Source organism: Numenius arquata, chromosome 5, assembly GCF_964106895.1.
Source record: "Numenius arquata chromosome 5, bNumArq3.hap1.1, whole genome shotgun sequence".
In the NCBI taxonomy this organism is placed as follows: Eukaryota; Metazoa; Chordata; class Aves; order Charadriiformes; family Scolopacidae; genus Numenius; species Numenius arquata.
This window is the reverse complement of record NC_133580.1, coordinates 56,287,517-56,359,605: the sequence shown is the minus strand read 5'-3', so window position 1 is coordinate 56,359,605 and position 72,089 is coordinate 56,287,517.

Below are 72,089 nucleotides of genomic sequence, written 5' to 3'. Positions count from 1 at the left end.
ATACCTGGGGTTTAGGTGATACTTGAGGATCTCATCTTTTAAGGGATACTGGCAAATTCTACCAAGGACCATTTCATGTCCTTTTTATATCACTTTATAGTGTAGAAATATATGTTTATATGTAAAAATTCCAACAAAATCAGTGTGGCTGAAGTTTGAAGCCAGTATGAAGCATATATGCACAGGTAAGAGAGCACAGCTCTGTCTGGTTCAGTCATGAAAAGAAAAACCAGAATGGACCTCAGACTCTGTGGCTTACCATGATGTTTTTTATGAATATGAAGACTGGCACTTAGTTTGAGAACAGAATATTTTACAAGTCGGGGAGTGGGTTTTCAAATTTCTTATGAGGACCCTAAATGATTGATTAGAAAAGCATTTTGGGTAAGACTTCAGAGATAGGAATATTCAGGAGAACGGGAAGGAGCTGTGTGGGGAACGTGCAATCTTTCCATTACATGGCTACTGTCTGTACAAACAATTTTTCATTTAGCAGGGGCATAATGGTTGCTGTTTTTGCAGATACTCTTTAACAGAATCCCAAAGGTATATCAGCTATTGAGCTTAGCTTTTCTTTACACAAGGATAACCATTGTAGATTGAAACATCAAATAAATAGATAGATAGATAGATAGATAGATAGATAGACAGACAGACAGACAGATAGATAGATAGATCGATCTATTAGAGACAAGGACAATCATCTGGCCTAAAATGTCTGCCCCTTAGAAGATCGTAACCTTTAAGTTTGTGGATACATTTATGAACACCTGTGTAACTTTCTACAAAATTCCGAAGAATTCCAATTTTGAGTGTATCTTGCTACTGCTTGAATGTCCGTAAAGGTAGGAGGGGAGACTTAAAGTTGCTGTCCAGTAACACCACACAGAGTACACACGCTCCCAGGCAGGCCCACGCTGGTCTGCAGTGCTTTCCATCTTTCTTCTCCCTCCACCCTCCTCTCATCCAGCCTCTGCCTACTTCATTGATGGGAAGAAACAGCAACATGATACACTACATTCATTCCTCTGAAAGACCTGTCTGCTCAGGGATTTCTTAGAAATTCTCTGCTTGGGGAAGAAATACAGTAGTGGATAGTGGTGGAAATCTTAAATTGTGATCATATATAAAAGAATACAGTTCTGATGTATGAAAACTAATATGTCCTTTAAAATAACCCCTTAATATATTATATAGTTGTGGAAGTCTTCATGAGTTATTTAATGGCAATCATTATGTTAAACTCTTGTCAAGTGCTTTGCTTCAATTCAACTCTGAGGCAGTGATTTTCACAGTTTGCAGACATTTTACTACTTTTGGCTTTATTAAGATGATAGATATTGTAGTCTACTACCTAAATAAAGCTAAGCTCCGCTCCTGAGGCTAGGAACAACTTTCGGAAACTGTGATGCAGAAATCCCTCTGGTGGGAACTGGCCACTTGCCCCTCATTGAATGTAAGTTTGAATGCTTTCTTGAGTGGGAATGGACTATTGGATTTTGGCAAAGGGCAGACATGGAGCAGATACTTTGTATTGGCCCCCAGACTGTGGGAAAGTTTTTTGGCTACACTAGCCTGTGTGATAACTTTAAGTCTTACGTTTCTTTAGGGACACATCTTGGGGTAGAGTAAGGGTCCAGGACTCTTCCCCCTGCTGCTGCTAGTATCCATTCAGCTCCTGTTCTACTGCAAAAGGGAGAAACTTGTAGCACATCAAAAAGTGAAGGGGAAAAGAGCTTTGAAGAGCTCAATGTGGCTATGGATAGACAATTTCCAGTGCCCACATATACTTGGCTTAAAGGTAACTTGGGTAACTTATCACTACTCAACATAGTAGTGTGCAGTATAGCTATACTTTAAATACATCCTCCACCCTTAATGATGACTGAAAATCTATGTGAACAGGGAGGTAAATGCAGAGATTTGAAGCTGGCATTTCTTCACGGTGAGGGTGACAGAGCCCTGGAACAGGCTGCCCAGGGAGGTTGTGGAGTCCCCTTCTTTGGAGATTTTCAAGACCCGCCTGGATGCAGTCCTGAGTAACACACTCTAACACGCTCTAGGCAATCCTGCTTCAGCGGGGGAGTTGGACTAGATGATCTCTATGGTCCCTTCCAACTCTAAAAAATTCAGTGAAATTCAGTGAAGATGTTTTCTTCTATTCAGTCCATGTTAAAAATGCAAAAAGGGTGGTGCAGGCATGCTTCTGGCAGTTTGGTTTATAAAAATAAATGTTGTGGCTAAGTGGGTGGGAAACACAATGAGGAGCTGAAGACCAAATGGGAAATGTCTCCTTGTTGAGGAATGCTTTTGCAATCTTGATTTTCTGTGTGTGAAGTCAACTTTGCAGTGTGCAGACTAAGAGAAGAGACCACACAACCCTTTGGGGCATATGGGAGTAGTCATTAATGAGGACTCAGAATTATTTGCTAAAATGCCCTAATAATCAAATAAAGTAGCTAAGCTGCCTTATCTTGATGAAGAATAGATTGTTTTCTTATGCCAATTACAGAAACAATGCTGAACATTTTTTTTTCTTCTTATCTTTTAGATTCAAATTCTTCCATCCTTCATCACCTCATGTAATTCATTCCTCTGTAGACAATTCCACACAGCTAAACTCTGAAATAATAAAAAATATTGTACACACTTCCCTGGAGCTTTTCAGGTGTCTGACTGGCAGCATCAACATTGACCTTGGAGTGGTTTAGGTCTTATTTCCTTAGACAATGGTGGGGAGACTGGGATATTGACAGTGGCTCAATGTTTTAGGATGTGTTGCACCAGCAAAGGCAGCCAAACATGAATGCTTTTGGCTTAACTAGCAATGTCAACAGGAATAAGCCATCAGAGCCTCTGCTTAAAGCATTCTGGTGAAAAAAACACCTTTCAGAAGCAACTGTACCCCACCATGACTATACAGGTACCACTGATCCACCTTGCTGTTAAAAGTGACATAGTTGTAAATACGGAGTCTGGTTCAAAGGAGATTTCCTTATAAATTGCCATGTTCTTTAATGACTACAAAATGACTCCCAGATCAGCATGAGCAAAGCAAATATTCTGGGGGCAGTAGAAAGTTATAACAGCACAGAGGACCAGTGGTGAGCACACACAACTCTGTGAGCACAGGAACCAAGGATGTCTGATGTCCTATTAATTTGTGTCTCAAGGTAGAATGCCTAAGAAGATCCCCCGATGTCCAATCAGGGCTAAACTCACTGTAAAGTCACCTTCTTAGTGGGAGCCTTAGCAGATTTTCTTTCTTTTGAGATCCTTCCTCTTCTCTCAAATTTTGGTTGAAGTCAGTGGAGAGTAGGGATAATCGCAAGCACCCACCCACCCACACCCAGAAGTTTATCAATGTCTTTTCCTGCATAAAACAGCCTAACACTCTTGCAAATGCAAACACATCTGCCCCAAACCAATCGGTGGACTGGTGTTCCCTCCTGGGTGCAAGGGTGCTCAGTTGCTGGGAATCTAATAAGCATCTAGAAGTGTCACATCCATGTGCTTTAAACTGCCTTGCGAGTGATACAAATAAAAAGCCAGAATGAGCTCCTTCACTTTACAAGCAGTGATAAATGCAGTAGAAGCCACTTAATTAGTCTATGATAAATTGCATGCCCAATTAATTGTGATGATTGCCTAAGGGGCAAAAACCAACTCGAGGCAGTCTGATGACTCCAAAGAACAGACTAATGGCATACTTTAGTGAGCATTGGAGAGTCTCTTCCTGTGCCCTCCCTGCAGTTGTCAGTAGCTGAATCACAACAGTTAGTTGCCAGGGATGTATTTGCTTGCACCAGCTTTGCCCCAATTTGACCTTTTCTTCTTTTTATGGTGGTTAAATGAATCAATATTACCTTAATACAGTGTTTCCTTTCGTCCTCCCAGTAGCAGTGCGTGGTTATACTGTGGACTTAAAATGCAATTAATGAAATATTAAATGAGTGCAATGGGCTTCCTTATCCTTCAGAGTTTCAGGTGGGAATTGGGAGGAAACACATTAAAGGTAAAGGAGTTACCTGAATGTTAAATCAGCGTAGGTCTGAAAGCCATGGTTCATAAATTTATGTACAGAGCCTGTGAAGCACGGCCATTGCAAGCAGGGCTGTACCAGTTTGAACAAAAAGGTGGTTTTAAAATGATTTTGCCAAACCAGTGACAAGGACCATGTAGACATTGCTCTTTCAGTTTTAAAACAGTAAATGACTTCACAGGGCAGAGTCAGGTCCCAAATGTGCCATCTGCCTGTTTGCGGTTTGTTTACTTTATACATGATTGAGCTTAGAGCTCATCTTGGTTCCTTTTACATAATGATGTTATGATAACCACATAATTAATGTTTTTAGTGTTCAGCTGATAAATTAGAAGCAAAAAGAGAGAGAGAAATAGATGATATTTAAATAGAAATTCTTCTAAAAGTCCCAGTAGAAGCCAAGTTTTATTTTAAAATATTTAATCTATAATTTAACATATATAATAATTAGTATTAGCTCAAAATTATAATAAAGTTGGTTCACAGACTCCTGGGATGTTATTGAGTGGGTGAAACAAATCCTTTTGTCTACTTTTTTCCTCACACGCTATTTTTTCTTCCCACATATTACTTTCCAAAAATTCACATAATTTCAGCAGAAAGTAGATATGAAGTTACACGATTACACGATAGGCAAAAATATTTCACTTTATTTGGGGTGCAGCTGAAGGATCATAAAAATCTCATTAAAAGTGTGTTCTTGAAAATATCTCCATTTTTTTCAGATCTTCTACTCCATCAGGCATCTGAATGCTTATACTCTTGCCTCTTCTTATTTCTTGTACAAATGTGGAGCTTATATTCTTGCCCCTTCTTATTTGGAAAGTTAACCTCTCTGCAAATGCAACTAGAGGTTGAGCAGAAACATATGGAAAAAATACGTGTTGTTCTTCTGATTCCATGAAAAATTATGAAGTGGAGGTGAAGAATGTGAGCTCAGTGGGGGAAGAGGAGGTCAATGAGAAATTTGTCCCTGTTTCAAGTATTTTCCCATCATAGCCTAGATTGGGCAATGGTCTTCCCAGGTCAGGATCATAGAAATGTGTCTCCAGTGATTTGACTTTAGCCTCTCTCATGGTGGATTTCTGTCAGGAATTCTCGTAGTTCTAAGTGATGTTTTAAATTGCAAATGTTCAGATAAAGAACTCCATACATTCACAAAAACCAAATTCTACTGACTTTTGTAGCAATGCACAAAGCTAATGCCTGCTATTAAGAAAGTGCTTTATAGGAATAATTTTGAAGTGGAGTTACGTATTATTAATGGAGACAGATGTGATGGTGAAGCAAACCGCATTTGGCAGCAAGAACATTTACTAAAAATGTCATTAAAGAATTTAGGCTGTATGCTACCAAGTATTTTGTAACTCCCTCCACTGACTTCTTGGCCTCTCTTTTTCTTTCATGTCTGGTAAGTAGCTTGAGGTGGTTGATGAACATTGGAACTGAGGAAGTCTAGCTTCTCACTGCTGTTTCTCTAAAGGTTTGTTGGCTTTGACACCTAAGAAGAAGGAAGCTGTACCCCAGTCCGTGCCCCATTTTGTGCATTTAGAGCTTTCCTAAGGCTTTTCTTTCATCTAGGTTCTATGGTGTCAAACAAGAAGTAGGGTTTTTACTGTAACTATTTCCTCAGCGGAGGTAATTTTACAACTTTTTTCTAATAATGAGGGCCTATTTCCACAATTTAGAAAATTTGAGAGCTCTTCCAACCTACCCCCGACAAATGTGTATCAATACAAGTTGATAAATTTTGCTAAATTTTTCCACTAAATGATACAGACAGTCCAGTAGGCTTTAATATACACTTAAAATGACACCATAGGACTAATTTCTTAGAACCCCCACCCTTAAAAAACAGAAGCCATGTGGGATGTATTTCATCAAACACCGTATTCAATGTCATCTTTGGGAAAACGTGCAGCTTACTGCTGCATCTCTTACCAGGTGGCATCTCTATTTGAAATGCTGAGGCAGTGAAAAGAAATAGTTACATTTGGAGTGAAATGCAGCTTTAAAGATTGGTTTATTGGGACAAGTTGCCACCCAGATGATCTTTGGGACAGACTGGAAACACCAGCATCAGCCCTGCTTATGTAACGCTCATTTTTATTTAAAAATTGGTAAGGTGATCCTATTTTGAAATTTACTGATAGCAGAGAATACTGAAAGTACCCAGGTTTTTTTCTGCCATAGCACTGAATGTTGATTATAAATAGCCCCACAGAGCAAGAATTGGAAAATGAGAAAGTATTTCAAATGAGGAGAAGATTCATCTTCAGCACCTGAAATCTAAGCAGATGGTAGTAAATATATATACATATAAAATTATTATTTTTATTTTCACTGGATGTAAATTTTTTCCCACTAGATATTGGAGGGCTTTGCAAGCTTGGCACTGAGTTCTCTCATTCAATTTAGGGCAAGAACCTGTAAAGACTGTGTGGTCTGAAGCTGTACATCTTCAGTTAGGATTGTGAGCTAGCATTTGTGATCTGTACTTTCAGTAGATACTATGACCTTGACTCCCAGAGGCAAGAAAATTTTAATCATGAACTTTCCTGGCTCCTTAGGGAGTGCTGAAGGCACAAGATATTTCTTCTGGTAGCTGTACGTCTTTCCCAGCTGGATGAAGTGCCTCCCTCTCCTTGAGGCTTACGAGCAGACCTTTCTCTAAAGGTAGGCCCCTCTTTTTTCAAAGTCTTACTGGGATTTGGCGCTGGCCTCATCTTAACCCTCCCAGGAGCTGGCTGGAGCCACCACCTTTGGAGGCTACCCTGCCCTCAGGGAGGCTTCGTAGGCATATGGAGGAGTGGATGAAATCAATGTCTGAGAGCGTTCCTGAGGAGGAGTTAACTTTGTTCTACGTTTCACCAAAGTACTTAAATACTTATTGTGCCAGAGGGAGAAAGAAGGAGCATGGCATTTCTCAAGTAGGGGTACTCTGTCCACCTTTACTGGGGAATCCTAGTCACTGGTAGGTGTTTGCTGGGAAATGAGACCTGCATCCACAGTTTGTGGAGTCCAAGCTGATGGTCTCCATCTTCCAAGCAGGGCAGCCAGACCAGCACCCTTCGCAGAGGTACTTTGGGGAGTTTGCAGGAGTAGAACTGCTGGGCATTAGGCGTGTTGACAGAATTTAAATGTTTCCAGTGGCAGATGAAAAGCGAATGATGGTTTTGAGGAGTGAAATTTGAGTAAATGCACTCCAACCCTACAACATACACAGGAGTTTAAATCCCTCTGTGGATATTGGCCTATATAAAAAGCTGATGGACTGTGCTTTTACATAAGATCCTAAGTGACTTTGTAAGCCTTCAGCAGCTTCCAAATCCTTCACTTTCAACAACAGTGCTCTTTATACTAAAAATTTAGTATATAAAGCCCTGTCATAGACTTGGGTTTGAATATACTCAGAAAAGTTCCATGTAATGGCATCTTAATGTCTAGACAAATGCAAAATTAATATACTGAAGTTCTCCAGCAGCAGTAAGAGTAAGAACAGTAAGATTTTTTAATGTTTTGTTGAGGTTTTTTTTAATAGCAAGCTCTATTTTTGAGACAGGCAGAGGAAAATCTTCTCAAGCTGTAAGCTCAGCATCCCCGGAGTGAATAGGGTTCAATGTAGCATGGATAATTTGTTTGCTTTGCAATTATTTTCCGTCAGTGGAGACAAATTGATTTGTACAATAAAATTGACGGTCACTGCAAGGCAGCTGGCTTTCTAAACTGTAAAAGAATTTGACTAGGTTAAGTGAGTACCGAATTTTTGGAGTACCAGGATGTCCTTTTGTACTGGTAAAATTTGCAACAGTTTTAGGGCTTGCCAGTGATTGCTATGTGAAAATCAGCATCAGAGAATGCCAGAATGGTTATTGTTAATAACACTGTAAGCAAGACCATTGCCAGTTTTTTAGTGACCTGCTTTGAAAATGGTTTCTAACAAAACAGAAATCAAAACGCAGGAAAAGAAGCTGATAGTAGAGCAGATGGATAGGTAGGAAGGAAATAACAATAATTACCTCCAAACTGTCTTTTTAATTATTAAAGAAAATTAGATATTTAACATGAGCCAGAGTTGAGGATTCTGGGCAACAAAAGAACTTCTGACAGAGAAAAGAATGTAGCAAAAGCTTTAACTGGAACATGGGAGCATGATCAGCCAGTGAGGTGTATTTCCAGAAAATGTTGCTAGTGGAAGCAAAGAAGAAATAACCATTTCATCCTGCAACTAGAATATTTGGATCTTTTTCCAAATAAAAATATTTAAAGCCCATAAAAACTAAACAGAGATTAACTTCCATTCTGTTACATTCCTGTTTAAAAATCAAAGACTTGATTTGGCCTCTCAAAAGCCCTGGCAAAACTTTAGTGCATGCATGGTCAAATGATAAGTGTGACTGGGAATGCCATAGTATGTGGTAGCTGCCTGGAACAAGGCTTTGATTCCACTTCTCACAACACTGGGCTAATCAGGACATACTGTCATATTCAATCTAAAAGCAGGACATGCCCCAGAAAAATGCTGGACCTAAAAGTTCAGTAAATTGCTCCAGTTAAACTTCATTTGGGTGTTCCAAGTGTTAAACTTCATTGCAGACATCAGGATTAGATTAGTGATACTGTCAGTTTTGCAAAAGTCCAAGATCAGCACTAAATAAGATAGAAGTTTGCTAAGACAGACTAGTTTCTTCTTGCCCAAATTTAAAGGGCCCGGGAAAAATTGATACTGTACAGTTCAAGCACATTTGACTGGGCTTAACACACAAGGTAAACAAAGTGCTCCAAGCACTGATCAAAGTGCAGTTCTGGGGGCCAGTGGCATGATCTTTAGGTGTGAGAAAGAAAGTTTTGAGGAAGAAGGTCACATGTTTGAAGGTCCAGACAATCAGGCTTTGGCTTGACCTCTCTGCCTAACTGGGAGCAGCTCTCCCCAGCTACTCATGTGAGCAGGGTTCAGAGGTTACCAATTACTTAGGGAGGCTGAGAAAGTTGTATGGAGCTGCTCTCAGCTGCCATTTCACATTAGCATCAGGCCACTTGCAGGTAGGCCATCGCGGTTAATGCTTCACTGCCGGCCACTGATGTTCTTCAGCTTGCAATTGCCTTAGCAGGGATGGAGCATCGCCCCGTCCCGCCCAGCAGCTCCTTGTGTCTGCCCTACGGCACAACTGCTCCAGCGCCGCTCCCCATCCCCACACATTCGTGCATCCCCCACTACATGGGGGTTGTTTTAATTGTTTGACTGTTGACCAGGTAACATTTTTGACCAGGTAACATTTTTTCTCCCTTTTTTTTTCATTCCACCCTCCCTCCCATCCCCCCCCCCTTTTTTTTTCTCTCTGAATATTTCAGAGGAATCAATAGAAATGAGCAAAATGCTTTAATTTGTTGCAGATATTGAGATGATTAGAGCAATTTATCGCAACTTTTTCTTACAAATCTTAAAATAATGTGTGCCTGCACACACTTCATTACTAACAAATTAAGAAAGGATGACTTATAACTTTACAATAGCAGAAGTATACAAAAATATCTTCAGTCAACATTATATGTTATATTAAATTTCTGAAACTTATACTAAAGTTCTTAATTTAAGAGCTTATATCATTTTCCAACTTTAGAAGTTAGAATTACCCTTAGAAGTTATCTTGAGGAGGGGGATAGATTGTGTCAAATGAGCTCCCTCTGGGCGTTGTCATGCTTTCTTCTGTAGCTGCTCTCTCGGGTAGTGACAAACAGGATATTGAACTACCGAGGCCTCTGGTTTGATCCAGTATGGAAAGTCCTATTCTTTCTGTTTCACAAATAGGATTTGGGGGTTTGGAGTTTTTGCTTTGTGGAAGTCACAAAATCAAGAATGATCACACTTCCTTAATGCAAGACATATTTTCATTCTAAAAATGAGTCCGTTTCCTTTCAGAAAGAAGTCTGGTTCTGATTACACATCCTTTTACTTTCCCTGGAAAATGAGTACTTTTCTGCTTGGAAATATTCACATAAGCGAAGAAATTTTCTAGGAAATTAAGTGAGCCACTTCAAGTTCACAGTGAAAGGCAAAAGCAGCCCAGCCTTAAACTGTGAATATACTATTTCACATACACTGCCATCATATATATATTTATAGTTAGTTATTTATGACTTTTTTAAATTCAAAAAATTCCCAAAATTCAACTGGGATTATTTTATCCTTGATTTGCACATCACTGTATTCCTCTCTTCCTCTTACCATTAATTCATCTGTATTGTGAAAGGTGGTATCTATTAAAATGCGTTTCAAAAAATAAATGTACATTCCCCATAACTTCTTGTATGTCATTTACTGCTACAAGCTTACTGGAAGTCATATTTTCCATAGAGCAAGCAGGCGAGTATAAGGACTAGTACTTTCGATGTCTGGACAATACAGTTGGAATATCTTGGTCACATAGCAGGTCATGCTACTTGGCACAGACTTTGATGTAGTTGGAGAATCTTTTGCTACATCCTAGGTTTTTTCAAAAGCTGGTCTTTTATCTTTCTTTGAGATTGATCTTTTTCCCAATAAAAAAGCTTCCCTTCCTTCCTTATAGAATTTTTTTCCTATAATTTTTTATTTTACCATCCTTTTACATTGACCGTCCATTTGCCACTGTGTCTGAAAATTCACTGTCATTTTTCATTTCCCAACATATACTATTTATATGGCTGCAAAAATTACAGACATAGAATTTGATATACTTATTAATGGTATAAGAGAGCTACTCTTTACAACCTTATCTCATAGAATCATAGAATCATAGAATGGTTAGAGTTGGAAGAGACCTTAAAGATCATCGAGTTCCAACCCCCCTGCCATGGGCAGGGACACCTCCATTAGACCAGGTTGCTCAAAGCCCCATCCAGCCTGGCCTTGAACACTTCCAGGGGTGTGTTCCAGGGATCTCATCTGTACAACCTGAGTATTACAGGAGAGTTACTAAGACTGATGTGAAGAAATACTGAAAATTAGAATAAAGTGAAACAAATGAGTAGCTGATGGCAGCTTGTAGGCAAGACTAAAACGAATCTTAGAGGCTGAACCAGTTCCCACTAAACATAGCTGGAGTTTTCCCACTGACATTAATGGTATTAGACCAGACCCCAGATTTGCAGTGACATTATTATGCGAGGAGAAACTCTGAAACTTGCAAAGATGTCTTTTACCATGAAATTAATAAAGGGCATTGGTTTTCTTTAAAAACACTAAATATTAATTTAAATCCTGACTCTGACTCATACCACTATAAAAACTCTTATTTATTATACAGGTACACTGCAAATGTTCCAATTTGTTTGGTTTGGGCATTTTTGTTACCATTTCCCAAGTGAGGTTGAATGACATGGCAATGATTTTCCATTTAATTTTTAAATAAGTCTTACTTTTCTCCAAAAGTATTCCAGTGACATTTCCACTATTAAGAAAACCTTAATTGACTAATCTTTTTGAGAATTTAGTTCTGTCACTGTGATTTTAGTAAGAAAAGTGAATTTATACCTCGATATAAATGGAATTGTAACTACTTAACATGTCTCTGGCTAGGAAAATTGAATCACTTACACAGAAAAAAAAAAAAAAAAAAAAAAAAGGAGCAAGCATAGACCATACTCAGAAAAGTCAGGATATGGTTTTCAATAGAATTTGTAGGGCTCAGAGGTTTATAATTGTCCAAATTGCAATGTCTATAGCCATTATATAGTATAATGTAATAGATATCCTCAATAGGGTTACTGATGAAAGAGAAAGAAAATGCAAAGATGACATGTTTCAAGTGTTTTAGACCCCGTTTTGTGCAGATCTGTTTCTCTACAGAAACGTTTGCTGATTTCAACTCTCACTATTCAAAGGCAATTCAAAGCATTGCATAAATTTCAGGAAGAAGACTGTGGAGAATGCTGGGGTGGAGAATAGCCAGGAAAAGATTCCTGGAAAAACAGGGCTTGTAGAGGAGATTTTTCAGCTCATTACTCACTTGTATCAAAGCCAAAGCAGGCAGATTGCTGCAAAGAAGAAGAATGGGTGGGAATTGGCTGAAGATGAGGATAAAACTGCTGTAGGATTGGACAGAGGAGGAAGAAATCTATAGGAAGAAAAGAGAAAGTACATGAAATTCAAGATGTGTTTTGGATGAGCATTAGAAGCATAGACCCTAAGATATAACAAGTAGAGATCCAATTTGGATGCTTGACAATAGACAGAAGACATTATTTCTGTTTTACATTATCCTCTGTAAAACAAAACATTTATTAGATTACATGCTCTATTATGCATGAACTCAAAATTGAAAGCAATACTACTGTAAAATATTCTTCTGTATTTAATGTGAAAACATTCCTTTGCCCCTTTAGTTATAGTTATTCTATACAAAAGAGAAACTGCAATACAGGCTTTTTTTTTTTTTTGTGAGTAGTTTGCAAAGAAACCCAACATTGTGGCATTCCAAATACTTTGGTGTTTAGGTGTTTAATACTACCATCATTAACTCAATGATAAAATCCCCTTATGGCCTGTGTGAAATTCAGTGTGTTTAAGAATGTACCTTAAAGAAACTTCAGTCAAAAAAGCCCATGCATTAAAGAAGCAAAAACATGTATTGCATAGAGAAATGTTCCTATCAATCAAAAGTGTCAAAAGTAGCAATTAGGGGAAGATTTGGAAAATTAGAGGAATATAGGGGCAAAGAACTTCATTAATCTAGCTACTTATGAAAGAAAAAAAGCTTAAAGGTACAAGGAGTTTTTTTAATGTACTTCCAGATGTAAACCTAAATACTAGACCCAGTTTGGAGGCCTTATAGATATTCTGCAGTGATGTTCTGGATGGCTGAAGAAAAGCCATAGAGCACAAAGAGATTTTTGCAACATATATTTAAAATTTCGCTTTCTTTTTCATCAGTGAAAATCTCAAGGTTGAGCAATGCCAAAATAAAAATACTAAACAAATATACATATTGAAATGTGTGCTGTACACCTTCTTTTCATCACTGATTGTATTTGTCACACGCCACACCAGATATGTATGGTACAAGTTGGTTTTTCTCAGAAATGTTCTGCCCTGATTTCTCCATGAGGCCATATAGAGTTTTCAATTGCCTGAAGGATGTGGACACCACTTATTTCAGTGTGCCATCTGGTGTTAAATGAGGTGGACAGGAGATGATAGGACCTTGGAAAGGTGGGAGAGTTTGGTCAGAATATGATAGAAAAATTACATATAAATTATACAGTAGACTCCTTATTGTTTATTCTCTACTTTAAAGAATATCTCTCATCCAGGTAGGAATGTATGATAGTGTGACTTGATTGACTAACCAGTCACATGGTATAAATAACAAATATTGTAGTAAAAATTAGCTACCTTGTCTGTTGAAACCTCTTGATGAAAAATGTTCCCCAGTTTAGTTAGTGACCGCTTCAGAAGAATAAGCCCATCAGCAGAAATCAAGGGCTCCACTAGTGACAGGTCTATGACCAATGAGTCAACGGTCTGCTTTGATCTGTCATGATGTCAGTCTGCAGTCCAGATGAGACCAGCACCTCGGATATGTCAGTCAGACCCTGTCACGGAGAGATGTCGTCTCGATGGAGAGGACAGACAACATGGAGGAATAAAAACAGACGTTTAGGCTGGTGAAAGCTAGGTAAGAGGTTGAGGAGAGAAATGAGAGTAGAACTCAAGTCTGATGTCTGCCAGGTCTTGGGAAAGGCTTTCTGATGTTTTAAGGCTCTTGTTGCTGTGCTTCAAAGGGATGCAAGCAGTGAATTTGGAGGTGCATAGAACATCAAATCACCCAGATTATGGATTTAAAAGGCATGGTGCTACTTCAAAGCAATACTGAAAAGCCTTTGTCTTTTTGCCTATCAAGTGGAATTAATTGTTCCTAAGAATCTCAAAGGACTGTTTTGTCTCATTTTCCTCTAAAATTTATTAGCCTTTTTTTCCATGATAATTTTCAGAGGAATTTTAAAAACATGATGAGAGGGTACAGCGTTTACAGAATGTTTTTTTTTTACCCCCTAATCATTCAAAACTGAAGAAATGTCCCCAGATTTTGAAGATGAAATCATCAATATCACCACCATGTGGGCTCATCCTGGTTAAACTAATACAAAGAACAAATAATCACAGAAGGCAAAGCACAGTCAAAAAGGTCAAAGACTGTTACTGCAGTGGCTGACTCTTGAACGATGTCCTGTCTGGGATGAGTAGCTGCCGAATGGTGTCAGGAGAGTCAAGGAAGCTTTTGGTTGATTTATCAAAGTGAGGAAATTTGATGGCATCAAGCTTCAGATCAAATGAGGTCTTTGAAATGATAGTTCTACCAAATTTGTTGCACATCACTGGACATACTGATAGCAGCCAGGCCACGTAAAAATGCATTTCAGTACAGAGTAGCTCATTTTAAAATACTCCAGTGACCCACAGGAATAAAGGTAGCAGGAAAATGAAGAAAGGTTGAGCAGACTGAAGCTCTGATCTCCCTTTATGTAGGGATGTAGATGTGGTGAGAAATGGTGTCGTGCACACACCAGGCTTTTCAGTCACACTGGTGCACAGAAAACGACATAGACAGTAATATCCTCTTCTATTCAGAAGGCCAACACACCAATGATTTCATAGAAACTTGCAGCTCTTGGACAGTCTCACAAAGATCTGTTATTCCCCAGGAACATTATGATGACAGGAAAACTTATTAAAGGGGATAAACCGATGTAAAAATAAAGCCAACTTTTCCACTACGTGATTGGAAATCAAGACATCTGGGTTCAGTTCCTAAGTCTGCTCTAATACCGAATGAATTACAAGAAAGTAAATGCCTTAGATATTCATCCATCCAAGTGGCTAGTGGTTCCTCACCTGCTGCCTTTTTTGTCAATTGCCTTTGAACTATAATATTTTTGTCAACTGTGAGGTCTTTAGCAACTGGATTCTATCTAATTTTATTACATAAAATAAGTTTTAAAAGATCAATATCTTTATTTTCTTTTTCTGCGTTTTGAACATATGTAAAGATAAAACCCTACTCTGATAATTAACATGATCAAAGGTAACACCAAGCTCTTCCACTACGTGCTTCACCACCCTAAAGAAAGGTTAAGACTTATTCAAGTGAATAGCAACCCTCCTCATGATGAAAATTCTAAACTTGCCTATTTAAAGCAGCTAGAGAAGTACATTTTCTTTCCTTGACTAGCTTTGTATTTTATCATATTATTCACTAGCAAATGTATTTTGTTAAAAAAACATTTTGAAAGAGGTGGGGGGTGATTTCAGCAAAAATCTTGCTTCCTTTTGCCATGTGCAGTCTATCTCCAGTGTTTCAAGCAGTTTTTGTTGTTGTTTTGTTTGTCTCACTGATAGTAACTAGCTAAGCAGAAACAGACCTGTGATGACAGTAATATGTTACAGTGGGTACTACAGAAGGTCGGAAAGAGCCATAAGGAAGGGAAGGGGGAAGTGGGCAGATACAGCCAAAATTCTCCTTTCTGGAGTATTCCCAGGTTCAGAACAGTGTATTGGGATCCACCCCAGGATATTTTAGCTCTTTCCTAGGCAGGAAGAAACTGTTCACATACGGTTCCTACGGGCACAAAGGATGTAACTAGCTTCAGCAGCCTCAGCAAGGACCCTTGGATGTCAGCAGTAGCACACAGGGTTTAAGAGCATGGTTTTTTTTCTGAATGTTTGCTCTCCTCTGGTGTAGCTGCTTCGCCCTTGCAAGTGTTTCACTTTTCCTCTATTTGTTCTACCTTGTGCATTTTTTCCTACCCTCTTCCCCTCCGTGAGTATTATCATCCCTCATTTCTCTTTCATGTCTTCTCCCAGCTGTGATCTGGGTTGGATGCAGGGGATCAGATGTATCAGGATGCTCCCATTACTTCAGAGACACAAAGATGAGGTTGTGTAGTGGAAAATCTAACCTTGCGGAATTTCAATAGCAGTGATTGCTCCAGCTCTGCCATTTGGAGAGGCTATTGTCTGCAGCTGCATGTCATGGACAACCTTCTAGATATCACCATCCTCCCAGTGCCAGCCAAGCATCTAGTGTTAGCACTGCATCTTCTTTCAGCAATAAGAAGCCAAGTCTGCAAAACTGACCAAGAAACCCATTTTTAGCATAAAGGAGCCATAGTTTTCTCTGCCTGTGTGGTTCTTCAGCATGTTCCTCCTGCAGCTCAGTCTGGCTTTTAGCTTCCCTCAGCAGTCCTCAACAGTCAGCCCCCGCCTCGCTCTCCTCCTGATGGCAACGGTTATGTCCTATAGCAGCGACTCTCAAGGATTATCCTCTACCCCTGCTGGCTAGGCCAGACAGGAGGGCAATTGCTAGGAGTAGCTGTCTCCTTCCTAGCTGATGCATTGTACTTGCTTTCTCTTTTATGTGTGCTGGCATGACTCGCAAAGTGTTATTTTAGTTGCAGTCGTAACTAAAGCTAATAAAATGCTATTATGGTTAATTATATTCACTGGTGAGGCACTTAAACTTTACATGAAATGGCATCCCAGTAGGCTCAAGTTTTCATAACATATGGCGGTTGGAATGGCAAGGTTTTAAAAAACATGTAATTTCATTAGAGTAACAAGACAACCACTTGAGTAGTCTTTTTATGGCATGTTTAATGATGCTGCCATATGGATGGCTTGTAAACAAAAAAAACCTACGGAAGGCTAGATGAGGTAAGGGACACATACATCTGGCAGAGGATATCCCAGCACGCTTCAAGCACTTGCAGCTTTAATAAGCACTTCTCAGCACCTTGTGCTTATGAAAAGATGCAGTGAGGCTGTGGTCATTCTTGCTCATTTACAAAACTGATTTTTATTTAAAATTAAAAAAAAAAAAAAAATGTGTGTGAGGCTGTTATAAATTCCCTTCAGGCCCTTGGGATGTCCTGCTGTATACCAAGGAGCTTTTCTCACTGACTTTGGTGGCTAGAAGACATTTATTCCATACTGATCTCAGTGCTACTAACTTCTAAGCTATCTCCACAGTTTTGTGGAGATCACCTCTCCTACCCTTTGGGTACCTTGGAAAAGTATTTTGGGACACTATGTTATTAATGGGAAGACCTAATGTTAACCCACTGTAGTTAGCTTGAGCCTAGTTAAGAGTGTTTATTTATTAAATCCAAAATACTGTTACAACAGTTTACCAGGATACTGGTGACAGAAAGTAACAGCATGTTTATCTACAAGATCAAATTCAGGAGACCTGTCTCCCTCTCTATACCTAACTGCGTAGGTGTAGATGCTCTTGTAACCTATAGCACCAGGGAGTTTGGCTGTGCATACTTCAGATGGTATTTACAGGCAAGATTATTCCGTTTGGGAAGTGTACAAACTTCTGTTCCTCTTTACCTGAGGTTTGTCGGAGGGTTCATGCATGATCGTATTTTCTCCCTTCTCAGTACTTCTTCCTCAGATTATTGGACCTCAGTTTGGAAGATGGTTCTGAACTTCTAGGCTAATAAATTTCCTCAATATTTTGGAAATAACTGCTATGTCTTTGGCAGACTAGATGTTTGACAATAATTCTGGCAGATCCTTACCCATAGAAAAGTGATGTACTTCATTGTGCCTGATAAAGTAATTTGCAAGTATCAGACAAACTGTCTCTGTCCTCCCGAACATATAGCTCACGTTAACACACAGTTGACAACCATATCTTACAGAAAGCAGCCTGCTACTGACTCCTGAATGAAATAATGTATGATGATAAATAACCACTACAAGGTGTTAATCACTGAAGGGGCATGACTCCATCAGACAGTCTTGATTTTTTAGATATACCATAATAAAAGCTTTTAAATACTGTTCCAATGGAATTTGTATCAGTCGTACCATCTAACCTCTTAATCGCCTTTGCTGTCAGAGTTCTGAGTGGTTCCAAGCAGGTCTGTCGATCGGGACCACTCAACAGATGTGCACAGAAAACAAGGAGAGGAATTAATAGTCTGTGGATAGGATTGCATTTGCAGGGAATATGGAAGCACAGGATTAGGAAAATACATATGTGAAGTGTAAGAAATCTGTAGTTGTTCTCTGTGGACACTGAGGGATAGGGAAGGCAGGCAATGAAATAGCCAGATGAAGCAGGGTAATGGGGTAATTCTGTAACTTGCAGAAGGGAATTTGCGGAAGGACATTTGCAGAAGGACAGGAAAAAGAGACAGAGGGAGACAGAGAAGGAAGAGCCCTTCCCCTGCCAGCACAGCAGAAAAGTTGAGGGTGGGAAGGACTAAGAACAGCAGAAGAGTTACGGACACAGACAGCTTGGAGACCTCAGAAGCATTGAGATGGTCATCAGAAGAAGAACTTGTGGTGAGCCATCATATAGTAGGCAATCAGGACACTTCTGTTCATTGTGGAATAAAGAAAAGTAATTTTGCTTTTAGTTTCCTTAAGCTACATTTTGTCCTTTTAATGGGTGACTTCAGGCCTCATTAAAGTGCAAAACCAGTAACACAGACTTGAGGAACACAAAATGTGAGCAGATGTTATGCGATCTCTTGTGTGTGTAATTCTGCCCTTGTACCTGCCATGTCAGTTGTGACCTATAATAATACCACCTCTGAACTTTCACTTCTGTGCTCCTTTTAACCGCAGACTGCAGTAGTTTGGGACTGCGTGATGCCTTTGTGATGTTGACAACTGGAGACCAGGATTAAACTACTAAATACTTTTTAATAACAACCAAACTTAGGATGCAAAGTCTCTGGAGGCAGCCTAACTTGCCAACTCTGCTTTTAAAAATATAATTTGCCAAGAAGCGATCCACAATTTACATATCTATTTTCTTTTAAAGCACTTTTTTAAAACAAAGAAGTATTAAATCTTGGCAGAGGCTTTTGGCTAAAATGTAGCAAATATATTATGAACAGATTTTTACAGTATGTTTCCCCATTATTTTTGCTATACACTCTAGACCTATGCAAAAGCTTTGCTATATATTTTCCCTTTATGAATGGAAAATAGTCAGCAACTTTAGAATTTCATTAAAGCCAAGGAAGAAATAAGTTTCTAATATAGTTCAGTATAATAGGTCAAATTGAAGAACCTTTGTGTCTTGATACTTTGAAGGTGGCATTGCCCAAAGCTGGCACTCATACAGAAAAAAAGCTCACCAAAGGGAGTCATTCACATTCTTCTTCATAATTCTAAAATATTTTCTAATTACTTTGTTTTACAAAGACCATTTTAAGAGCTCAAAAGCAAATCTCTTCAAGGCAAAGTGGGTGCTTCTTAACTTCTTTCCTTTCCTCTGTAAAGACAGTTTGCAATGTGAGACCAACTGCTCCATTTCCCTCTAAATGTTTGATCTGAGAAGTGAGAAACAGAAATTTTTAAAGTGAGTTTAGAAATCCACGGATAGAGTTTTCTGAAGAAGAACAATAAGCAACTGCAGGATACAGGACACTTGAACCTTTTGAGTGTGCTCGTATCTGGACCCATTCTAGTTTGTGGTTGCTTTGTTTGTTTTTCTGTCCTGCTGCATTAAGTGCTGCCACATTTCAGGTGCATAGGGATGCTGATAGCAAAATTTCCATTTCACAAATAAACCAAAAAAGGAAGTAAAAAGAGTGAAGTTTCTCTCCTAACCCACATAGAGGGCAAATTATAGAGGCCAGACAAGGATAATAAAAGTGTATGATTGACAGCTGACAGAATGCCAGTGAAAATTTGTCTCCCCCTTAGGATATTGTTTTGATAATCTTTGCCGATTTAATACTTTATGGAACTAAAGAATTTTCTTTTGTCCGTATGGATGTTTTTTGAGGGGTGGGGGTTGCACTTGTCAATTGCACATCAAAATAGGGTGGATAGACAGGGAAGTGAAATGTAAACAACAGCTCCAGGTTTGTTTTTCTCCTTGGGCTGTTGGGAAATGTTTTTGTGCAATGAAGGTTAACAGAGCACAATAGCAGCCTTCATCAGTTCTTAAGGACGTTTGGCCAATGCTCCCATACAACTCAGCTGACCTCAGTGTTGTTACCTGGGTATGTATCTTATAGTCAAAAAGGCTATTCTGAAGTGTGACTGTAAAGCAGCATAATGGGCTTACCCATTTACAGTATTTAAAGACTATATATTTGAGTAGAAATATGTATAGTTTTCTGTTGGTTAGTCCATCATTTCGCCACAAGGTCTATAAGTCCACTAGGTCATTGTCTGTTTTCTAGACCTGCAAAGTTTTTGTGAGCATGCATTGATGTCCATTCCAGCTGAGATGTTGCACCCCAACAGTGAGAGTCCCGATCACGCTGAGGTGGAAAGTGGTGCTCACACACACACAGAGAACAGAACACAGCCCAGCCTGTGGCATCCCTGCCACAAGTTCAGAATCAGAATCAGAATCGTAGTGGTTGGAAGGGACCTCAGAGATCATCGAGTCCAACCAACAGTAAAAAAAAAAAAAAAAAAAAAAAAAAAAAACCACCACCACAAACAAAACCACCACCCACCACCTGAACACACAACACAACAACCAAACCAAAAACCATCACCCACCCACACAGCACCCCACCACAAACCAGTAATCTTGGACACTAGAGCATGCCCTGAAGAACCATGTCTACACGTTTCTTAAATACCTCCAGGGATGGTGACTCCACCACCTCCCTGGGCAGCCCATTCCAATGCCTGATAACCCTTTCAGTAAAGAAATGTTTCCTAATATCCAACCTGAACTTCCCCTGGTGCAATTTGAAGCCATTACCCCTTGTCCTATCATCCGTGACTTGGGAGAAGAGACCGACCCCCGTCTCTCTACAGCCTCCTTTCAGGTATTTGTACAGAACAATAAGGTCTCCCCTCAGTCTCCTCTTCCCCAGACTGAACAACCCCAGCTCCCTCAGCCTCTCCTCATAAGACTTGTGCTCCAGACCCCTCACCAGCTTCGTTGCCCTTCTCTGGACCCGCTCCAGCACCTCAATGTCCCTCTTGTGGTAGGGGGCCCAAAACTGGACACAGTACTCGAGGTGGGGTCTCACCAGTGCCGAGTACAGGGGGACGATCACCTCTCGGTCCCTACTTGCCACACTGTTCTTGATACAGGCCAGGATGCTGTTGGCCTTCTTAGCCACCTGGGCACACTGCCGGCTCATGTTCAGCCGACAGTCGACCAACACCCCCAGGTCCTTTTCTGCCAGGCAGCTCTCCAGCCACTCTGCCCCCAGCCTATAGCGCTGCCTGGGGTTGATGTGACCGAAGTGCAGGACCTGGCACTTGGCCTTGTTAAACCTCATCCCGTTGGTCTCGGCCCATCGATCCAGCCTGTCGAGATCTCTCTGCAGAGCCTCTCTACCCTCCAGCAGATCAACACTGCCACCCAGCTTGGTGTCGTCTGCGAACTTACTGAGGGTGCACTCGATCCCCTCGTCCAGATCATTGATAAAGATGTTGAAGAGAATTGGCCCCAGTACCGAGCCCTGCGGGACACCACTCGTGACTGGACGCCAGCTGGATTTAACTCCATTCACCACCACTCTCTGGGTCCGGCCCTCCAGCCAGTTTTTAACCCAGCAGAGGGTATTCCCATCCAAGCCATGGGCAGCCAGTTTCTCCAGGAGGATACTGTGGGAGACTGTATCAAAGGCTTTGCTGAAGTCCAGATAAACAACGTCCACTGTTCTCAGTCCATGGGACTTCACACAAGTTCGATGTCCTTGGGCTCCTCCAGCCCCAGCCTATCCTTCACCATCGGCACTACTTTCTTGGAGCAGCAGCAGCTGGTCAGACAAAGGGTCCTTGTCCCCAGTTGTCATCTGGCCACACTTTTCAGCTCAGCCCTCACTTATGCCTTGATAGATGGGTGAAATAGCCAGGTTTCCTCTCCCACAGTTATGCTGAGCTTGCAGTGCAAGAACAAAGCATACACAAAACAATCTTTTCCTGTGGAATTTTGCAGATATGACTCCAAATGCACCGAAGAGGCAGATCTGTTGAGTTAGTTGAGGTCTTTTGTAGAAACTTCATCAGTTTTCCTACTGGAACTGGATTTTAAAATGACTTTTTGTTCTGATTTCAATGGGTCCGTATCAAATTTCCTTGGCTTGCAAGTAAAATGTAATGCTCATCTTGAAAACAAAGACAGCTCTAAATGCTGCGATAATTTTTTTCCCCCCGATATTAATATCAGGAAAGAGGATTCTACAGGCCAGTTTTACCCACATAACTCTACTAAGTTTCAGATAGTACCTGCTGTGGCACAGATGCCCATTTTGTTTGGTAGGATATCACCGTTGTTATTCAAGTTGATATCCTTGATATCATTCAAGGTTGGAACTTACTAAATAGTTCTGTAGATGATGAGTTGTAAAAGATTTCAGTTTCTTCCACTGAATAAGTTTTAGAGTAGGACAGGGTTGATGCACATCTTCCTAACTATGCATCTAGCAGGGACTAGCTTTAGTACCCTTGGGCTTAAACCCACCTCTGGTCTATTTACACCAAAGCTGAAGTGGGGCTAAAGAGGTGAGGACAGCTTCACTCTGAAGTGTAACATGTCAGTCTCATATAAATATTTTGATACCAAAAGGGGACTCTGATAAAAAAGGAAATTAAATAAACTACTTTCAAATGTTTATAGATATAGTGAATCCTGGTGGAAGAGTATCTTTTGATTTGGTTTCATAGTGAAAACAATATGTTATTCAAAGAATGATGAAACTGAAACTATACGGTTTCACTTCAGGTTAATTTATCATGGAGGGTTTTTTGCTTAGTTAGCTGAGATGGGGGTAGGTGCTTGAATACATTAACATTGCAGTTCACTGTAGTCTTGGAAATTAATCCTTTAAAAATATATCCAAGTGGCCTTTCATACAGGCATGTTCACATTGAATGCAGTGAGACTGCACTGACACATCTGTGACCTGGTGGTTATTTTCACATAAAATGTGATTTGGGTAGACTATGACTAATTCACTAGGGTCTGATGAAGTGTGTATGAAGTTTTCTTCTGTCTAAAGTATACCATGTAGAATTTTGCTGTTGATATGTTATTGGACATCAATCTTCTTCTTTTGTGCTCTTAGCCCATTCTGTCTGCCCTGTGCCCATTTCTTTGTGTTGGGGGATGTCCTTGTGTCATTTTTCTTTACTTACTTTATGCAAAGGCAAATAATAATACTTGTCAATTTATTTGTGGCGTTCTCAGCTGCATAGCTAATGCTCTTCTGCTTGATAGGATGTCATTGCTTTCTGTAATTATAGTTCTGCTTCTGCCCTTGAGGAAGAACATCTGCTATTTCCCACTCATGAGTTACATTTCATCCTCTCATTTCCTCAGTGTTATTCTGCACCACAGTGATGTGGTGGTCCCTGATGCCCTTTGCAGCACTTTTCTTTGGGGTTCTGTACAGCAGGGTCCTCAGCCATCCTTCTCACCTTCCTCATCCTTCATCAGCCAGCTGTGCTACTGTCCTCAATATCGGTGATGCATTCATGACTTTTCTGATTCATCTGTGAAGGAAAGGGCAGAGGTATGCTGGGAGCTCCTATGACAACCTGCCTCGGCTGGGAACAAATGTGCAATGGAAGCCCAAGGACAACGTGCTGCAATGCTCTTACCAAACAAGCAGTGTAGGCTGTCTGGGTCATTATATGTGACCACCCAGTTAGAACAGAAGATAAGAAGAGGGGGAAAAAAACCCCACCTTCTCTTTTTGGACACTTACCAGTAAAATTTGGCATATTATTCCCTCCATATTTGTTGCCTCTATTGTTTACCGTTGCATGCAAATCAGCTAAACGATCCTCTGTTAATCTTTTGTTCTTACATATTTATAATTTTCTATTAAAGTGACTTTTTGATATGAACATGAAAGAATATTGTGTACTAGGCAAATTTGGAGGGATAATATATATATTTTTAGAATAGTTAAAATTAACTATTCAGATTTTTTAACACATTTGTAATTGGACTAGCTTACAGTGTCTAGGGTAATTTTTATTGGAAATTGTGCAGAACTGGAAGAATAAGGAAATGTTGTATGTTAAAAATATAAATTGATTGGTGCACTAGCCAGTTGACTGTGTGTTGCAGTATTAGAGGGACGGTGTGCTATTTGGTATTTTCCATTTTTCTAGAAGAGGATTGACTTTTTTAAGGGTTTTAAAAGGATATGAGATCCTTTTTAAAAAAAAAAAAAAAACAACAAAAACAAAACAAAACAAAAACAAACAACAACAAAAAACCACTACCTTTTATGTTTCCTGGGGTGGGGCAGGGGGAGAAATTTAGCAGGATGGAGGCTGGTAGGGAGATGAGGATGACCTGAGCAAACAATAGACACTAAGATTGTTTTACTTGAAGTGCATTGAACACTTTGAAATAGGAAGGAATGAGACTATATAACAGCTGTAGAAGATCATGTAACTGCACTAAATGCTAACCTAGATGTTAGGGGGAAGACAGTTAAATATTAAGTGGCACACTGGGTATGAGATTGGTCGAGTCCATGGAAGAACCATGTGAGAGGGTATATAAAACCAGGAACAATATTGATGCCTTGAGAGAAATGATGAAGATTACAGATTTTAACAAGGTAAATATATGAGAAATAGCTGAGAAGTCCATACAGAAGAATCATAGTAGAATTGGGGGAGATATGTCTGTAAGCAACATGTACAGTGTTTCACTGCCATGAAAATTGCTGAGTTCTTTGCACAGACAGTGGATAACCCAGTGCAGATCCCTGAAAGAAAGAACAAGGAAGAAAAGTATCCATGAATGACAATACTGAGATAGGCTTTGCTCTTCATCTGCATTACTGAAATGAGAGTCTATCAAAAGTGAATGTTGTTAGAGAGACAAAGGAGAAAACAGAGAGTGGCTCTTCTGAGAGGAAAGCATATCTCCTTTATCTATCTCATTCAAGAAGTGAAAAGGTGTAGATATTTCAGTACTGAAATTAGTGCTTGAAGAGGAAAAGAAGTTCAGAGGTAGGAAAGGATGCAAGAATAAAAGAGTAACTGCTGGGACTGGTGGTTGTGATTACAGAAATATCATCTGCCAACCTCAGCACCGAATAAATAAACAAAGACTAGGGACGGGAAGTGAAGTGGGGGATCAAAGAAAAAATATGGTTGAGATAACAGAGTCGTTGAGCAAAGGAAAACAGGAGAACAGGAACTGAGGGACAAAGAATTGAAAACTCAAAGGGTAATCAAGAAGTGTAGAGAGCACAGAAGGGAGAAAAATAGCAAATTAAATGAGTAAAGGGGAGAAGAGAAACAAAAATAGAACAAGGCAGTATGCAACCAGATCTATAAACATGATTAGATAATATCAGTGGCTTGCTCCAGAGCAGTAACAATGCTGTCTGGAAGCTTTGCTTTCGTTGAAGTGAGGAATGGTGACGGGGGCTGGTTATCTGGGGAAGAAGGAGGGAGGTAACATTGGGCACTGTACTGTATGGCACTAACAGGATCACCAGCATCTGATGGCATCCAATAGCTCTGCTGTGTGCAAGAGGGACAAGGTCTTTCTCTCCTTTTCTTCAGCCCCTCTCCTCCTCTTTCTTCAGCCCCTCTCCCATTTGGGAGGGGAGGGGGGATACTCACTGGAAAAAAGGTTATTTTTCTTGCACACTCAGATACACATGCACACACATAAAAAACACACGTGCTCAGTTTCTTGAGATGACTCGCACTGTATTCTGAAGGGGGACATGGGAAAATATGCAAGCTTTGGACAATTTGGAGGTTTTTTTGGAGGAGGAGGAAGGGACAAGGGACAGGCGAGTGCTGACATCTGGAGAGCGGTAACAGCTGTGAAGGCCTCAGGGCCGGGGACTTCAGTTTCTGACCTTAGGGAGAAACCGGAGAGTACTGACCACATGGAGTGGTTGCAAGGAAGAGTGAGGGCAGAGGGGAGACAGAAGTGGCAGCCCCTTATTTTTGTACCCTGGAGCCTTGGTAATACACCTCTGTAAAGAGGCCAATCCATGTCCATATAAGAAGTTATTCCTTTCTGTCTGAAGTCATGTTAAAAATAACTCACTTTGGGCCCTGGGGCATTGCACGATAATGAAGTTAAAAGGATAAATGCTATTAAATGTCTGAATAATGTTGCTAACATAGCTTGTCTTCCTGACCATTTTGTTAAACTACAGTAACATACAATCATGTCACCATTAATACTTCCTGCATGTGCAGGAAAGAAGAATACAAAGAGTATGAAATATCAATTGATTTTAGGATGGTGTGTTTTGTATTGAAAACAGCTGGCTAACTTATTCTCTCATATGGCTGGTGGTGGGTACTGGAAACATCACACATTTTTATTGTTGAAACAGAGTGCAAACTGTTCAGAGCGATACACCTACATCTGTACCGTATTATACTGTGTGCCTGGCTGCCATCATTTTATGGACTCAATATCTGTCCAACCATTATTTTTATTTGGTCTCATAACTCCATAGTTGGTCCACCTGTAGAGCCTGCGAGTTATCAAGTTAGTGTGTTTTGCCATTGTCATGTGTCCAGTTCTCAAATTAGAGTGGTTTCCAACTGGACTACAAAGAACCACAAGTGCTATTCTTATAGCTATTTTTATTTTAACTACACCCATTCCTATTTATCATTGCAGTCTGCTGGAAAAAGTCTACTTTCCAACATGAGATTTTTTTTTGGATGAGAGAAGGGAACATGTACCATTTTCTTCATCTCCTTTTTATTATTATTTAATTGTTCCCACACTTGATACCTGTTTATAACTATCACATTAAAAAGCAGGAATGGTTGTCCAATTCCTGGGTTGTAAAATCTCCCTGGAGCGTTCCTAAGGCTCACTTAGACAGTGCATGGTCATTCAGACATCAAAGGCAGCTAGAATCCGAATTCTCCATTGAAGACTTATAGCTATTCTTAAAACCCACTCAGTACATTCTGGGCAAGGCCCTATTGCCACAGCCTTTGCTTGCTCTGGCTAGCACTGACTTGAACAATACCTTTTTTTCTTGGTCTTCTCTATTATGTGTGAGTCTCCCCACATATTTTTTTTACATCTGTCTATCCCATCTTTCCAAATTTCTACCTCCCTCTGCCCTTTCCATTTTTATTTCACAGTAGGTATCGCCTCGATGTTGCATTTCTGTCTACTGGTCCTTTTCTGACGCACACCTGAGCTGATATCTCTGGCGTCTGCCTGAGTTCTTCTCCTTCCTCTGTCCAGTGTCCCATCCTCAAGTGTCTCTTCCCAGAAGCTCTCATGGCCTCTTCAAAATCACTTCCAGTTGCAGCCATATTCAAGACCACAACTAATCCCAAGCTATAGCACCTGCAAGCTCACAAGCTTCTCCCATTGCTCACTGGGGCAGATGGTGGACAGATGCCTCCAAAACAGGGATAGTCCATGACCCTTGGATGTGCTGATGGTGCCACATAACATACTGGTTGTGTGAAAGTGGGCAGTCCAAGGACTTACAAGGTATCCTGACACCAGGATAGTCCCGGACCCTGAGAACCCCCAGTTCTCCACCTGACCGTCACATGAGCTGTTAGGAAACACGTTATTCTTCACTGGTCTACTCTTTCCTGCTACCACGCTCATCAGAGCTCAATATTGTGAGCTCTGTAAAAGTAGTTGGCAATGTGTGGATGCTTCAGTACAGTGAAAGTTCCTATATGGAAAAGTATAAGATGACCTTTAGATGCTGCAGCAGACCCACAGGTTGTGATACAGTTGTATTCTCAGACACCAAATGGCAGCCTGACTCATTTTAAATTACTTACTCCATTCTAGTGTCTATATTGAGCTGATTTCACGAGTGTTTACAAATCAACTTTAAAAGTTCCAAAATATTTTAGCAATTTTATGAACTAGAAGTCTGAGCTTTTCAGTGAAGCCTATGGGATGAGGCCTTTAAATAGAAGTTTATGAGAATTAAAATGGGCAGGTTCTGTGGACCACCACTGTGTTATTAGGCTTATTAAGTTGTCTCTAATGTACCCTGCGGTCTTTGCAGTCCAGGAAAGAAACATCTGGTCCATGAAGGTTTCCATTTGTGTCTATTTTGTTAACTACATTAAGCAACTAAATAGAAAAAAAATACATAATGCAATGAAAACAAAACTACTTAAGCTAAAACAATTTGAGGTCAAATTAGTCACACAACTGTATAAAATATCACAATTATTACAACCAGCAACCACTCTAAGTTTTTACCCAGAATTAGGGATGACGATAAGCCTCATTCATCTACTACTGCCCTGCAACAGACCATTATCCATGCAGTAAGATACTTATGTGTTAGGCTCTAAACAGACAGGTGTTTGTGTTGCCCATGAGCTCATTCTGATTCAAAGATGTTTAATTACACTAGCAAAGGACTAGGTTCTGTTTACTGTAGTCTGCTTCTCACTTGTTTTTTTAAGATTTGGGCTTTTTCCTTTGCTGACATAACAAGACGGCTTCAGGTATGGAGCTTGCTGGTTACCCAGACAGGCTGAAGAAGCATTGAGGAGCATTCACATTTGCCCATCATACATATGGAAGGTGTCTCATCTCCACTGACGGACACAGTCCAGACAAATGCCTGAAAGAGCAGAGCATCGAGTCACAATGACATAAATATTTAAGTGGGTAATTTCTTATCAGGTAAGGCAGACGAATCAGATGTAGGTGATTTTTTTTAAAAGGGTACTAGGAGCAGTGGCTTAACTTTTGAAACTCTTGGATGGAATTAAATATGGCTGTCTAAAGCAAGTGAAAAATATCCTTGAAATGCCTATTTCACCTAACTGGCTAATGGAAAGTTAGAGTGAAGGGCTAAATTTGGGCAAGTTGAATGCACTCCAGAAAGCCCAGACAGCTGAAACACCCAGAATCTTATATTTTCATTAAGAAAAGGATCTCTTTCACTTCATTTTTGTTGATACGTATTTATTCTGAGTTGTCCAAATTTTCTTGTTGTTCATTAAAAACAAGCATTTCCAGAGGGTAATTCAGTCACTTTGCCATCTTGTTTCAGCTGAGTGAAACAGCCCTCTAAAAGCTTCCACCTCTCTTCACTGAGTATAGTGCAAGCCTGGAAAACTGGCTTGATTAGACACCTAATTTAGGTGTCTAGGGTGTATTTTAGGTTATTATTCTAAGGTGTGCAATATACAGAAGCTTTTTCATAGACAGTTTCAGAGAAAGTTCAGAAAAGGCAGGAGTCGGGGAAACATGGATGGATGGGAGGCTGCCTTCTCCTGGAGGCAGGAGCTGCACGAGGGGCTGGATCCCACTGTGGTCCTGGTGACACCAGAACAAGTGTATGCGCTTGTTGCTTGGTAAATGAAAAAATATTTGTAGATGTATAAAGCCCCTCAAAGTTAAATAACTCAATAAAATCAAAAGGGGATATTTCCTATTATGTAGAGTCAAATTTTAGAAGATACATTCAATAACAACTCTTTTTTTGGCCTCAGTATGGCCCTCAAGCATGACTTACAGGAGTGTGTTTGTACTGTGTGTTTGCTACCCGTATTGCTCTGTCATGTTCATAATAAGAAAGACCTGTGATTTTGAAGTTATAAAGAGTACTGAAGTTCACAGGCATGAATTTTTTATCTAAGAAGAAACCAGATAGGACCAGAATGGCTAGACAGCCCTCAACAAAGACAAGATTTGCTGGGCTAAAGCTAGAGGCAATGCGCATTTCCCTCTGTAAAAGAAGTTACAGCTAAAAGTCAAAACCACCAAGTTTACACAAGGTTTGCAGGAAACTGAAATAGTCACCAGAACACCTGGAATCAATATATTTCCTTGCCAATTTTTTCAAGCCCTCAGTCTGGAGTACAACTATGTCAAAATGTCCAGTGAATTAGGCTGTCAGTCTACACAAAATGTTTGAGAGGAGGAAAGTAATAAATAATTGAAGGGTCCTTAAGCCCTTAAATGTTGTTAGAATTAGTGGGAAACTAAATTCTCAGTAGCCACAAGGGTTATTGGGATAGTCATTTTACATCATTACAGTGAAAACTGAAGGTACCTCTATATGCATTGTGGGTTTCAGTTAAAATGACATGTTAATATGCATACATAGACATGGAAACTTTGGCCTTAGTCCATGGGTTTAAAGGGTTTGATTTCCTTTTTTAGGATAACTTTAGCTAGAACTGCTTGTAACCTATATATATTTACATTGTCAAATGAGATAAATACTCATGAAATTTTCTGAAAACTTAAAAACACATAATTTACAAATTGAGCATCTGTTCAGTAAGATTGATAATGTCATGGGGATGAGGGATTGACCAAGGCTTGCTGGCAATTTCTGAAAAATACTAAATATAAAAATGGTCTGGTGGTTCTTATATTTTCATACCAATAAAAACAGGGTTTGCAGTATTTAACCATCTTCTGAGGGTAAATATATGGCTGAACAGTGCTCAGTGCTTTTGAACTAAACTTCACTCTGTTTCTTGAGTATAAAGTTTTGCAATTTCTGTTGAAGTCACCTCAGATGACAGCTTCACAGGGCCATTTCCCTTCTGCCCATCGCACTATGAGGCAGCAACCTTAAACCCAGGGATGTGAAGTGTCTTAAATCACTGACCAAGGTTGGCCAGACCTCATCCATCAGCCAGTATTTTCATCTCCTTAGGATAAAAAGCACTAAATAGCCAAGTGCTGAAAAAGAAGAAGAGTGAGAACCTTGAGCAGAGATGTCTTCCAGTTAATATGAATGGAGGTATGTAGGAAAAGGCAGATTATATGTAATTTTCTTCACTTTCAGGAAATGGTATGAAACAATTATCCTACATTTTCTCAACTTGGTTATTTAATATTTGTGGATTTATTTGTTGGTTTGTTCAGGATTTATTGGCTTGGCCAAAAAATGCCCTTTTTGAAATCACTCATATCTACTTAATGGCAGCAAGGCAGAGCTGTAGCAAACTACACTTTGGAAACCTGTACAACTGAGGATACCAGGAGTCCTGGCTGTAGGCGAGAAGGTGAGCTTCCATCCTCATGTGCACATCACACGTGCTTCCATTGCCCCAGTTATCAACGGGGTGGGGAAGGAAGGTGAGAAGGACAGGGGAGCAGAAGCTCCTGTGCGCTGGTGGAAGAGGCAGAGGAAGAAAAGGCATGCAAAAGTCCAACTCAGCTGTTTCCAGGTGAAATCTCTTTCCTTCCACTCAGAAAAGATGACTTCCAGATCCTCATACTATCAAAGGCTTGAAACAAATGCGGAGGTGAATACGTTGGCAGTTTTGAAGGTCAATACTGTCATCAGCTTGGCTCTGAAGATCTTAGCATACAAAATTAGTACAATATTTAATGTGAATCCTCAAAAGTAAGGTGATTTTAGTCCTAAAATGTTGATGGTTGACTTTCCCATTATTGGCCAGTGTATCTCATAGTACAAAACATTCTACCTCATGTTTTTCTGAAAATTGACTTCTTAATTTCTGCCTAAAAATCTTCGTCTGAGTTGTATATTATGTAACTGTTTAAATCATGGCCAGTCAAATGAGACTCCTTCCAGTATTTTGATCTGTTGGACAAACAGCAAAAGGCATAGGAAATAAAAAAGGCAACCTAAAGCTCATCTCATTTAACAGATAGCAGTAACTACCTTGAAAGTGATTGGCTTATTATGGATACTTTAAGCATCTACAGAAAGCAGCTTTCCATACCCACAGTGAGGTCATTAGCGAGGGAGGGAGAGAGGGAGGGAGAGAGTTAGCTGATAGCACAATCCTCTTTGCTGTGCAGACACTGAGCTGGAAGCTCCACATTTTGACAGATTTCCCTCAAAATAAAGATTCTTGGCACTGTACGGAAGGTAATGTTACTTGCAGCAGAAAAATAAACAAAGCAGAATTCTAGTTTTGAAGAATAGACTAAATTTAGACCTACATATGTGTAGATTTTGCTCCCAACATAAGAAGTTCAAAGAGATATATTGCTACTAGGTATGACAGCAAAAGTAATATTGCCACTATGCTCCATTATCATTCTGTACAAAATCAATATCAAAACAACCCAAGTCTAGACACATAAATGTCAAACTATTTAACAAGAAGCAGTTAGTGCAGAAAAAAAACACTTAAATGGCAATTGAGGTAGTCTGATGGGTCTTAAAGTAGCTTACCAGGATTTATGTAAGATAAAAACAGTTTAACTAAGCATGTAGAACAAAGCCTCAGGGCTTATGGCTAAGACCAATATCAGAAGAACATCTAAGCTCTTTATCGTACCTGTCAGGTCCTGGTACTTGGCTGTTCTGTCAAAGGTGGAAGGCTTTCTAAATCCCCTAATTTCCTCCTTGATTTTAGGTTTTAGGTTACTTTATAAAATTACTATTCACCTACTACTCACAAGATAGAGTGCCCAGTTCACAAAAATACATTTGAGTTATTCCTGCTACTCATATGAAATCTATCATTTTCAGAGTGCTTTCTTCACTTTTTACAGTCATTCCTTATTGAGAGCTGACAAGGAGGTTGTTAGCAAGTAATGTCCTCCCAGAAATGGAATTTTAGGGTGAGACAGGCAGCAGAAGTTAACATTTAATTAAAATAATAAAATGGCTAAACACTGGAACTCACTTCAATCAAGCAAATAAAAGGCATGGAAGAACTGGAAAATATAGAGGCATTAACTTTAAAATGACCAAATATTTTGTTCTTAGTTCCAAATTATTATCTTTTAATTCAAGTGGCTTTCTTTTGGCTTTCAAATAGACCTAAAATCGAAAAGAAAATGAAAACCAATTAGGGCTTAGGTGGAGCAAAACAATTTTACTTGGTTCACAATTCATTTTTTATTGTTTCACAGTTCATCGTTGTTCTGTGTGCAACCAAAAGCCATTTTGATTCTGACATGAATCAGTTTTTTTCTGATGTGGTCGCAAAACAAACGAAAAAAAATCCATCATTAACCCATCTGAAATGAAACATAGTTGGGGTATTGCAGTGCTGAAAAAAACCATACCTTCAATGCAAATAGAACTAAAGGAGATTTTATTGTCTAAGACATCTTTCATTTCACAGCCTTCAGCAAAAGTCATTAACAGACCTCTATAGCACAGTGAACTCTGGGGAAATTTGTTGCTGATTTCCCTGACTGGAGGAGAGGGCATGTGCTTTACATAAGAAAACTTACCCAGTAACTGAATAAATATGAATCTCAATAGAAAACTATTACAACTCCAACACCAGATCATCTATATTTTGAGCAGTGTGTATTATTTAAGATAATTGAGGCAATTTACAACATTCAACTTAAATATCTCATTTGAAGTATTCAACTTTCCCAAATGAGAATGAAGCAATTCATGTAATGGCTGTTTCTGGAACAACCTGTGTACCTTGTGATGTTTTTGCTGTAACCTGCCCAAGAGGAGGGGACGCACAGCTACAGCTGGTAAGGCAACCCGTTATAAATTCAGGCATGTTAAGTGTGGCTCTGGGCAGGTGCCCATATGGCCAGTGGCACAAAGGACACAGGTTGCTGAGGACAAGAAATGGAAGGCCTCCAGGTGTGACACCAATCACTTTGCTCCTCTGTGCATGTTGTCTCCAAAAGCAGGTATTTCTTATCCATACCTAGAAGAGCTAATCGAGGCTGACTTGGGCTTTTCAAGTGAGTAGAAACTTTTGTTAGATTTTTATTTTTTTCTTCAAACCCTACCACACAGCAAAAGAGCAGGAATTTTCTAATTAATTGCAGTATATTTTTAAGGTAATTCATAACTGTCTTATCTATTTTGAGTCATGATCATGAGGATAACTAAGCAATGCCTGACTTCAATTATGACTGGAATCCCATTAAGTCAGTGGGGTAATTGCAGGCTTAATGTTAGAAAAAGACTTAAGGATTTTGCAATCATTGTATTGTCTCCAGTATCATTGTATTCTGCTTAGAACACCCTGGCATGTTGACATGCAACTCCCTATTTATGACTCACTGTCTTCTTCAGCTGGTGTGTGACTTAATGGAGGAAAACAATTTGCTTTAAAATGAGATACTTCAATCTGGGGATCAGGATTTGAGTTCTATGTCCTGTGTGTTTATGTTATGTGGATAGCAACTTATACCTGGACAAACAGACTTCACAAGTCCCATAAAACTAAACTGTCTAGCCACTAAAGGCAACTATAAGGTTTCTGTATGAGTTTTGTGTTAATAAGAGGGGAAGGATGCATCATACTAGAAAAATGTTTGCAACTTGTATTTTAAGTCTTCCATTTCCGATCGTATCCTTGTATGGAAAAAATCCCTGAGCACAAGGAATAAGGAACCCTCCAGACCTCTTCTAGCACTTTGGCTGAAATGTCTCCATTAAGGCTCTATCCGTCTTCTGTACCACAGAGGTGGAAGTGACATTAAAGAATGGTAAGAGAAGGTAAAAATATTTATCCGGAAAGCCATCACCCATCTTTTCTGCTCATCCCTGAGAAAATTTATGTAGGTAATCAGTGCAGACTGTTTGCTGCTTCCTCCTCTACCCCATACTCTCAATTATTTCTGTAGGTAAGCAGGATCTCAGCTCAACAGAAACCCATTAGAGTAAGGAAGCGGGCTCCCCATCTGTCTTCAAAGGTAAAGAAACTCTCCTGCAAAACCCTGATGTGAGATCTGCCAGGGCTGTGGGGTTTAAGAGATAGAGAAGAACAGCTACAATCACTCTGCCAAACAAAGTCTGAAACAATGAATTGCTAAATGATCCCAGTCTTCAACACACTGCAATTTTCAATTCTGTGAAGAATTCTGATCGCAAATCATGACTCCTACCAGTTACTTCTAAGAAATCAATTTTAATCTGCAGGTACTGGTTCTTGGTTAATCACACGCATTTATTATCAGACCAAAGCTGTAATTTGCTTTATAATCTGGTCTCTGTGCTCCTCTAAAAGCCTGGCAGGTCAAGGAGGTACCACCTTTTGTGCTGTGGTTTTGCATAACAATGTGCTTTGACTATAAGCCATTTTGGGTACAGTCTCAATCAAAGCAGAGGATATAACTGATTGTAAGAAGTCACAGCATTACAGCATGGGTGCACTTAATGTCATCTAGAGACCCAGTTTGCTGAAGACAGAAGTTTAGAATTAGCGCTGGAAGTTAAATGTACTGACTATTTCTAAGTGAAACCAATCCTCTAAACACTTAAGAACTTGCTTAATTTTCAGCATATGCCACAGACTTCAAAGGAGGGTCAAAGTCCAATAGTTTGAAGTAATGACAAGCAAGAAATACCCTGGAATATTGGCTAAAGAAACAAATACTATTATGGCAAGTGTTTCTAGGTGACACTTTTACATTTAGCTTTTCAAGTTCCTAGCACGCGTGCAAATTTTCAATTTGAGAAGACACCTAATGTTGCCCTTTTAGAATAAGGATCTGGAAAAAGGTAGAGGACCCTCATATTTGTTATGTACTTTCTTCTCTTATTAAATATTTATAATTGAGATAATTATTTTCTGACAACTAAACACGGGTGTTAAGCAAATATTCCTTGAAGATACAATCGCCCAAAGTGCTGTTTTATCACTTCTACTACCAGGCCTGGTTTATATATGTAAACAAAACAATTTATACTTAGAATATAGCCAGACATTGTGTCACTGGTTTCTCCTTCCCTGCAAAGCTGACTTACAGGGCCTCAGGCTTACACTATCACTCTGTGGAGAGACGCTTTTGTCAGAATGCGATATTTGTGTCAGAAGGAGCAATGATACAGTATCATCACTGTGCATATGAGCCAGAATAAAAGGATCAGAAAGACTAAAAACAATAATTACAATGCCTTCCCTTCTGTATGTGGCAGTCATGCTTTAACATCAGGACAGAAACAAGCATGACTGGAATAGCAAAGGAGAGGTCAAGGATTACACAAAATCGTTTCCCGAGGTCACCAATTTGTAACACACACATCACATTCAGTCTATGCTTGCAGTCAGTGTCTGCTTCTCTACATATTTTTTGTTATGTTTTATCATTTATTTGGTATAAGATCTTGAGCCAGAGAATTGGGCAGATGAAAGGAGACTGAGGGAGGATGTGAAGAAAGCAAAGGGGGAGATGAAAAATTGAAATAGTTCAAGGAAGCAGCATATGAAATGTTTGGGAAGTGCTTGAAAGAGCACTGCAAGAGGATGGAGGAGTAAGGAGTGTGGAGATGTCTTTTGTGTGAGGGATCCATCACTCTGAAACATCATTCTGGTTCACCTCCATTTTCTGTATTAAAGTCCTGTTTTTTAATCCCAGACATATTGTGTAAATGACTTTGACCTTGACAGAAAACCTAGAGAGAGAGAAAATTTTGTCACACAGCTGTAATTTTTTTTCCTGAGGTGACAGTATCCCAGATGACAATCACTTTCCTTTGCAATATTTTTTTCTTGGGTAAATAGCCAACTCCAGTCTGTTCCTTTTACTCCTAAAAGGCTGGAGACAAACTCCATGCAAATTATTATAATTTGTATCTATTTCTTATGAAAAGTTTACAAGATAAATGCAACAAAACAACAAAGCACAAATTATTAACTAAATTTTACATTTCCTGCCAAACCATATTATATTAATAACTTGCTCGGGGGTCTTTGTTTCAGTTATAAAACACCTACATTCCTTGGGAATGTCACCAAAGCCAGGGAAAAAAACTCAGGGACCTCAAAGATCGTCTGGGACCTCTCGTTTAGGACTCTTTTCATATCAATCACAGTCTCAGTGTCCCCTCAGTGAGGGAGTAAAATGATGGGATATTTCACCTTTCCAGATGACCAGACCCCTTTGCTTTCAAGGCCGTCTAAGTGAGAATACATTGCAGGTGGTTGCACTATTGAGAACAGTTGGATAATCTTTCACTCTCAAACATCGACAGAGTAGCTTCAAAGCATTCTCCTTCTATCTCTCATCCTTGCATGTCGGACTGTGCCGTAGGCAACATGACAGCCGAACATATGGGGCATAGGTAAGAATGTACGTAGATGGTCAAAGCTGGGTTCTGTCTCAGGGAATTGCTGCATAGATTTGTGTGTACACACACGAATGTATTTCTAAGGCACAGGGTGTGTGAAAGCATGGAAAATGTTCATCTGTTGTTACAACCACAGGAATTGTAAGGAAAGGTACAAGGTTTGAACTTCTTTCCTCAAATCTCTGGTTGCGTATGGGCTATTTTCACCTGATTTCTAACAGTATGTAATGTAGCTGACATTCATAAGATTTCCAAATTTTGAAACAATGATTTGATTGCTTAGATCACTTTCCTGATTGAGCAGGGGGCTTGGACCAGTTGACCTCCAGACATCCCTTCCAAACCCAACCAGTCAGTGATTCTGACATCAGTGTAGTAATGAGCTGTATGGTCCGATCCTGACTGAAATGTTATGGTCTGTGTGAGTAGCATTTGGCATCTGTGTGGGCTAAACAGGCTGAGCCTCCCTCAATTCTGAACACCCATCGAGCAGGAGAAAGAGAGGACATGGGTGAATCTGTCTCTTTGGCATGTCATTGTTCCTGATTTTCTCATGTTTAGAAATGCAAATAATATGATAACATACTATCAGAGCAAAGTGAAACTCCTCAAGGATTTAATGTAAAACAAGTTCCTTTTAGGATTATCGCAGCAGTGATAGCAATACAGTGGTAGCAACCCATCTGGACCAGTAGTAGTAGTGTTTCTAAATAAAAGAGATTGTATTTGCTAACACAGAAACCCCTTCAAATTATTCTTGGTATCTGCTATTTACAAGGCTGATTTCGGGTTCTAAAGACAGAGCTATTGTAGACCTCAGTGCATCAGATTAACTCTGCTAAGACTCATGAACTTCTTACAGAACCTCACAGACATGAAAAGGAAACTAGAGCTTGGTGTCTTACTCTGTATCTCACAATCCTCTCCCCTGCAGAATTCTGGTGATTTCAGAAGTGTTGCCACTTCTGAGATATAGGAGGAAAAATGTGAATTAAAAAAGGTAATGATGCCTTTCATGTAAATACTAATATTATACACCCAAAAAAGTAGTGGATCTGCAGTAATTTTTATGCTTACTGCTATTTCTTTACTTACAAGAATGAAGGTGATGGTTTTAGAAATTTCTGATGTTTTGTTTTCCATCAGAAATTGCTAAAAATGAGGTGGTTATGGTACCCCTAGTGCATGGAAGGTTGTTCCCAGCACGCCTTCTGGAGTGCAGCAAAACACGATGAAATTCATGGGTGGTTCAGAGACTCAGATTGTGGTTCCACTCAAATAGACAACACAGACAGCTCTTCGCATCTTAAAATGAAATACAGCCTACGAGGAGAGTCAGTTGCGTGAAGGGTATGGAGCAGGCATGCACAGTCCTTGTGCTCAGGAGCTGCAAAGGTGTGTGGGTCAGGGTGCCGAGACAGAAATTGTCCAAATGGTCTGCATCACGGAGGCAGGCACAGCACTCACTGTGCATATGGGCCACTCCAGGTCACAGGTTCCTGTCCTGGAGAAAATTACAGAGGCAGTATAGGTATATAGCCAATTAAAATGTCAACTAAGCAGTGCAATCTTAACATTGGCTTTGGCAAAGAGCATGTACAGCATCCAGGAATTTGGGTTTGCTGATGGGCAGTAACTTGTGAGGCTGGTGAAACAGTACTGACATTAACTGTGTCTATACTGTCTATTTTAATTTGTTATTTCCACTCAATTTTTCCAGTTGTTTTTCTTTACTCCTTTATAGCAAATTATTACATACCTTCCCTTAACTAGAATCATCTTACAAAAGCTGATCTCAAAAAATTTTGCTGTCTGTATTTTGAAAAGATGATAATGTTACCCTTGTTATGTTTTAGGCAACTCAGGATACGGAATTATTAGTGTGGCAGAAAAGTTTATTTTGCAACAAAAATCCATTGTCTTATGGTATCCTTTGTTGTCTTGTTTAATCTAATTTTAGAAGTTCCAGGTGATGGGTGTTCCTTTTTGTCTTGGAACATTCCACAGCTTAATAAATTGATATTTTTTCTTCTTAGATTGAGCATAATTTCTTTGTTTTCCATATGGAAACCAAAGACATTATAAAAATGGGATGGTTATTGTTTTAGTTGAATTTATCTGACCCTTCCTTTTATATTCGCATTACACAAATATGCTACCAAATAAGGACTTTTCAATTAATTAGAATTTTAAAAAATATTACATATCCTTAGGAAAATGCTGATTCTATCTGCGAATCACACTGAAGGAATAATACTAAAAATTTCCTCTGACAATAAAACAAGAGGACCAGTACTGTGAATTATTTGTCCAATGAGATAAAAGTCTTCAATCCTTTCGTTATTACTTCTAGATAAAGAGGTAAAAGTGCTATTTTTTGTTATTTTTTTTATCACTGACACCAAAATGTAAAGGTGGGAGCTACTTTTAAAGTGCAGGTGTTTTTTTCATTTTTTAAAGTTTCCTTTTTCTCCAATAACTGGAGGAAAAAATAAAACCAACAAAAGAGAGCGATCCACTCCACCAGAACAGCGTGACCAGCAGGCCACCGGCTCTTCCACAGCTACATTCAGGGTGGGACCAGAAGCTTCCTCTGGGACCTGAGAGATGTTCCACCTCTGTTGAGTGAACATTTTATTATAGGCCATATCACTTTCTTGTGCCTCTTGCTTACAGCTGAAAAACTCCAGGGGACTCTCTTGGAAACAGGTTTTTTACGACAAGACTTTGCCTACTTGTCTCTGCTGATGCTATTGGCTATATTGCCTTCCACCCATACGATCATCAATTTTTTTCTCTCTCTCTCAAACAGACGTTTGCCTTTCATGTTTTATTGGTTCAAGGAGCCACAAGTTGGAAGGGAGTTTTCTGTGCACAGCAGGACTATGGAAGGGCAGAGGCCCAGATGTAGGTGGGGTTAAGAGATCCATAGATACGTTTGGTCCTAATATCTTCAATTCATGGTAAAAGCTGTAGTTGTATTTTCCCATTCCTGATTATAAATGTGTCTCTCTTATAATCATCTTCCTACAGAAAGAAATATAGGAAATTTATTTTTCTTTTAAGCTCGTATTCTAAATAATATAGGCATTCACAAAATAATCGCAAATATGTTCTTTGACAGTTTAAATGGAAGTGCCTTAACACTTAAAGCTGGATTTTATTGGATATATTTAGCTTTTGGATAAATGAAGTAAATAATAAAGATGACTGTTTTTCATTCCACACATTCAGTAAATTGAGCTTATATGATAACTTTCATAGGATAAATGTTAGTTTAAATTATCTGCATTTGACCTTTAAGCTAGTATTAAAATGCTAAACCAATTTATGCTGTTAAAATGCATTGAACAAATTATATGACAATAACTCTTATACAATGTGAAGCAATTTTGATGATCTTTAAAGATAGTGGATGGTATTTATGATAACAGCTCTAAGCGCCTTTATATCACAGCTGTGGTGAGGCTTAATGTGGCAGGAACTGTCAGACTGGATCAATACATGCTTTTCAGGCTTCTTTTGGTGCCATAATCCAGCCCCTGCAAGAAGTGACCTCATGAGCTGCCTAAGCTCTTGTTGTTCTTGTTCTGTTTTGTTAATTGAAGAATATCGAGGCTTATGAAAATGACAAAGCTGAGCAAAAGCTAATTATGAAAGAAAAACAATAAAGCCAGGGGTGAGTCTAGGTCAGCTTTCAGTGGGAGTCCAGAGTCTACTATATTTTTTCTGCCATCTGTCTGCTGGTGTTTGAGAGAAGAAACTAACATTTCTTGCATACAAAATTAGGGAGCAAAATCAGGTAAGTATTTTAGTTTTTCCAGAGAAGCCTTTGTTCCTTTAAAAGGAAAGCCATCAACTCACTAAGAGGAAGCTGTAGGTGACAACAAACAAGTTGCAGACAAATAAATCCTTGTCTTTCTTATTTATTTCTCTTTTATTTTACCTGTGGTCCCCTCTAACACTCAGCTCTCCTGCTGCCTTACCCAGCCAGGTGCAAGGGCTGTGGGATCGGGTCCTTCAACAATACAGAGGCACCAGCACCTTGACTTATTCAATCTAACAAGGGCTGCAAGGATAACAAAAAGAAAAGCTTTTACCGTGAAGGCGGAAACATCCTCAGCAATGAGAGTGAACAGTGTTAGAAACCTCAAGGGAAAACATAACCTCGCTGTTAAAATGAATTTTTACTTTAATTTAAAAGCCTTTTGTATGGAAGCGCTAGGGCACACAGCTTAGCACGTTCATCTGCTCAGGACTCAGTTGACTGTAAGCAAAAATATGACAGATCCCTAAGCCGGTTTGTAAGAGATCATCTAATACCTGGACAGAGTCACCAAGTGACAGCTGCAAGTAATTGGCTGCACCTTTTCTTAAGTATTTTAGTAATATACAATAGATCGTTAGCCATAAAAAAACTCTCACTGGGATCCCAGTCCTTGTGCAAAGTCTAATACTCCAGCAGGAATCCTGTCCTTCTCTGGGTCTCAAGTTTAATTATCGCAGCGATTTCTCTGCCTTTGGAAAAGCTCTGTTACACCAAAGCCAGATGTATTTCTTATTGGATAATAGCTCCCTTCACATTTCATCGAAAATATTGTGCTGAGTCCAGCTGTACATTATACATTCGATATGCAGACACTAAATTAAAAAATAAATGGACTACGTAAGTGACATGTGGTTGACGTTAATGTTAGAGAAACCTAGAAACGAGATTAAAAGTCTAACCTAAACATGTAAAAAAATGTCTTATATTTTTCTAGAGGAGGATTTCACGCTGGAGTTTAGCTGTATGTTTTTAAACATAGGCTACTAATATTTTCAAACAATCCATATGAGTTCATACAAACATATTCCAGAGCCATCTTTTCTGCAACTAAAGTACTTGGATAAGATGCCATTATTGAGAAAGGAGCTCAGCTTCCATTTTCTTACCCTTAAAATTAAATATGCAAATAGATTTCATTTTTTCCTTAAACACCACAAAATCACAGTAACAGGAGTGCAGTCTCAACAGACAAGAAAATTTAACTGAAAGTGTCCCAATATCATACATATGGAGAGGGTAGTGTATTTCTACTTCATATTATAATAAAAATAATCTAGTATTGACGTGTCGTTACCAAAAGCTGCTTAAATCACGGTGATCTACAAAGACAATCAGAAAGAGATCTTAAAAACAAAGACAATGAGTCATTAGGTCCTGTCTAATAACTGAGAAAGAAATCTTTGAGGGTATTAAGGACTAAGCAAAGAAAATTGACACACAAGGGATTTTTTGGCCAGAAAGATGAGCACAATTAAAGCAGCTAACCTAGAACTGAGAAGTAAAACTTGTGTTTTAAAATTCCCTTATGTTTTTTTCAAGGCATTATTGGATTTTGCAGGGGATTTCTGTAAACAACTGGGGCTGCCATGGGAGCAGGCATTTGGGAATTTTCCCCCTGTGCAATCCCTCTGACAGGTTGGGTATGCTCAGCAGCAGCAGCCCTGAACATAATGGCTCTGTAACATCATGAAACAGAAAGGTGAGGATTATACTGAAGAAAATAGAAGGGTAAGCAACAAGATAGGAGGACAAAGCACGGACAGCAAGGTTGCCAAACCCACCCAGGAAACACTTGTGCTATCACAATGTTGCCCTCTGCTTCGCAATCACAGCCCTTCTGCTTGCAGGGTTTTCATGGGGCATCCTCAGCATCCTACACGGGCAAGTAGCCGCATTCCATGGGGCTCCGTCCATGCATGCAGTCCATCTTTGCAGCCCTCTGGAGTCAGTCGGAGAGAGAAACCTGGGCTTGATGTTATCTCAAGTGAGTTTTGCAGGTCTGAGCATGCCCGGGAGAGAGAGGAGCAGTGCCCGCATGCCGGCTCTGCCCAAGATCTCCCTGACTGTGACCCTTGCAGTGTTCCCCTGGGATGCAGATGCCTGTGCTGAAGCCAGGGGTTCCCAAACCCCGATTTCACCCAGCCTTGCATTAGCCTGCCAGCCTCCTGGCCCATGAGCTGCTTTTTAGCTGCACCTTGTGGTGGAGAATTAACTGGGGTTGGGGGCAAGTCTGCTCCATCCCATCAGTGCTGGGGCAGCCCACCCGCAACAGCCTCATGAGCAGCGCACCCACTCAAGGGAAGCAGGCTGGGCTTGTTTGGGTTTTGTGGGGTTTTTAGCTTCCCTCTCTTAACTCAGCTGAGAGAAATGAAAAGGCTGAGTTTGCTGGGGCACCGTCTTTGTTTCCCTGTCTCCTCCTCTTCTTCATCCCTGCGGCACTCCTTGCTGGGGCTGGGGACACAGAGAGTCCCTGCCAGGTGCAGACAATACTGTCTGGGAATTTTTGCCAGAGCTTTGGCCCAAGAGCTAATTCACATCTTTGGGCGAACTCCCACTGCTTCGCTCTGTCTTGGACTCGCAGGTTAAGAGCAGGCTCAGCCTCCGGTTTCCAGCTGCTGCCTCTCCACTGCGATCTGCCTGGGGAGCCACCCTCCAGATGCTTGAGGAAACCACTGCCTTTTTTTTAAAGGATTAAAGTTTACTATGGGTAATGCTGATTATTAGTAGGATTGGAAGGGTCCACCCGTCAATCGAGTCTTTTTTTCCAAGATGTAGCCCAAATTCAGAGCTCTTCCAAGTAACTCACAGTAACAGTAGTGTTTGTTGCCTGCTATTCATGGGCTGAAGAGGATTTACTTCCCATCTAAAAACATCTTCAAACTACAAGCAAATATTACTTCATGAATCCAACACTGATCACATCTTTTGCCAACATGACAGGAACTGAGCCCAGACAGCCCTTTTTTTCTGTGCTTATTAAGAAATCCTTTGAAGCTGGTGGTGACCCCTCAGAAAGTTTATGCAGGATAGCCATGCTTAAGGAAATCACATTAGTGTCCAATAAAGAGACACATTTTAATTTGACTCCGTTTATCATTGAGGAGAGCAAGCAGTGAACAATACCATGCAACATGGGACAATGGGAGTGCTGTAAATTGGTAAGTCAAAGCTAGTTCTTTTTTTTTTTTTTTTTTTTTTTAATGCAACAAATAGCCAAATGCATCAATTAAGGAAGCTCCAGGAAGGAGCAGAAAAGAGCATTAAGCAGACAGAGAAGAACACCAGGAGGGAGAGAGCAACATGTTAAGGCATGTAAGGAACTGCAGAGAAAAAGAAGTGTCAAATGAAATATACTTAGTGATGTGAAACATGCAGTCACCAAACATTGCTTTGCATTATAAAAACTAGAAGATGGCCAAAGAGGAATTTAAGATCATGTAAAATGGAATGGAATTTATAGAGAACAGGAATTTCTGAAGCATGAAAAAGATGAAAAAGCAGTCTGCAAAAAGAGCTTGATAGGCACAGATATATTGAGTAAACTGGATTGTTGGGTTTTTTTCTTCCTGGTGCACGCACGCTCACCAAAAATTAAAGCCTGCCTTCCACGTCAAATCCTGCGCTCTGATTCTGTGCGCGCTGCAATTAGCAGGACCTCTCCAACCTAGAGCAGGGATAGCAGACCTTAGAGCCCCCTTCCGCACACCTAGGAGCTGCTTACCCAGGGATGCCTGAGTGACCCAGCCCAAGTGCTGCAGGTTTATAATCCCGCTGCCAGACCTGCGTGCAGTAACATTGCAGCGAGTCCAGGGGCCTCGCACAGGGTGCATGGACCAGGACAAAGGAGGAACATCTCGGTATTTTATAACTCCATGTATTTTCTTTAGTGTAGTCCTTTTAGAAATGCACCACATAGTGATCTTCTGGAATTCATTTTCTCATGCTGGTCATACTGTTTGACCAATCAACTGTTTGCATATGGATAATACATACTCAGTTAAATATATATTTAATGTTATGTGGATTTATAAATGTTTAATACATATGCAAAAAGCACTGGAAATTATATGCAATGGTAGAGCTGTATGTACGTAGCCTGACTCTAATGAACATATTCTAGATTTTGTAGATGTACTATATTAAAATCACTGCTGTTTTTATTAAAATGAGTGATATTTTCTATGTGTCAAAATTTAAATAGCTTTCCACTAAATTACACTTCTAGGTTTGAGGGGTTTTTTTTCCTCTGCAGACATCAAAAATGAGATATAGTACACTCAAATATTTTAATATAGTCACAGTAATTTTTAGTTCTTTTTTGAAGCTAAGTTCTATGCACAGAGAAGGTTTCCAGCAAAAAGCTCTTCTAGTCATCCGTATGCACTTGGTTATTTGTACATATAACCAGAATACCAGTCGAGCCTCTCTGAGCAGACTTTGAGCTCCTCTGTCTTTGGCTGACTGCTATGTACATTCCTCCTCTCCCAGGTTATCTAAGCTCCCTCTGCAGTCAGTGAAATCACCTGCAGAGGACAATTCCTCCAGTGTCTCCTAGGCACTTATTTATGGTCCACTGACTACGAAGAGACCCTAAATAGCTCTAGTTAGTTTGACACCTAACTTTTCCAAATCAATGGCTAAGCAAGACAAAGCCCTCGCTTGCTGTAAGGATCTATTTGAACACAGACGAGAGTGGAGGAGGGCTAATAGAGGGGAAAGTGAAAATGCACACAGTACTGCACACACATGTATATGCTGCAAATTTTTTTTGATGCTTTTCATGGGAAATATTACCATGAGAAACAGATGCTCCTCTCAGCTGCACCTTCAGCTTCTCATGCCTTTATCCCACCAGGAATTTTTTTTTAGGAAAGTAACAAAGGGGATAGTACATCATTGACTATGACTGGCAAAGAAAATGAGGATTTGCAGAGCTGAATTTGCACTGGCTTTCGTACTGTGGAGCCCTACTGATTTCAGTACCATTTGGTCTGGTTATAAGCCACAGATCTGGGTTCTAAAAATGTGTGCCTGCCACATATGCTTTCACACAAGAATATTTTTCTTCATGATCCCTAAGGTTGTGTTTGTGCTTAGAGCCTCTTTAACAGTAAATTATAAGAGCAGCAATCAATTGCAGAAGAGGAGGAGAAAGCTGGTTATTGTTTTCTGCCTTTTGCCCTCTTCCTATTACACAAAAGCAGGAGGACAGAGCATTATTCAGAGATGGTTATTACAAGGTAAATGCTTACACATAAAGATGTACCAAGACAAAATAAGTGCATTTGTAAACTGCTTATGGCTATGCCACAAATAATGCACTTGTCTTTTACACAAGTAACCCTTCATAGGGCATTTGTTCGCTGTGTCTCATAGGAGCAATAACACTGTGAGCCATACCTTTTCATGACTTTATTATTGGTAATCTTTGTTAGCCTGTCTCTCTTCATCCGCAATGTCAAAGTTACAACGTGCACAAAGCTGCCAGGCTCCCAAGTCACACCTGGCCCTCAGAACATATCACACCTATGTGCTCGTATTTAAACTGGCTTCTTGTCACATTTTTGCCTGGACTTTCAAAACGCTCCTTCCAACCTATGAAGCTTAGCACAGAGTCACCATTTTTGTGCAACAAACTATTTCTGCCTTTCTGCCCCGTTTGCTCTTTAGCAGTATCTGGCAAAGGTCGCCTGGGGTCAAATCTTCCCAAATTTCATTGTAAGTTAGAACCTCCTTCTTCAAAATTTTAGAAATGAGGGAAAGGAGAGATAGATGACCTTCAAAACTGATTGTAGATCCAGGTGCAAATTTGGTGAGTTACTTTTCTAATACCACAGACTCCAGGCTCCAAATTAAATTTTACAGTCTGGGATCAATTCATAGGACCTAAAAGCTGCAGCCCTGGGGGATCGCTAAAAATATCTTGTTTAGATACATTAGCAGAATTCAAAAGTCTGTATAAATGTAGTGAAGACCTCTCTGGATATAGCCATATGCGGTTGTTCGGTGTTGGGGCCAGGTAAGGATCTTCTTAAATAAAATGTAACTGACCAATATCTTTCTCCACACTTTGTTAAAACTGGTTTTGAAAAAAATTAAAGCATAATATACACTTTTTTCCTGCTGAACAGTCTTTGAAGAATAATCATTAATATTTGTATCAGTATTTTCCAGTGAGTTTGCTGAACAAAGAGACAATCTAGGTTGTACATATTTGAGGTATTTCTGTGCCTTGATAACATCAGGCAATTGGTCTGCATATGGGGATTTTCCATGGAAACAATTACTTCTTCAAGGGAACCTATGATTTCTTCAAGACCAGGAATAGGAATGGAAATAGGACAAGAGGAAATGGCCTTAAGTTGCACCAGGAGAGGTTTATATTGGATATTAGGAAAAATGTCTTCACCAAAAAGGTTATCAGGACAGGAACAGGCTGTCCAGGGAAGTGGTTGAGTCGTATTCAAAAGATGTGTACATGTGGCACTTAGGGACATGGCTTAGTGGTGGACTTGGCAGTGCTAAGTGAACGTTTGGACTTGATAATCTTAAAGGTCCTTTCCAACCTAAACAATTCTATAATTCTATGATTCTATGTTCTGCTGTGCTAATGTCTGTGCTCCAGTGTGCAAGAGGGCAAAAATCAGGAACTGAGCACGAAACAGTCACGGTCTGCCTCATATTTATCTGCCTAAAGATCACTGTGCAATGAGAGGCAGCTTGTGGATGCCAAAGCATTCTCCCTCCCTAAAATGCCTCGGTAGGGTTTGGGAGTTTACTTGGTTTGCTTTTCCTGAATCAGGGTGGAAGAGTATTGGGAGCACCAAGAAACAACCAGCAGGACTTGATCTCCGGAAATGTCTTTTCTTGCTGTTCTCCGTGTTGTCTGTTCCCAGCCAGGCAGGAGGACGTTACAGCAGACTGGGTTGCCAGACTGCACGCAGTTAGCTGCCGATGTTGCAGACCAAAGAGGTCTGAACTAAGGAGTCACCAAGATTGGGTTGGTCGTTTCTAACTGTGGCCTCTGATCCCTTTGAGAGCATCCAGCCCTGGTTCTGGGACTGGTCCATAGAACTGGGGTACCAGAGGAAACCTCCGTTTGACCAGAGCTTCCTGGTGCCCCATAAGCAAAAGCTCTACTTGGTTTCTGAGAAAAAAATTCAACAGCTCTGGTGTTTTGTCAAAATCAACCATACACATCAGCCATGCATATTGCACAAATGATAACTTCAAGCACCTGGCTAAGTCCCTGGCTCCAGGATCAGACCCCAGAACATGTGGCCCCATATTGCTTCACTGTAACAGCAGGATTTGCCAACTACTTTTGAGCAACTGAGGTAAAAAAAAAAAAAAAAAAAAGAAAAAAAAAAGAAAGAAAGGAATACTTTCCCACAAAAAAACAGAGATTCATTTGAACCAAAGTCAACCCCTTCAAATTTCAAAGGTGATAAGAACAGGCCATGACTGGTCTGTCACTTATCGTGGTCGACAGAAACCACATGTTACTCTGGGCTCTGAGACTGCTGCTCTGCTCATTCTTCCAGCTCTGGACTAACAGCAAAAAAATAGAAGGAAGCCAAGATCACAAATTTTCCTTTCTCATCAGATTTGAGCCCTTTTAGGTGAGGAGTATGCTGGTTTGCTAACTCTGAGCTGCCGAAGACCACTCTAATCTGCAGAGCCAGGACTACGATCATTAAGAAAAGTGTGTGCAGGAATAGTCAGGCACTCAATACAGTGTGCATTTCATCCCCCCAAAAAAGAATGTGATATTTTTTAAACTTAGGATTTACAGCTGTACTTAGTTCATAACTTTAACAACTCTCGTGTAACACACACACACCTGTAACTCTCATTTTCCCTGGAAAAGCAGGTTGCATTAATGCTATGTGTACTCTTGTGGAAATGAACTATGAGGACAAAGTCTGGGACTAATACAATTTTTGCCTTGTCTTTGCCTCACAGCTTTCTGAAGCTACAGAATGACATGAAACCAACTCTCTGGTACAGAAAATGGTTAATGTTCCCCTGAAGTCAACAGAAATATGTGAACAGGGCCCAGGAAAGTTTGTTTGATTTTAAAATGATATACGGAAAGATAAGGCTGCCTATTGATTATGGAGACTGCTCATGTATATGTAATTTAAATAAAATGGTGAATACAGGATGGTGAATCAAATGATTACCCATCCCTGAAAAGGTCAAAATCCTGCCATCCAGTAAAAGCAAGGTATATACCTGGCCATATTTTCCTAATACTTAAAACGCCAACAAGATGAGTCTGCTTTCCAAAAAAAAAGAAAAAAAGAGTTACACTGTGCAAACAGAGCTTGTAGTAGCATAAATATCATCTGGTTTTGCAGTTTAAACATGTTCTGCTCAATTTCCTACACTAAAGATAGTTTATGGGCCTTAATCCACGATGTATGGTCACCATCCAGTACACTTCATGACAGCAGATAGCTGGCAGAGTGTGTGCCTGCCACTGGAGATGCCCAGCTGATTTCTTTGATCTCCATTTTTTGCGTTCAGGCCATGTCCTTTGGAGGGCAGATCTGTGTTACTGTACACCTATATCTGTTTTCGATTTGAGTTAGGCAGCATTGCTTTATGAAAAGGGATTATTTTTCAAAGTTTCGTAGGCCCCCAGGACATCTCAGTTAGTGGAGGAAAAGAATATCCCCCTTTCGCTGCTTTCCAAATAAGTTCCCACTCAAGCCATTTTTTCTCAGTTGTAATTCATTATCGGGGGCCTCTGTGCGCGTTGCATCCTCTTAACAGCTCTGTCTCATAAGGTTACAGCAAAAAATACACTACCCCTAAAAGGCCCCCTCCTCTTTATATGGCATGAATTACTGCTAAGGAGGTCATAGGGGGGAAAAAAGAAGAGGGATAGGAGACATTTTGCTACTCTGAGGAAGGAGCTCGTGAAGAAAATGCTTTTCTCCGCTGCTTGGGATGACTAGGGAGCCTGGTGGACCCTGGTTTGTTGACGCTCATGTGAACATGGTAATCCCTGAGGGCTGGTTGCGCTTCTTAATTCATCCTGCAATAAATTTGCTCCTGATGGTGCAGATTTTGTCCTTCCCTCCCCACTGCCCTCAACAAAGCAGGGAAAATTACTCAATTAATTGCCTGGCGGTTGCAGGGGCTGCCTGGCAAGGGGGTACTGCCCTTCTGCGCCAAACTAGGGATATAAATTTTTCCCTGTGAGCAGAGCGCATTACGGCTGTGTGCTGTGAGGCAGGGAAGTGCATGCATGCGTGTAATAGGCAGCTGATCATTCCCATGACAGCTGCTGCGGGGGGAGCGGGGAAAGGTGTGCCCACCGCCCCGCGCCCCCACCTCCCGCCCGTGACCCCGCTGGGGAGTCACGCAGGCGACCCTGTGCCCAGGGGATTTCTCAGCCCATGACTTGTTCTCAAATGAGGACTTCCTCCGATGGACGCTTATATTCAAGGCGGCCAGTCATGTGCCTTGTTAATTTGAACTGTCGGATCCACCAGGTCTGCGATGGCTGGCGATTTAAAAACACAGTGTGTTTCCAGCTCTGCAACATAGGGGAGCTATCATTTAGTTTTCAGCTCTTTGGCAGAAGAAAACTGTACATGAGGGTGAGCAGGTTAGATTTGACTGGATAATTACGTATTATTTTGCATGAATAGAAATGTCACTGCTAATGACAGCCCTGGTGCGCTCCAAAATATTTGGGATTAAAAACATTTGGTCTTATACACCAGATGCACATAAATATTTTTAAACATTTGTATGCATTTAGTCCATCTGAGCAATTCATTAAGTAACGTATGCAAAGCAGTAATTCTTAATACTTCGTTTTCCTGAAACCACCAACCTGTATTGGTCTATATTAAAAGGAAAAACTGTAAAACACAAGAGGTACACAAATTTCCACAAATTCCCTTCTCCACTTCTCCCTCCTCCTTCTCCTGCTTTAATCAGAGATGATAATACTTTGACCTCTAAATTAAACAGGGCCAAGGAACTTTTAGCATTGGGTCTAACTGGGGGAGCTGAGCTCAGCTTCTCAACCCTGAGCAGGTTTGTCCATGCCAATGATTCAACTGCAAGATTTGGCAATTGCCAAGTGCTCCTGAACTCATTGTACCAATTACAAATGGGAAAGAGTTGTATTTATTTTACAGCTATGTGTAGGAGCAGTTAGGCATAGGAGTTCTTGAGCCTACGTCTGAATTTCGAACCAAGCTGGCCTCTTCCACTTTGCAATGAAAGCTTTCCATTCATTTTGGGGTGGATGAGCTTTCCTTCTCCAAACCAACTACTGTTACTGTGGTCATTTTTCTGACCCAGTTCTGTGGGAAATGTTGTCAAAAGGCTTTCCAGTAGTTCTCCAGGGTGAAGCTGCATAACAGAGCTGTGTAAAATGCTTGCCATAAAACTCTATAATTAGTAAAAAACTATAAGGATTTTTTTTGTGATTCCAAGAACTGTTTCTGAAGGACAGATGGAAGAAGCATTTGTGTGAGAAATGATAGCTGACATAGAGGCTTTTTAGACATCTCAAATTTAGTTGGATTCATTTTAACAAATTCCGTTCTGGAAGCATTGTAACTCTGAAAATCAGACCTTAGATATAGCTAAATATCCTAAATCCTAATTTTTTTTCAACATAAAACATAGAGATACGTCTTCATCATTCATGAGTACTTGCTAGTGAGCCACTTACTAAAGAAAACGTATTCAAGTGAGTTACACTGTCTCACATTCTTTTATCTATCTCAAATAATAATTTTCCTACACAATTTCTTGCTTGAGTTCCTGTACTGCACCTTCAAATTCACTAGGAGCTGGGTTCAAGTTGTCAGAAGGAATCCCAATACAGAAGGACACCCAATACAGACACGGTCTCTGCCCACGGTATAATTTGAAACAAGATGCAGCATGTAGGTTTTTAATTTTGTTTGTACTCATTAAAGCATAAGCAGTTGGTCATTCAGTGTATCTTGGCACACAAGGTGGATATATAAATTGTTCTGGGAATAGGGAAATTAGGCAAATAATTCAGCTGTAAGTGAACACCCATTTTGAGAAGGAGACTACTATCTCCAAGAAATTCACGTCTAGTCTTTAATACCAGGGTTTTCAATTTGTGATGGCTCTGTTTTGAAGGGAAAAAGAAAAGATGTAGGATTTGGAATTGTTTCAGCACAAACCAAATCAAATACATTCAGTGTGGCTTATTTATATTTAATGAAGAAGAATGAGAGTGCTCTGGAATAGGCAAAGAGAGCACACCACAGGAGGAAGGCAAACCTGGCAGGAGTCTTTGTTCTGCCTCACGGCCTTGATCCAAATTCCCTTACTGCCCTGGCTCCTCCTGCACTATTTGGAGAGGAACAGACCTTCATCCCCTGCAAGTACCTTCCCAGCAGATTTCAGCACCCTTCTCCAGATGTATTTCCAAAATGATCCAGTGGAGACATGCTTCTTTTGCCATTGCTGCTGGTGTAAAGCTTTCAAACGGCTTCAGCAGGCTCTGGGACAGGCTCTTAGCGCATGGTACCACTCATTTTTCAATCAGTAGCAGTCCTGTCCCTCATTTTAGTGATTCAGAAAAAAAAGCCCTTAAAGCAGAAGTTGCCAGAGTATATTGAATGCAGAACCATCCTTTTAGTGCTCTTACTTATTCACTACAGTAAACAATGCCATTTAAAATAATTTCCAAATCTCAATTTAGACAAAAAAAAATCTTCTCTTTTAGCTGTTACCCTCTCTCACAATGGAAAGCTGCCTCAGAGCATGTTACATTTCAGAGGAGCCTGTGAGATTTTGTTTTAATGGGAAGCTAAATGAAATGTTTAAATTTCAAATCAACAACAGAACATGTTCAAAGAGCTATATTTATAGGGTTTAAGTGAAAAATGCTCTGGCACCGCTTTTAAATAATGCTGGCGAGCAACGGAGGGAAGAACACCACTCACTGATTCTTTGCATGGCTTAGTCCACAGCCTTATTCAAGGCTCACGTATAATGTGAGTTGTTGGCTGTGATATTTTGGTTGTAGTGCTAGTGGAATTCACTGTAGGCAAAGGCTCGTGATGCTAAACAAAGTGGACAAAAGGCTTTTACAGAATAATAAAAACAACAAGTCTCCATTTATGACTTAAAGTTAAATGTCCTCAGTGAAGACATTACTCAGTAAATAACCCAGTGGGAAAACCTGTAAAATATAAATGCCCTGGCAAGCTGGGGAAAGCACTGAGGTGATAGAAAAGCTTAAAGAGTCAAAAAGGTGAAACGGGACACTGGGTCTTGCTCGAAGCTCAGAGCTCTTTGCTGCATTACTTCTCTTGCAGCTCTCAGTTCTAGTACAGCTCGTGGGGGTGGGGAAGCAGGGCCCCACTTTCAAGTCTACTGAAACTGTGTCGGTTTTTTATGTTCAACTAAAATAATATTAAGCTTGCATTTCTGGGGTGCACATGCAGAAAACGGCTCAGAAGTAGAAACAAATGTAGACAGACTGTGGGCAAAGGAATTAGAATAGGAAGAAAGAAAACCGCTAATGAGAAATTACAGACAAAAATTGTACTATGCAACCTAATCTTTTTGTGATCCTTGGTGCTATTTTCCCTATATGTCCATCTGCAGCAGTAGCTCCAATGTGCTGGCAGTGTGTCATAGGTGCTACACCCCCAGCAGAAGGGGAGAAGAGAGGGCACCGTAACCTGGTACATCTGTAACGAATCTGATCCTGCTTAAGCTGAAGCCCGTGACAAAGCTTCAGAGCTACTAAACTGATCTTACTGTATCTGTCCTGAGGGAGGCAATGGGGAAGGTGTACCAGTACAAGGCTCTATTACTACATGCAGTTTGTGGTTTAAAAACAGGAAAAGTAAACCCAGAAGACTCCAAATGATCAAATACCCAGAGAGGAGACATGAGTAGAGAAATATAGAAATGACTCAAGGAAAGTGTGAGTATTCGGAAGCACGCCTGCTAAAAGAGTAGCATCATGTAGGACATTATGATATCTGCTTCTGTCATTCACATTATAGTATCGTTACCCACAGGGATGGTGTTTAATTTGAAGATCACCTTCACTAACCATTTAATACAGAATATGTCACAAGGTAAATTGAACAGCTAGACGTATAATCAGACAGAATGGCACACTAAAATAATTAAATACAGGCAGCCCCAGGATGCTCTCTGCTTAATGTAGAATGCTAATTGGTATTCGAATACCACACGGTGTGTGTTGGAGAAAGACAGTGTAACTAATGTACCTGTATGTTGTGTGTAATAATACAGAATGAGACCTTGAGGGTACGTCATCCCCTGAGGATTTCACACTGCCAACAGCTGATACCAATAACAACAGAGAAATGTATTTCCCCTGATATTTTCCTGACATATTCTACCCCAGTTCCTGCTTCACTGCAATCTGTGAGAAGCTTAGAGAGTGATTCTATACACTGGAATTAAATGCAACTTATGAAGTACGTATGTCATCTTTTCAGTAGTAAAAACACACAGATAGAATTGTGACAGAGGACTTTATAAATCCCTGCTTTGTTGCTTTAATCCAGTTGATTTAAAAAATTTAAGCATCCTTTTCTATATGGAAAATATTTTTCTTAATATGATTTTATGATGCTTCAATTTTTACAGCTGCGGTTTTCTGACTTCAAAGTACACAGAAGCAAACTTATGTTGTGGTATAAATATTGTTAAAATCTTCTTTTAAAGAAATTGATAAATTCATTCATTTTCACATTTTTGTCTCAAAGAAACTTTATGACAAGTCCTGTATTTATTTTTTGTTGTCAACTGGCAGCTAATATAATATTTTGAGGTAAAAAATACTTCCTATATATTTAGTACAAGACAAAATATTTAAACTAGATTGTGGAAAACATTTGCATCGAAAATACAACATTTGAAAAGCACTTTTCAAACAAACAAGCTCCCACCACCACCCACAGAAAGCGAAACCAAAAATGGAAGACTAGTTGTACTATGCAATTACAAGGAAATATAGTGTTTGGGCAGTGGTTATACATGTTGGATGGTGTTACCCCTACTCTTGACAAACAGTATTTCACTGTTGTTTAAACAGATAAAAGGAGCATTTATGATGTAGAATGCTACTGAGCGTGAATGGTTAGAAAAACTGCGTCCATATGCGTATGGAGATATTTGACATAGTGTTCTCTCTAGTGTTCTTCTGGAAAGCACTACTGAGGAGAAGGATCTGGGAGTCCTGGTGGATAGCAAACTTTCCATGAGCCAGCAATGTGCCCTTGTTGCCAAGAGGGCCAATGGGATCCTGGGCTGCATAGGGAAGAGTGTGACCAGTAGGTTGAGGGAGGTCATTCTCCCTCTCTACTCTGCACTGGTGAGGCCACAACTGGAATATTGTGTCCAGTTCTGGGCTCCCCAGTTCAAGAGAGACAGGGAACTACTGGAGAGTGTCCAACGTAGGGCAACTAAGATGATTAAGGGATTGGAGCATCTCCCTTACGAGGAAAGGCTGAGAGAGCTGGGGCTCTTTAGCCTGGAGAAGAGAAGGCTGAGGGGAGACCTTATCTATGTTTACAAGCACCTAAAGGGTGGGTTGAAGGATGATGGAGCTGGACTCTTTTCAGTGGTTTGCAGTGATAGAACGAGGGGCAACGGGCACAAGCTGGAACGTAGGAAGTTCCATTTAAATATGAGGAGAAACTTCTTTACGGTTAGGGTGACAGAGCACTGAAATAGGCTGCCCAGGGAGGTCGTAGAGTCCCCTACTCTGGAGATTTTCAAGACCCGCCTTGATGCAGTCCTGAGTAATGTGCTATAGGAAATCCTGCTTTAGCAGGGGAGTTGGACTAGGATGATCTCTAGAGGTCCCTTCCAACTCTGAGAATTCCATGATTCCATGATTCCGTGACTCTATTTTAAAAAAGTCTCTTAAAACTGGTATTCTCATTCCTCAAAATGCTGCTCTGAGCACAAGAGCTACAAATATAGTAAAATACTTATTTTCATGCATAGGCACACTACATCAGAAATAGTGTTCTTCTGCAGAGTAACTTTTGCTCTGTCTTCCTCCTGAAAGATTTCCAGTGAGAAAGATTTTCCAGTGAGAAATCCATTTTGTATCCCTAAGATTCATTTCAATTGACACTAAGGACAGCTATTTTGCTACTCGCACTTGTAGGAAGAAAGGAAAGTGAGGTAAAATAATGCCATAATACAGAAGATCAACTAAGGTTTTCACAGGTCGGAATTCAAAACTATCCCATGGCACACTGAATCACAGAATGGCTGAGATTGTCAGGGACCTCTGGAGATCATCTAGTCAAAGCCCCCTCATTGAAGCAGGTCCAACTAGGGCAGGTTGCCCCGGGCCATGTCCATCAGGTTTTGAATATCTCCAAGGAGGGGGACTCCATAACCTCTCTGCACAACCTGTACCTATACCAACCTGTACCTTTCTTTCTTACATTTAAATGGAATTTTCTGAGTTTTAGTTTGTGCCCTCTGCTTCACTAGATACCACTGAGAAAAGTGAGTTTCTCGCTTCTTTAAATCCTTCTATTGGGTACTTATATACAAGGATAAGATCTCCTGTGACTTTCCCCCAGGCTAAACTGTCCCAGCTCTCTCAGCGTCTCCTCATGGACAGATGTGCAAGTCTCTTGATCATCTTTGTTGCTCTTCACCAGATTTGCCTCAGTATGTCCATGTCTCTCTTGTCCTGGAGAGCCCAGAACTGGACCGAGCACTCCGCATGTGTCTCATCAGTGCTGAGCAGAGAGGAAGGAACAACTTCCTTGACCTGCTGGCAATGTTCTGCCTAATGCAGCCCAGGAGGCTGTCTGCCTTCTTTGCCCCCAGGGTCTCTTCTCCGAAGACACTTTGCAGCCAGTTGGCCCCCAGACTATGCAGGTGTGTGGACTTATTTCCCAGTGGCATCACTCTTTAGAAGAGTCAAACTTTTCTCCTTCAACTACCCAGCTAGGTGGTGTCCAGGCCACCTGTTGCAGGTATCTATGTCTCTAACCCTGAAATTAAGAGTGCCAAGAATTTACAACCAGCCCTTTCTCTCATAATCCCATCTGAGGTCAGTGGCTCACTGTGAATCATAATTACTGAGCTCAGAGACTTAGAAGTGGTGTAACCCAACAGAAACTAGCTGTCAGGTCCAGGGAAGATAGAGTCATTTACTTACGTATTTTTTTCAGAGCCTGGTTTGGGGTTTCTTTTGCTTGCTTTTATTGTTACCTTTTTCTGAATTCTGCTAACAATGAAAAAAAAATCATGAGATGTAGTTAGCAGCATCACAATTGATGGTGTCCTGAGGAACAATTTAGTTTTAAAGCCATTATATTATTTACTGTAGTACAGTTAAAGACAGCAAAGCTCTGCAGATTACCCTCATGTTTTGAAGGACAATCAGTCCCATAACATAACAGATATGACAGCAATCTTTCAGATTGAGTGTTATCAGATAGGTATGAAACTGGACCTCAAGTGCCGTGAGCTCCAGCTGTAGTGATTGGAGGGACAAGTTTTTTAAACTAAAAATGGAAATTCTTTGAGCTGGCCTCCTGCAGTTTAACACCATGTGCAATTAATTTCCTCTAATTCTGTTTGAATGGCTCACTCATGAAAAGAAAAGAAAAGAAAGGAAAGGAAAGAAGGAAAGGAAAGGAAAGGAAAGGAAAGGAAAGGAAAGGAAAGGAAAGGAAAGGAAAGGAAAGGAAAGGAAAGGAAAGGAAAGGAAAGGAAAGGAAAGGAAAGGAAAGGAAAGGAAAGGAAAGGAAAGGAAAAGAAAAGAAAAGAAAAGAAAAGAAAAGAAAAGAAAAGAAAAGAAAAGAAAAGAAAAGAAAAGAAAAGAAAAGAAAAGAAAAGAAAAGAAAAGAAAAGAGAAAAGAAAAGAAAAGAAAAGAAAAGAAAAGAAAAGAAAAGAAAAGAAAAGAAAAGAAAAGAAAAGAGAAGGAAAGAGAAGAAAAGAGAAGAAAAGAAAAGAGAAGGAAAGAGAAGAAAAGAGAAGAAAAGAAAAGAGAGAAGAGAAGAGAAGAGAAGAGAAGAGAAGAGAAGAGAAGAGAAGAGAAGAGAAGAGAAGAGAAGAGAAGAGAAGAGAAGAGATCCCTTGAATGACACCCAAGAAGAAAGTTTTTGCTGTCTTTAAAAACAAAAAGACTTCAAAGGTCTGGCAAGTCACAGTTCCTATGTAAGGAACTTCCTCAGACTGTGGCAAGAGCTCTGCCCAGAGGGCTTACAGACTAGAGTGGAAATCCCCAAGTACTGCAATACTCAAAAATATTATGATACCTAGTTCCCAACAATATCAAGGGAAGCTGGGAGTACACCGGACTGATAATCTAGTCTAAAACAAGTGATACAACTACCAATACCGTCTTCAATAGTACCCACTACCAACAACCCAGTATGCTTGATCAGAAGAGGGGATGGCTGCTCCCATTCCTACTTTAAAAGAGTTTGGCCTTTAATTGCAGTACAGGTGGTTTTGGCTCTTACAAATCCCATATTTGTTCCTCACAGATGACAAAAATAATAGTAGTTCAAAATGAACTATTCCTTGATCACAACTATGGCATCTCTCACTTACATACCCTGACTGCTAAAGCATTTTCAGTTTGCAAATGCTGGTAGTAGCTAGAAATAGAAAACGCTGACTGAAAGGCCCTGCACTATAGGGGCAAGGAGAAGGGATTAAAATATGTTTATTCTAACAAATAACAATTATTGTTTTAAACTCTTTATTTACTGAATAAAATAGTGATGCCCAACAGGCATTTTAGGAACTGGCAACAATAGCTATAATCTGCTTCCCAAAACTCAGAACAACTTGTATTCTCACTGAAACAATAACAATTTTCATAATGGATAGGCCTGTCGAGTAGAAAGGAAAAGAATAATTCAAATAATGATGATTACAATATGCACCAGATATGAGCAGACAATGTCACATACATAAATTCTCTTCCAGTCTGTTCACAGCTATTCCCTTTGGTGTTATCATCTCATGATAAATTCTGTTTACATTCTCTTACTTGAAATCCCTTTATTGAAAAGTCCCAAAATACTAAACAATGCATTTTGGAGATCCTTAGTAAGAAAAAAATGTGGCAGATTCTCTGCACTAGCGTGTTTCACTAGATGGAACACCAGGAAACTTCTGATCATCCTGAGGGCAACCTCATCGCTCTCTACAGCCTCCTGAGGAGGAGAAATGGGGAGACAGGACACGTGGGAATGGTTCAAAGCTGTGCCAGGAGAAGTTTAGACTGGACATTAGGAAACATTTCTTACTGAGAGGGTGGTTAAACACTGGAACAGGCTTCCTAGAGAGATGGCTAATGCCCCAAGTCTGTCAGTGTTTAAGAGGCATTTGGACAATACCCTTAACAACATGCTTTAACTTTTGGTCGGCCCTGAGGTTATCAGGCAGTTGAACTGATTGTTGTAGGTCCCTTCCAACTGAAATTACTCTATTCTGTTCTCTTCTCTTCTATTCTGTTCTATTGAATGCTACATGCAACACTGGTAGATAATTACAAGAAAAAATCTCAACTTCTCAGTCCTTTTCCAACAAAGATGGAAAAGAAGGGCATCTGTAGACGTGGTTAAGTCACCACACCAAGGGATGATACACAATTTCCAAACCACCATCTACCTCTGCTTTCCATGAGGGTGTCTTATTCCGAGTCAGGGCTGACTTAGAGATGCTTAAGTGCAGGATTTAACAAGCATATGCACCTACAACATTGTAGATGCTTTGTGTTGTCTAGGACGTGTCCTTCCAGAGGGCAGCCAGCATAACCCCACCTGAAATCAACATGGCTGGAATGACAGTAATACCCTGTGTTTGAACACCTCAGATCTGCCGCAATAGACCAACCACAGAAAACTGTTGTCAGTTCACCTCCAAAAGTTTGACCGATCTTGCCAGCCCAGGATATATTCTGCATATTAGTGAGCACAATTTATCGGGTGATTTATTAACAATTCACATATTCTGAGAAAAAGCAAGAGAATGAGCACTCATAGGCAACAGGCATAACACTCTCCAAAGAGCACATGAAATGGATGCACACAGCTGTATGCAACAGTTATACTCCTCATCAACCAGACCCAAAGCCAAGGTTGTCATCCAGATGACTTCAACTATACAAATTTCCTTTAGGAAAAAAAAATGGTTCCGTGATCTTTAATGAATAAAATGAGTGTGTCTGTCTTTAAATTGAACTTAACATAAACATCAAAGACATCTTTCAGCTATGAGAGTTAAAACATACAGAAAAAAAAATTCCCAAGGATCAGCTAAAAGACCTTATTTCACCATCAAATACTTTACCGCACTGTGGTCACGTTGGTTGGAGAGCCAAGCTGCTAACTTCAAGACAATATAGATTTTGTTTAGAGTTTATTTATATGTAGATGTTCTGCAAAAAACTCTGGAAGAAAATAAAACAGATTTTGCTCTGAAATGTGAAATAATTTACTTAAAATGCATGACCTCAGTGTGCTTCAGAATAATATTTTTAATCTACGTGTAGTTGTTTTGTTACCCTTGCCTCCAGCCACAAGGTCAATGGTTGTTTTCTTCATCAGGCAGGTAATACATAGGGAAAGGTAACTTTGAAGAATATGCACAGTGAAATATTTAGCCAAACAAACACTATCCTCGCTTACTTATGGATAGAAAATACTGTTTAAAAGAAAGATAAAAATATCCCCTAAGAGAACGAGAATTTTCAGTGTGCTGTAAAAATGTGCTCTGCTCCTTCCTCTGCTTTCTCCTTCACCATTCTGATTTCTAATATACCCTTAAAATATTTAGAAGTTCTTCCCTGAAGGACTTTCTGGCTTCTCTAACTTTTATAACTCTTAAAAATTTGGAACTTTATCCTACTATTTAATAGCATCATATAATAGAGCATATGCGTTTCAGCTGTCACTGGCAGTTACATAAGGCTCTACGTGATTTAAGACTTATGCATTATGTTCATCCTTCCTATTTATTCTAAAAAGACATTTACAGAGTTTTAAGGAGGTAATTTCACTTACCTTATCTTTGCTCCTTCGAGTTAGTAGCTGACTATAAAAAGGAAATCACTGTTCTGACAGAGATGAGGATCAATTTGAAGTTGAATTTTACAGCATGTAAAACTCTGATAAAACTCTGATAAAATCAACACACAGAGGTGTTGCTCAGTGTCGATGTTGAAGGGCTCCAGCGGAATTCCAGCTGGAGTCAACACCACAAGTAGATTCTGTCTCAACAGCAGCATTCAAGATTATTTCCTACCACTGTAATTTGTTGTTGCCATGTGTTTCCAGAAGGATGACCTTCAACGGCACAGCTTTGCAGAACAAAGCAGAGAAATGCATAAACTTCGTTTTGTGTGTGTTTTTAAGAATCCTATAATTTTTCAGTCTAACAGTAGAACTAGAAACACTAGAAAAGGGTTTATCACAGTTTTAGAAGCGTTGTCTCATTCTTTGCTGAAAAACTCAACGATTCAATTTATTTTCAGTGTAAAACTGAAACCCCTGTTCAGCATTTATTTGGTTGTTTTTAAAAGGAGATGTGAAGGTCCTGTTCTCCTCTATATGTTATGTGTAACTGCCCTCAAATCAAAGGAAATTATCTGTGCTCTGCAGGGAGATAAACTGACTGGGAGCCTTGCAAACTGCAAAACAATGGAAAGGAAAAGTAATAGCCCATTCTTAAGATAATATCTGCAGTTGTACACAACGCTCTGTGAATTCTATCTGGTACTATAGTACTATAATAAAGATGGATGTCTTCAGCTTAGACAATCGTCTCAGAGTTCAGAGATCAGAGGAACAGAGGAACAATCTCTACCTAAAACCACTAGGGAAGTGGACGCAGCAACTCTAACTCCTGTTTAAATGTTCAGAAGGCAGCTGGAATGGGTGTCCTTCTTCTCTGACACTTAACAACCATAGTGCATGAAAGCTCCCACCTGGGCTGTAGTTACCAGTTTTCTCCCCGTGGAAACGAGGGAGCAGGAGGTGGTCAGTGCTTGCTCAGATGATGTGTCAGCTAGAAGCACTTGGAGTCTGAACCTGCAGCACGCGAGTCAGGAGTGCACATGAATTCACGTTCTGGAGACTACCACAGCACCTTTTCTGTGCTCTGCAGGTCCTGAGAGAGCAACTGAAATCATAGTCTATAGCAATCCTTAATCTCAGAGATGCCTTCGCTTGTCGTGTCCATGCTAAACTGACAACTATCTCAACTGATCAGGCCTGGGAGCACTGTGCAGAAACATGTTTCAGCCTGTGTAGGCAGTGCCAAGAGACCTGGCAGAGAGGTGCTTAGGATTTCATGGCATAGAACCTATGGTATAGGACCTTGTTGTCTAAAGACCCGTGTCCTCAAACAGATCCAAGGTTTGGCATATCCTGAGCAAATTCACACACACTCATTACTGAGGTCAGCACCAAAGGCAACATCTATGGACACATTCCCTCGGAAAACTCTCAGAAAAGCTCACCTTTGCCAAACAGCAGTGACAAATGAAGGATCAAGAACCTTCTCACCCTGAGAAATCCAAGCCCACTTTTTGATGGAAAGAGGCAAATCCCCAGGCTGTCGGCTAGCCTGGGCAGCAGGACAGGGCCTGTTAGCCCTCCTGCTGCAGTAGAACCATTGTTTCCTCAGGTGTCCCAAGGTCAAAGCATCAGCAGGAGAGCAAGCTAAAGGGGATTGGACTGCACAGCCTCATGGTTTTGATACTCAGCTGGAAAGATGGAACTGGGCTCTGCTCCCAGGACTATTCCCATTCATGTTATGCATCTCTAAAACGTAGCCAGCATCGCAGAGCAGCTGAAGAAACACCAAAAAACCAAAGATCAAGGGCAAGCAGGAGAAAAGATCCGGTATTCCTTTTCCACATTAGGTCTCTGCCACTGTGTTGTAGAAACAGACTCCTTCCCACTTACTCTTCTCCTGGTTTGGTGAGGGGAGGGCCGTGCCTTGGCTACAGGGCAGGGTATCTTCAGGAGGGGGAAGGAAAAGGGCCATCCATGAAAGAGTCAGAGGTCTTTCAACCTAATGATTAAACAGGAGTGGGAGGTTGAACAGGGGCTGGCATGGCCGGTTGTCTTTTTGAATTCAAATTACCTCTGGAGATTTAAGGAAACTTACCCATATTTTCCATTTCCCAGGCATATATTCAAACAGCTACATTCAAATTCCCGCATTCTTAGGCAAAAAGCAACTTTTTATTAATCTGAGTGGGTCTTAGAGATGATGATTTTTGCTCAGTTAGCTAGCTACGTTCACAAGATGAACTGGTGTTTTGAGTGAGTAAAAGCTACACAATTACAATCTTGAATGAGAACTCTGAACTCCCTCAAGGAAGAGATGAGAAACACCCCTGCAATATTTGCTTTCTATTGACAAGCCCTTAGCCCTTTGGAGACATCTGACTAGTAATCAATCATGCAGGAGAGAAAGGTTTAAGCACTCTAAATCCCCTAACTATAACTCTGCTCCTACTAAACTGTCTCATCTGCTGGGTTAATGCAAAGCAAATTACCTTCTGTAATGCAGTGTCTATCTATGAGCAAATCAGTGGGAAAATAACTTTGTTAACATACACAGAACATGCCATCGCTCACCATCAGGTACGCTGCAAATATACTTGAAAAGTAGTTGAGTTTCTGTAATCTGTACTCTATTTCTTACCATTTTCTCCAGAGGAAATAAAGTCTGCAGTCTTCTGTGATGATGAATGTCTGCTGTGCCGTGAAAGTGATGTGGAAGGGAACCCTGGCATCTGCAAAGTCCTGCCATTGCCCATCATTCATGTGCATTTACTTAAAGAGCAGAAGATCTCGTGCAATCGCACTGGCTTTATAGATATAAATGCACTGCGTGTGCAAGGCAAGTCATAAACTTCTCTAATTTCTGCTGTATTTTGACAACTATGCATAACAGGCACAGTTGTCAAAATACAGCTTCTTGAGTAACCTATTCTGGATTCTGGTTTTAAGCCACTATATATGTGAAATTAGAAGAGATGGTTTACTAGTCTTCCCTCTTCAACACGAACTTGGTCTGTTCATTTCAGTCAATATTTATAGTAATGTCGAAGGCAGAAACTCACCTGCTAGAGAAGATTGCTTTTTCAGACAAACACTATGCTGGAGATCACCGGATCATTTCAGGTATTTTCGTTGTTTAAAAAATACTACACTAAACTATGGACATATGGATATGAACTGATCTGAAGTGAATAGATCACAGACAAAATTCTTTTCTCATCTGGAGTAGATTCATTGGCTTCAGTGGAACTATTCTGGATTTACAGTGATGTAATTTGGAACAACATCTGGCTTCAGCTACATAAGAAGGGCTTGTTGTAATGGTTTATATCACTGACTACTTATTGCATACTTTTGCTATGCTTTTCTTAGCTCTTATTAGCTACACATAATTGTTGGTTTTACATCTTTCTCTTATATTTCACATAAGGCCTGTAAAAGCCTTACAGAATGGGAAAGTATACATTTCCTTCAGATCACCACTGTGTGGCACCTCTCATAACTTGGTTAAAAACACAGTCTACGATTGTCTTCTCTTTTTATTTTGGATATTATATTACAGAATGCAGATAAAGAAAAGCCCTATCTCTTATGTTTGCGCTTCACATAGAGTGAGTCGGTGCAGCAAGCCAGTGGCGTTTACCTGGCAAACACCCTTTAATTCACATGCCTTTTCTCATAAAGCCTTCTCTCTTCTTTGAGCAAAAGTATGCTGTGTTGACAGGTATCCATTCTAGTCACCTTAGCACAGGTTCGTTATTATTCTCTTATAAACAAATAAGTACCTGCCTCCTCCCACACCTGTGGCCAAACTCTGCCTCTCTTTCCTCCAACAGAACACACATTCAGTATCACTGCAGGGTAAAAAGGAGAGGTAGGCTGAAAGTTATTATTTCCCTGTTACCCTGTGGATATCTTTAGTACGTCCATTTTTCCTTGCAAGGCTTTCAACATCAGGTTGTGTGCAGCCTGACCATGAGCGCTGAGTACAATCTCCGCTGTCAGGATCTGTTAATATGATGTTTTGAATTTTAATAGAAGAGGGTTTAATAAAACTACACGGCAATGGGGAATAAATATGTAAATCCACTAAATACCATTAAGAAATCAACTGTGGCTATTATACCACACGTGCAACAGTTGTTCTCTGTTATGTATTGCAAAACTATAGCATCTGAGCTTTTAATGGCAAAGCTGTATTTTGCAAATATGTTCGGAAATACTCACACATGTTTCTGTTTAATCTTATGACACTTGTTTTTCCAGCTTGAAAATTGAATTCAAAGATCATAATTTACTTAATTAATGTTAGATATGTAATTAATATATTGGTTTAGTCCAAGTGGCTACAAGGACAGTTGTGGTAGGCAAAAGCAATATTTGTATCATTTTCCTTTCTTTGAAGTCCTAATTAAATGGCACTTGCTTTAATAAAAACTAATATTAAAGTTGCCTGTATTTACTTTATTTCATTACAGCTGTCTTCCTTTTAGATAATTTTTTTCCAAATCTACTCATGGAGAAAATATAAATGATATACCATTATCTTTTTTTTCAAAGGCAGCTCCATCCATCATAATGGATTACAAATTTGTCACCTTGAATCAATTTTTGTTCACAAGTTCAAAAGGAAATATAAGTGCTTGAGGGCCCAGAAATATTTATTGTACATGTGGATATTATTAAAGTTTATTGAAATCCTTCACCAATGAGAATTGTTTCTGTTTTGTTTTGCAACACGTACAGCACTCATGTTAAAAAGCCAGTGCCTTTATTGTCTAGAAACTAAATTGGCAACGCAGCGTTGACTTTGAGGACTACCGATTCTGACTAGAGATACTAACATATTTATGCAAGCATACATTTAATTAAGCCATGACAACTTCAGCTTGCCTAATTTAGTAAAAACGTGTTGCGACATAGTTTCTTGTATAACATTTCCCCATGATGACGTCTATTTTCAAATAAAAACTGCTTCTGCTAGAGACATCGACAGTAATTCACTTAGACTCTTTTGCTTGTAACAGAGCAGAGAGAGAAAATGGAAACTTAAGATTCATGAGAGTCTTGGTTTAAGACTTAGTGACAAGACTACATCTGGTATCAATACAGTTCCTCGGGATCTTGACCACATCTTTCATAAAGTGGTAAGTTCCACCAAAAGGACACATCTTGCTGGCTGCTAACTGCAACCTCTGAAATGCAGGGAGGAATGCAGTAATGCTCTGCTAGAGAGAGAAAACGAAACTACATTTCTAATTACATTTTTATTAGTGGTGTTAATGGGAAGTTGAGCTCTTAAAGCCCCTAGTAAGACATGCTTTCTTTGAAATTGTATAGCACTGTGTCAGGAGTTAACGTGAGACGAGTTTTTGTTATTGGGTTTTTTCCCTCATTTTGGACTAATTTCTTGTTATACTAAATTAAGCCCTTGGAAATATTTCCCCTTTTAGAGAAAAAGATTTACAACCTCAGAAGGAAAAAAGCAGATCAGTTGCTGGGAGTAGAAAGAAATACACCATACTGGCAATCAGATGGGAGCGTTCAATGGGTAAGGAAGCCAGCTCGGAGTGCTGCAGGCCGGGCAGTGCCTGGGTGTGAATTTCACTGCTTCCCATATAACATTTGTTTTGTTAAAGAGCAGGACATACTGGTGTCTGATGAATTTCCACTGAGACTTTAGAAGGTGGTTCTGTATTTTTCTTTCTAGAAAAATCTAGTGAGTATCTTCCACAGGGAGTCATATATTCCAGGAAAAGAAATAGTATTTCATGTGCTCGGAAGTGGAGTTCTAGCAGAGCTACCTGTAAAAGCATTTTACTTAAAAGCAGAAATGTCCCAAAATGAGGAACAGATTTGTATGACTAATGAAGATTAAGCTGAGATTTCACACAGTCTTTACCAGTGACTTTTGCTGTTTCCACATTAAAGAGTAAATGTCATACTAACTTGGTAAAAAAAAGTTCCTTCTCAAATATATATACCCAAAAAAAATGTTTTTGCTTTATCCGAAAGAAATTTAGGCAGATGAATCCAATGTATGTGCTGCATAATGACACTTAATTTGGGGCTTTTAAGTTCCAGTCAGGATGCTTCATGTGGCTTTCTTAGCAATAACAGACTTAAATCTGGTTTAAGTGGTCAGGATAGATTTCTTTCATGTGAAAGCGTCTTTTACTTCCATAAAGTTGTAATTCTAACTCCTTCTCCATTTCTTAAGTGATCTTATGTGGCCATAAAGACATTTAAATGCATGGATTGGCAGGTACCAAATTGTCTCCATGTCTTTGACACTTCAATTAAGATTGAGGAGCCTATGGTTCGTTGTCTGCGGTGCCGGGGGCATATTAGCTCCTTGCTTTGCAAGGACTCGGTGAAAATATCAGGTATACAAAATTTCCTTTCCTCTCTTCACAAAAGCGTAGTCCACCTTGTTTTTCACCAGGTCTGTGCTGTGAGACTTGTCTAAAATAACTGTGTCTGAGCATGGAAAATCTCCTATCATCACTTTTCAGCCCAGCTTCTGGTGTGATGGGGCCCTAGCAAGAGAAAGCATCCCAGCTGGTGTCTGGCTGGAGGAGAGGTCATTCCACCAGCAGAAAACTGCTCCTGCAAACACAGTGTGCGCCAGCGAGGGGTGTCTGCCCCAGCTCAGTCAGCAAAGCTGGATGGCCAAGGCTTGGTAATAGAGTCAAGACTTTGAGTCAACTGAATATCCTAGGATTTGATCCCATTCAAAGATGCCCCTTTGCTATTTCACATACTGTTTTATGTTTGTTGCTCTGTTGGGGTGGACACCCTGCCAGCTTTAGTTCTGTACTTTCATTTGGTGTTACTGAATAACTGAACACTGGCAAAAAAAAAAATCCTCTTATGGAGCTGACTAGGAAGACTTTCACTGAGTAGTGCCTACTCCATATTTAATTCAATCAGCATTAAATATTCAGTCTACATATGGATCACTTCAGGGCTTTAATGATGCTTTAAGAAAACATCAAACAAAAGTGTGAATGTGTATGTGTACACATATCATGTAACAAGAACCTCTGACGTTTAAAGGTCACAGTTCGGTCCAACAAGCTATATCGGTGTAGCATTTTCAGATTTATTAAATAAATAGAATGCTACATAGGAGTGGGTACCTATGTAGTTCCTCTGTAAATACGTATACAGACATGATGAATTTTCACATATTGTGAATAAAATCTGTTTTGTAAAAATCAGCAGTTCCACAGTTCTAGCTAACAGGATATCACCCATTAATTACATATATTATGCAGCTGGAGTGTTTATAATGTTTATATACCAAGGGAGAGAAAATTATTGTTATAATAAGGGAGGAAAAGTAATAAAATTATTAAGCTTATTCCAAGTTTCCATTAGCTGTCTTTTAATTGCTGTCAACTGAGTTCAAAGTGTTAAAGGAACCAACATTTTCTCCTGTGGCATTTTTTTCCTTAGATTTCTCATGCATTCCCTTTTCTGTGAAACTCTGCTTAGTAAATATTAATTTACCCTCAATTACTAATGACAAGTGAAAGAAACCCTTGCATTCATCAGGGCCACAGCCTGAGGACATACGTTTGTCCTTCAAAGCGTTCAACCATTCAACAATTAGAACTAATAGTTACTCCAGGCTATCGAGGTTGAAACACGCAACGCTCTCCTAATGCCGAGCTCTAGGCAGAGGCAGTCATGGTGGTCTTACAACCTATTGACTTCATCAGCGAAAGTTGGGAAAGTGATTTGGAAAGTGGACAAATTAGACACAGAGTGATTGTCTAAAATGTGAGAACACTTAAGGTTTGGAGAGGGGAACTAGTCAATTAGTTTACTAATAAACCTTAGCGATGTAAAAGCTCTCTCGCGTCTTGCATGGACAAAACTTGAAAAGCTGGGGATTTTGCTAAGCAAAAATAAAACAAAATTAAAAAATAGAAAATGCTAAATCAGGAGCATAGAGAAATTATTGATATTTACACTCTGATATGTTCCCATACAACACCTTAAATGTGCGGCTTGTACCCTTAAGCTTTCTTTGGTTGGAATTTCACCTTTAAATAGAGAAAATCCCCACAGCATTCTGCAGAATCAGCTAAGGCTTTGTGTTTGGATGTGGCTGCAAATACATACATGCATACACACAAATATTTGTAATGGCAACTTCATACTTCATTATTCTCCCAATATAACATAAGGGCCAGTTTGCTTAAACAGCTCTGGTTGTCTTTCTTTGCAGAAACATAATATATAGTTTATTTTCCTTTGTTTTCTGCTTTCATTATTTAACAATGAGGAAATTCTCTTATTACAGTAAGCAGGACAAAAGCATACAGTGAAACCATGATATTACTGAAAATGGGAGCTTTGTAGCTAAAAACAGTGATGTCATCAAAGGATTTCATGAGTATACGGATTTAGTTCTTTAAAAGTGACTGAAAATGTTAATTATATTTCCTTTCTCTGAATAACTTGTAGAGTTATAAATGGCACGTATTTTTTGCATCTTTTTATTCAATTAAATTTACAATTAAGGCGTCCATTTTGGCCAGATTCTTTTCCTCATTGTAACATTGTAGATGAAGGTCTGTAGCATGCTTACCCGTGTCACCGGTGTCATGTCCCACCTCTGCAAAGCATATACAAACAGGATGATAAATAATATTTCCACAAATATGTTTATCAGGAATAAAAACTGTCCAAATTGGATATTTGCACATAAACACACATCAGAATTGCTTTTACCAGTCTTCTGCCACTACAGTGTGTTGGACAGTCAGCAAAGAACAGACATCTGGCCCTTGCCCCTAATAATTTGCAATGGAAGTGGAAGTCAAGAAACAACCAACACCTGAGCATGATAAACAGCAGGGGAACACAATGATGCATTACTGAATTGGGACACTGTCTCTCACAATATTAAAAGGAAAAAAGAAACTATAATTTGTGGGAAGCCAGAAGATGTTGACGTTTTGGTTAATTTCTAAGGAGCAAAAACAGAATTAAGCACTTGAGAGAAAAAGTAAAGCCACGGCTTTATTTATAGGAAATTATAACCAAAATAAAAAATGGTAAAGCAGCAGTGCTGTTTTCGAAACGACTTCCCAACAAACCATCTGGCAACTAGAGATATATGGACTGTAAGTGGCTACACCCAAGACTTAGTGTTCCCCAGACACCTTCATCAACCACTGGTTCTTAGAGTTCACAAAAGACCTTCTACAAAGGCTTCAAGTCATATCAGGATACCAGCACCAATGGAATCTGGTGGTTACCAGGCTTTCACTGAATTAGATAAAAGACAATGACTATGATTTTTCTCTTATTTAAAAAATTCCATGTGGTCAATACTAGGCTCAGAGCTAACATTTATTGCTCAGCAAAAAAACAATTTTAATTCTAGATTTTTTAATGTGCTGTGAATTTAAGAAAACCTGAGGAACTGATTCAGGTTTATAAAAAAGATTTCAATATGTATTACTTCTGATATCCCATATATTATACATAGTTTCACAGATGATAGAAGCAAAAAAAAATAAAAACAAGAATTAAATGATGGACTGTTAATTTGGCAAACTGGAGCTAATTTCTTGCACAAGGAAGCAACAAGGAGATTTCTAGCAGCTGAGTTTTTCTGACCTCTGTAAAGTGGATATTTATAGAATGTGGCAAAATTAAATTACAGCAATTAAATTACAAAATAAAGCACAAAGAGCTTTACTATATGTCGATTTGAAACATGGCAATAAAAACTAATATTAACAGTAGGCAATGATGTTAGAAAACGCAAACAGTTAGTAGCCGTCCCCTGATTACTGAAGGATATAATAGGAACACAAAATTGGGGTAAATTTTTTCCCCGTAAAGAAAATATTCCCTGTTCTCCACAATGGTATTGGCAGCTCTATGAACTGCTGAATTCAAAAGAATGGCATGACAGTGTGTAGATTCTTTTCCAGGGTTTTTCCAGAAGCAAGAATTTCACCCTATATGAAGAAAAACTATAATTATATTAGTTTGAAGTAATCCCATGGACATTAAACCTCATTTCTGTAAATAAAGTGATTCTCTGCCCTTATAAAGACAGAAGGAGACAAGAGCAGTGCAGCAGATCTCAGAAGAAGCATCAGAGTGTTGGGAGGATGGGTTTGTGGAAAAGAGCTGATAGATTCAGGTAAAATATACTGTATACCTCTAAGTTGATACAATGGTAAAGGGAAGTTAAGGGGAGAATTCAAGCATCATGAAAGGAGTTTTCCAAATTTCTACACCATATGTTTTGAAACAAAACATAGCTTAAATTTGCCAAGTAAAATTTTATTCTTACTTGGCAGCATTGTTTAGAAAACTGTCATAAATCCTAAATATAGCTTAAATGCTTATTCCATTAAAACTATCTCATTCTTAAAATGGATTCATGTTTGTAATCAGCTTTAAAAGATTTAAAATTAGTTTCTTCTTATCTTTCAGTAAAATCTCAAAGAATGATTGGAGTCTGGTCTTATTTTAGGCTGTCTTTTCTTAGGCTGATTGGGAAAAAACAAGGTGCAGTCCTCCTGGGATTCTGTTTTCTAACAAAACCATTCCCTATTGAACAATTCACCCTGACGTATTCATGCCAAGGAGAGCTTATTCTGCAAGTAATTCCTTTCATATCAGTGGCATCCTTAAGTAATAGTGTCTTGCTCTTGCTGTGTCCCAAGACATGGACTCTTCCCAAGAGAGTGTCCCCAGACACTTCCTTCCTTGATCAAAGTATCATGACAGCTTTAGGTCTTCTACTGTGGATCTCAGTTTTGTTTGGAAGCCAGGGAAACAGGCTGCAACCCTCCTCAACTAAGCATCTGTTGCATTGCTTTGATGCCTAAGAGGTTTCTTTTTCAGTTTTATTTCCTTAAAATCACATATTACAATATTTGTTGACTCAAAGAACTGTTGTGAAATAACAGAAATAAAATCACGACTCAGAATTTTTAAGTAATGGCACCTTCAGCGTACATATATGTTAGCTGTGTGGACATAAATACAGAGTCTGTAAATTAAATACTTGGTTGTATGTAAGCCTGTAATTCACAACTACTTACTGACATGGATCATCATTTGGTATCATCTGATCAATGATGTAATATTAGACAGCTACACATTTCTCTAATGTAATCAGGCCTTTAAAGATCTCAGTAGATATGATTCAAATTAATTGGATATTCA